This window comes from Leiobunum rupestre, chromosome 2 (assembly GCF_980474605.1).
Source record: "Leiobunum rupestre chromosome 2, qqLeiRupe1.1.hap1, whole genome shotgun sequence".
NCBI classification, from domain to species: Eukaryota; Metazoa; Arthropoda; class Arachnida; order Opiliones; family Sclerosomatidae; genus Leiobunum; species Leiobunum rupestre.
The window spans coordinates 92,347,302-92,419,390 of NC_143385.1; the positions used below are offsets into that span (position 1 = coordinate 92,347,302).

Genomic DNA, 72,089 nt, shown 5'->3' on the forward strand with positions numbered 1-72,089 from the left:
TTCACGTCGATACGCTTCTATATTCTTAACTGTATTAGACAAACATTTTCTACCCCAACATGCTAAGCCTAATTTTCTCAATATGATTTTAACTGATTAGGCCTAAATTTATACGCTAAAATTTCTCAATATCCACTTTTTCAATGTGCAAATTGTTTTTAAAATGTCTAAATATACATAGTCTAATACCAAAAATGCAAGAAAAAAAAGTACCTTACATTTATGGTAAGAAATCCTTAAGCCTTTGTCTCAGTCGAGCTGTAAAAGTCGGAACTAACCGACAACAGGTCTTAATTCGTCAATGTTCAAAATAGAAATGTCGCGTGGTAGAGAGAATCAGCTAGTTTCTAGACACTCGAGATTTAAAAATATTGAGATTAAGAATAAAACTGCAATTAATTCGTTGACGTCACTTCTTAAGTGCGGAAAATTTCCTTGACGCCATATCATGGCTTCCCCAACGATATTATTAGGAACTAACAATTATCAAGTAACGAATATATTTCATTAGTTTATATCTGCTACAGTAGGTTGTTTCCTATTGGTCGACGGTGACGTCATTTGTCAAGTGGGAAAAACATTGACGTCATATGATAGTTACCCTAGAGAGATTTTTGGGAACTAAGAAATAGCCTCAAATTCTATTGGTTGTCACTCTGAGATACCAGTTCTACACACTTAAGATTAATCCGTCTCGTGATCAAAACTGCAAGTAAAGGTTGACCCTACACTGACGTAATTTCACAAGTTAAAAAGTGAAGATAAACTAACTGTTGGACGTCATTTTTGTAGAAAACAAAGCAAATAATATAAATTTACATTTTATAAGTACACCAATTAACAAAATTTGTTTTATCGAAATAATAACGTTAGGAAGCAAAAAATTAACAAATATATAAGAGCAACTTTACGATAAAGTTTGTTGATTGCTTAAGGATAGCGGCTATGGTCGATGTCTTACAGTCTTTTACAAAAGTCTTTGACAAACGGAGTTTTTTAATTTTTCTTTTATTAAAAATTTGTCAAAAACGACATCTGGCGTTACCGCCGAAACTTTTTTCGCTTTGAAAAAAGCGACAACTCCACGTGAAAGGAACTAAAAAATATATTAAAAATTGCTTTTGGTATCATTTTTCTATCGTTTACACGTTTCGAGAAAATTTAAGAAAAATTAAAAAACTCCGTTTGTCGAAGACTTTTGTAACAGACTGTACCACAGTTTCCATATCGGAAAAAAAGTGAAATGTTCTATTTCCGTAAATAAGCATATATGTTAGAATGCCTTATCAGCAATAGATCTACCTGCACTAGCACATTCTCGATAAATAACCATGTGCTAGGGTATAAGATACTTTTGTTATCAAAGATTAACCCAGTTATTGTAATTGGAACCGTAACAAAAACCACGTTGTAACGTTTTTATAGTTACCCCAATCGATAATTTTGGGTATTATGAAATTTTGGGTGTTATATATATTATACTGGTCTTAGCATAAGGAAAATTATAATTCCGTGAATCGTAAACTTATCAAGAAAATAAAGGGTAGTTAAAGAGATTATATTACTAGTAGATGAAGTGCCTTGATAATAAAATCCTAATCAATCGTAAAAAGCCAAACCAGAAAATCTTACATAAATATTTTTCCTTTAATTAAAAACATTTAAGAAACACTTTTTTACATTTATCAGACTATTTTCTGTTAAACACTAACTCTTCCGGTTTATTTTAGTTTATTTTTCGTTACAAAATAGTGTATTAGATAATGTTAAAATATAATTAAAGTTAAAGGGTACACTCTGTTTAAAAAGTCTTCGACAGGTGAAATCTTTGCCCTCTTTTTAATTCTGCTAGAAAACTATAATAGATAGATCGATGAAACCAATTGCAACTATTATTTATTTTCCAATATCTTTCGTTATTTATCGGTTTCGTCCGCCAAAAATTAATAGTTTAGGCGGGAACCATCAAAACTCATTTTTGACAACTTTTTAAATATTGGTTCTACGGAACTGACTCGCGCGTTTTTGAATTCACAATGGTCGATTCATATTTATAAAGTGGAAAAAATTTCCCTTTACAACCAACGGTTGAGAAGTTATCGCGTTTACAAACTTTCGTCGAAATTGGGAAACATCTAAAATGCATCAAGTGATAATTAATAACGCAACTTCGACAGCGATTCAATAACATTGAAAATATATTTAATTAATGGTCGGTTGAAAAAAAAAACCCCCAAGTACAACTTGGCAAGTGGTTTTAGGAATATCCTTTTTTATACGCTAAAGCTTTTAAAAAGCTATTTGCGTTAGAAATTGTTTAAAATAATGGTTACCACAATTTTAAACCAGCCTTTAATTAATATGTTGTTGGATCGCTGTCGAAGTTGCGTTATTAATAATCGCTTGATGCATTTTAGGTGTTTCCCAATTTCGACGAAAGCTTGTAAACGCGATAACTTCTCAACCGTTGGTTGTAGAGGGAAATTTTTTCCACTTTCTAAATATGAATCGACCATTGTGAATTCATCGATCTATCTATTATAGTTTTCTAGCAGAATTAAAAAGAGGGCAAAAATTTCACCCGTCGAAGACTTTTTAAACAGAGTGTACATGTGGTTAAACTTATCACGCATTGCCTTAACACATAAGGTGGAGCAAAATGATTTACAGTTTCACTTATTTTATCTATATTTTGAATAATGAGATATTTAAATTAAATATAGTTTATGTTAAACTATTTATTTCACATAGAAAAAATTGAAGTCAGGTTGTGGAAGATCATATAAAATTTACTTCTTAAAAAGCACGCCAGACCCTTCTGCGACGTGAACAATGTGACAAAGTGAGCTTGTTTATTGTGATTGTTCTTCCTAAAAAGCAAGTCTTTGATCCTTATTTAACTTTTCGTAGAAGAGAGTTGTTTTAGCATAGGATATTTTTGTTCAGAAGTCCGTCGGAGAATCGTTATCCTATCATTTGAGATTAAGCTCTCGAGATAAAAAGTGATAACCATATAATTCTATATTGTTATTCTAGCACGGAGATTAAATTATGGGTAACGTTATTAGATTACATTATGGCTAACGACGGGGGAGTAGTCTGGTGAATGAAGGGGAGGGGGAGCAGACTAGCGATTGGTGTCTGGGTAACGAGGTATCAGACTGATTATCTCGTTATCCAGACGGCAACACTTTCTCTTATTTGGATATGAGCTAAGCGTGATAGTGGAAGCGAGTGTATTAGAATATCAAAGGGCGGGGGTCCCGGCAAATTTTTTCAAAATTTCTCACACAAAGTCGTCGAAATTTCGGATTCGCCTACTCAAAAAGGTTTTCCATTTCAGGGAAAAAATGGGGGGTCCACTAATTTTCTCAGCTACACCCGAAAGTTATGTTACCAATGACCACAGGCAGTTTTAGTCATGCATCGTAAATAAAGGGCGCTTAATAAAGTGATGGTGCTGGAGAAATATAAGATTTGAGTTAGGGAGTATAAAGTAGTTCGTACGACGGTAGATCCACGTTGTTTACCATTAGGGGTGTTCTTGATTCTATTTTAGAGTGAAAAGGTGCATCTTGTCCGATATTTCTACTTGCCAAAATCGGGGAAAAATGGCTTTTCCCGAAAAAGGATTTTATTAAATAACTCACCGTGTAAATTTCAGGAAAAATGTAAATTTAGCTGTGTGAATGGGGATTTGAAATTAAATCACTGTGGCCACAATTACTGCAATCATTAAAAAAGACTTTTTATTCTCTTTAAATCAATTGTGTTTCACTGAGCTACAAACGTTAATGGACCTATAAAATAATATTTATATACATCATATTTTAGTCGTATAAGGCTCAGAAATTGTATAGTGATTTAGTTTATAAACCCCAATAGGCTGTCTACCGGTGCCAAGGGGTCACATATTTTGTATACCTAATAAAATAATAATTATATACATCATATTTTAGTCGTATAAGGCTCAGAAATTGTATAGTGATTTAGTTTATAAACCCCAATAGGCTGTCTACCTGTGCCAAGGGGTCACATATTTTGTATACGTAATGTTTCCTGCATGAAATACTTCTACGACTTATCTTTCAAATGTTTACTGTCAAAATCTACAAATACATATTTTAATTTATAAAGATTTTTGTCGTTTAAAGATTGTTTGATTTTTCTACTATATAAATAACTATGCCGAGTATTTGTATTTCACATTTCGAAAATTATTTGTTCTTGTCGCCAGCATATCACTATGATAGAGTAAAAACAAAGAGCTATCAAGAATGTGTTTAGGTCTACTAAGAATATACGAGTCTAGGTCAGAGTGAAACAGTAAGTCACTTTGTTTAAAAAACTTTTTTCTTGATTATCTATCATCTATTTGTGTACAATTCAACATTTAAATCGTTAAATTAGTTATTAATTGGTAAATTTTATGTTACTTTTCGTGAATAATTAAACTTGCTGATATAACGGGTCTTCGTGTCATTAAATACAAATTTGGACGTTTGAATAACTTTTCAATAGACCGATATGAAAATTTCACACAGTCAAACAAACGAAAAGGGGTACGCCATGCTAGTAGGGAAATTTCGGTAGGTAACTTTCGATGGCAGATGGCGAACTAAGCTTTTTTCATTTTCGTCTGCTTAACTTGTTCGTCTGGATGAATTCTGTGCGGTCGGCGGTTTTAGCCTTGTTTACTTTTTCGAGTTAATGTAGTTTTGATCTAAGGTTAACTTTAAGTATAAAAATGAATAAAAACGCAGCGATCGAAGGCGGGTTAATTTTCCCACTTGTGATGTAACACTTCAAAGCATTACAAAAAAGGCTACAAATACCTAATTGAAGGCTACATTTATTCTGGAGATTCAATGAGTAAACCAGTTTGGTAAGTAAAGTCTTTTTAATAATTAAAACATGAACTAATGGTTAAAGAATAAAAACACTAAGTCCATGTTACCCCTGTAGCGCCATATGGCGAGAAGTTTTTTTGTTTTGTCTTTTTATTTCTTCATTTAAATGCCCTCAATCGAGGAAGAAAATTTGTTAGTGTTCATTGTTTTTTTTTTGTTTGCCAATTAATCTTTTTTTTTTCTCATATCCTCAATAAAAACCGAAACCCCGCATAACGGGAAAACGAAACGAAATCGATTTCTCCTAACAATAAAAGTAAATAATAATAAGTAAGCCAACAAGAAAATTCAAAAATAAAGTAAGTTAAAATTAAGCCCCTATAAATATATTTACTACTTATCAAGTTTAAATAAAATAAATAAATTAAAACCCCTAGTTAAAATAAAACCTATAAAATCATCATCATAAATATTAATTGTTTCATTTATTTAGTATTAAGTCTATGTTTTTCGTCATGTATCCCCTTGACAAATATTAATAGAAATAAGCCTGTTTTCATTATGTATATCCCCTAATCCTATATTTGAATAATTCCCCATAATATAACGTTAGTTTGATTAAAAATCCTTTAATACATTTAATTAGCCTCTACTATTCTTGGTATGTCATGCGTGGTATGGTTAGAAAGCCCCAGAAAAATCCCAGAAAATGGTTATAATTTTAAACTTCTAAATATTAAAATTAAATTAAAAAAAACCCATAAAACGAAAAAGTCTATTTAAAAACCATAGTTTAGCGAATCTATTCTATTCATTGTCCCACCTTCGTGTTACTTTCCCCAAGATAGACAATCCGGCGCCCAGAAAATAGATAAGAAACCCCCCTTTTCCACGCAAACTATGTAGCGGCCGACTTAACCCCTGCCTTACAGTGTGAAAGATCATATTTGGCTCTGGAAAAATCCCTCAATCTTAGTTGCCAAGGACGAAAAATATAAAGTCATTCAAAGGGGTAGAAACAGAGACCCCTCCGATAGCAAATAACGCCGCCCTCCAAACTCCAGAGAAAGTATAACTACAAGTAAAATCCACTACCAAGCCTACACTTCCGACACCCGACTTTTCCACCCCCCTAGACGGAAGAACAACAAAACCTGAGAACGCAAAGGAAACAGCAAGATTCTAACAGGAAGAGTCCAAAACAGAATCGGAACTAGAAGAGATCCCCAACCCGGTTCGGGCTTAGGCCGCGATATCCCAAGAACGTAGTCCCCGACGTCCCAATAAAAGATGCATAATGCACAACCCAAAAGAGGCGAAATTCCCATCGCGTTTAATTTGAAATGAATCCCAAAATCCAAGAACCTTTTTTCCCGTGATGGAAAAACTATCAGCAGATCAAGTCAAGTAAAGGCACCCCTCCCAATCCCCTTGTCGTCGAAGTATCATACGCGTGTGCGTGTGTCTTGCGTAACCCGTAAAAGATTGAGTCTAGAGCCCCTAAAACCCTGTTAAATCAATTCTCCCCAATGATTCCTCCAATCCCAAGTTAGAGTGTTTTGTCAATATCCTGTCCCAAGAACGAGAAAAGCCCCGTGTCGAGAGCCCCTAACAATACCCATTTATTCCAACCCGTATAAAAACCAAGCCCCCAACCCAAAACGGTATTTTAACCGATATTTACCTTAGCCACGCCAGTATAGATTTGAGCTCTCCCCAATAATTTTATTAAATCTCTTAAATAAATTTAAGCGCTTAACGTAGAGGATAGCGCCGCCGATCAAACGCCGACGCCGCCGATTATTTAGATAACGCCGAAACGCCGCCGCCGATAAATTTAATTTCGGCGGCGCCGCCGCCGCCGCCGAAACATTTTCTTTCCGCCGCCGAATTAATTTCCATTATTAAAGTATAATAATTACGTTTAGAGATCTAAACTACATAGATTTTTCTTTTGGTAGTGCTACGATTCCTAGGCTGTTGGGTGCACCGTACTAGCGTTATAAAATTAAAAATAATTAATAATTTCCATAAGATCTGGCACCACTGCACCGCACGCACCAAGATTTTCTGCAGCAGATAGCTGGGATCGGAGAGAGAGAAACGAAAACGGCTTTGTAGTTGCCTCGCCTCGTATGTTGTAATAAGTACAGAAACGTATCAGCTGCATTCAGCAATAACTATTCTATTACACTTTAAAAATTCCTTTGATACAAAGATAAAATAATTTGTGATAACAGACTTAAATGCGCGGGGAAAACCGGATTTGAAGGGGATGAAATTTATGCGGTAGAGGGCTGGCTCGTTGGTTGTCTGTACGATAATGGCGGCGCCCAGCAAAAGTTTCTAAAAAGAGTGTATAGATAATAATACTAGTGAAATGGTAGTAAATTAGTACAGTATTATAGAGATAATTTAATTTTATTGTTCGTGGCCTCGGTAATCCAATGGTAGTGGCGTTGGGACGGTAACCCAAAGGTCGTAGGTTCGATTCCTACCCGAGGTGATATGATTTTTCTCAGTCACTGTGGTATGGAACAATACGCAGAAGTAGTCCTTGATTTAAATGAAACTTCAAATTAGTACAGTATTGTTATTACTAGCGTTAATGTTTTAGTTTAATAGTATCATATGTGACATAGTTACTGATAAGTGTGCCTCTGTTCAACATATCTGTATTAAAAATTTAAATGAGACCTTGTTTCACAGCCACCAAAGACTATATAAAGCTACGTGTAACTTTATATAGTCTTTGACAGCCACCAAAGAAAATACAGCACTAACGTCACGTAAAACTGGTTTTAACTTCCTTCCCCCCTACGCGAGAACCATTTTTAATGACGATAAAACCGTCATCGACTGGGAAGTGACGTCAATAACGTCATATCCTTGCAACAAGGTATCATTATGAAAAAATTCTTTCAGGCACACTTATGATTAAATAAGTTACATCTGATAGTATGTAACCAAAGTTACCTCTTCTTTGTTTTGGAAACAAGTGGTTCCTTTTTTAATAAAATACATTCTATTAAACATGTACTTTTTTAAATGTATTTAACAATTTAAGTTCTAGCGGTCTATTAAAAGGCTGGCGCTATTTCTGAGGAGGGGGGGCAGTTTTTCCCCTTAGGCGCCGCCGCCGCCGATTTTTTTCAACGCCGCCGATTATTTTCTGAAAATCGGCGCGCCACGCCGCCGCCGAAATAATTATCGTTCCCGCCGCCACCGTTGAAAATTAATTCGGCGCTATGCTCTAGCTTAACGCAAGTTTTACTCTCTATTTTATTTAACTGCCCCCCTTTTTAAGTGTTATTACCATAATCATGGCTGCCAGATATCCCGAGGATACACCAGATTTGAGTAAGAAATCCCATTTTTAATTTATCATTTTTTGTGTTATATTTATCTATCAATAAAAGCATTTCAATCGAGAATTTCGTTGAGTATCCTAATTACTGTCGGTTATCATCATCTTTCTTTTACTTATTGCCATTGACGCACTGCTAAGTATCGTATTAAACGATACGCGCGGGGCGAAGGGGTAATATCCACCGATATAGTCCACTATTCTTCGAGTATTCTAAAGTAAACTGTTCTCAATAGTCTTCTTAGTTTCTAATCGTTAATCTTTATTCTTCAATTCAAAGTAAATATTTATAGACTAATTATTTATCTATTATTTTCGGAAGGAAGATATAGTCTATGTTAAAAGCAAATGCTACCATAGCTATCGAAAAAATGAAAATCCACATGCAGTTTGCGCGGCGTATACAATTTCCTGTCCATTAATTCTGGATGCAAATTGTGGATGTGCCGCAGGTATTAAAGGTAATTTCAATCACTCGATAGCCCTACTAAGGTTGCTTAGCATTTTAAAAGCAAAAGATGTGACAACGCCGCACAGTGGAGTATTCTGTCACAATATCTGTTCAAAATTGAAAATGTTTTTAATTGTCCAAATTGTATAATTGTTTTCCCTTTAGTAGTCTATATACGTGACTACAACTTTACACAATTATTTTTTTAAACACACATTTTAGTCAGCTAGTAGCAGACGAAAGTTCACGAAGGTTATTGAAACATTTTACTTCTGGGATTTCAAAACAACGCACACAACGTCGGTTTTCGGGTTTTTTCGCGCTAACAAATATTTTTCAACAGTTTCATTATGGAAGCTGTCGAACAAGGTAAGAACTTCATATTAAAATATTTTTGGGGCTTTTCAATGTATACTTATGCGACCTTGAAGTTGGGTTTCGTTTTTTGTGTTTTTTTGCGATATTTCACGAATATTCACTTGAAAATGTTAGACTTCCAAAGGCTTCCAATCTCATTTTGTTTTACCAATATGTTAAATAGGGCTTCTAGTTTGCAGCTAAATTATAATTAGCTGCGCTTTGTTGCGCCTTTGATTTATTATTTTTCTCTAGCACTGTAAAACAATATTTAAATATTAATTAAAAATATTAAATATTAAATATTTAAATTTTGTTCTAAGACCATACCAATTTGATTACCTAAGTAGTTCGTTAAATACATATTCAAAGCATTTTATAAAGAAAAAATAACTGAAATAATTTTGGCTATTTTTTAGACCTAAATACCCCACTGTGCGCCACCAAGTGAACTGTCCTGCACGGACAAGCCACAACAGTGGAACCGACCTAGGGGAAAGAAAATATCTCCACTTTCTGTCATTTACATTCAAACGCAAGCTCCCAAAGTAGGTGGAAAAAACCAACCATTGTTTTGCCAGATCTACAAAGCAAGCTCATCTAGTCTTGATCAAGTTGAGGCAGTTTCGGCTAGCAAAAAATTAATTAAGAATCTCCATGTCGATGGAGAAGATGGTTGGGCCAATATTCTTCGAGATCCTGACGAATTCACGTGGGTGCAAACTAGAATGGGTCTTGCTCCAGAAGGTTCACCATTAAGCATTCAACTCGCTATAAGCGAACATGGATTTGAAGTTATCCACAACCTCAGTGTTTTGTCAAGCTCTACATTCCCTTCATCTGAACAAAGAGACTGGTTTCCCATACCAACACATTGTACTTTCAGCGGCTCTACTCCTTGGAGTTAAACTACATTGCCTTATCGGTTAACTTCGTAAAAATAAGCCACATTGAATGTTTATATATATTATTATATTATGAGGTGTTTTGAACTTTTTACCGGCTGCTAAAAGTTCTAATAACTCCTTTGTATGGTGGAATACTGTGGTTTCGATTCAAGGAGAAAATACCAGAGATCAAGCAGAATCGCAACTGTTGATTGAGCAACTTACATTAAGGTTGATTTCGTCAATTTTTGGTCTCGTATGCAAACGCAGAAACCAAAATTGGATGCAGGTTGCCATACGGAGCATTGTGAAACCCAAAGATATAGGACACTTAAATGCAATTAAGTACGGGAAACGTTGTGAGCCGATTGCTAGGATGAAATACATTGAGGTTATGAAAAGCATAGAGCATAATGTAACTGTTAACAGTTCTGGCTATATATTAGACCCCATTAAAGCCCACCCGCTGGATTGGTCCATGACCCGTAAGCTGCAGACCCATACCGACTCTTAGATATTAAGTTTGTGGTCAATGCGAGACAAGACACCAAGCGAAGCTTTGAATGGATATTTTCGAGTAAAATTGGTAATTACCAATTACATTCCGAGGATTCAATCAGTGAAATTCTACAATTGGCGATTCTAGATTATCTAACGCTGGTTCACTTTTAATGGGGATTTAAAATAAAATTTAATTAGAAGTCAATTTTACATAAAACAATTAGGTGTTAAGTTGAGTATAATATATTTAAAACTATTTTAAATACTGTTAATAACATTAAATATTAAAGTAAAATATCCTACAGGAAAGAACCGGTCTGTTATATTAAAATTATTTTTTAAAATGAAATCTTTTTATTTTCCAACTTATGGCTTTCCTTTACAAATATAAATTTTATGCAAAATATGCCCTGTGAGGCAGAGAAAAGGGACAGCTATAATATAAAAAATGCTTTTATCAAAGCAGTTGAAAAATTGATTTAAGGGGAGTAGTTGAGATCTATGAATTTCAGATATTGAAAATGATTTAGGTTTAAAGAGTTTTGTTTTTGGAATTTTCAAAAGCGAAATATATTTCCAAAATAATTTACATCGATTTTCCTCACCTTTTATATATTTTAAAACCCTTCTCTTAAATTTGAGCCTTGAAACTGTAACAGTTAACTGAGAAAATTTTAAATTTTTAAGGATTACGTGTAAAATGACAGCATTTAACTTCTATATATACATATAGAGTAGTTTCACTCTGTAGCTTTCCCAATGGCCGGCATTTTGCGAGGGATTTTTTCTTTATGGGAAAAACCATGGGTGACCTCGGAGTATGTGACACTGAAATCACTGTATTTATACATACCCAGCAAACACAAAATCGTCCTTTGGACAACCCATTGACGTCACACTCGGATCTTGCTTTAGTCCGTAGGACGCCCCAAAATCCGCGGTTTAAGTTGGTCGGACGTAACAGACGCGCAAATGTCCGGTTTGTCTAGAGCCTATGAACATCCCTAGGACGATCCCAGGGATGTTAGCTGGATGTTTAATAGTTCATCTATAGGATATCAGTGTGTGGGGCAAAAGACTATTACCCCCGCGCTCCGCGTATCGTTTGTTACGACGTAATAGTGCGTTGATAATAAGTAAAAGAAAGATGATGATGTCGGACAATGATTAGGCTACTCAATGAGCTTTGACTAAAATGTTTTTATTATTATTATTATAAACACAAAAAATGCAAAATAACAGATTTATCAAAAAGGGGATTTCTTACATAAATCAGGCGCATCTTCTGGATATCTAACAGCCATGGTGCGTAATAGCACTTTTTAAATGAGGCCTTAAAATAGAATAAAGAAAGAACTTGCGTTAGGCGCTTAAATTTACATTTAATACGATTTATTGGGGAAGTAACTCTAAACTAGGACTGGCGTGGCAAGGTAAAAATCGGTTAAGATACCGTTATGGGTTGGGGGCTCGGTTTTCATACTGGTGGGAATAAAGGGGTATTGTTCGGGACTCGCGACACGGGGTTTTTCTCGTTCTCAGGACAGGAAATTAAGTAAGATATGAAACGGCCTTGACGCTTTGTCGACTCCCAGCTGATTCTAAAATGACTTCCGGTATAGTGGTGGGTTAGGAAACAGCTTTGGCGCTTTGTCGACCCCCAGCCGATACAAAAAAAGACTTCCGGTATAGTGGTGGTTATGAAACGGCTTTGACACTTTGTCGACTCTCAGCTGATTCTAAAATGACTTCCGGTATAGTGGTGGGTTATGAAACGGCTTTGGCGCTTTGTTGACTCATAGTCGACAAAAAAATGAATTCAGTGAGTATCGCTTATTCTTTACATTCAAATATTCTTCTCTCTATCATTCCTTTTCAATGTTTGAATTAATTGTTATCTGGTACGAGATAATGGTTTAGGTACTCTATTTTGGTGTAGTCTTACTTTTCTAACAAAAATGCACAATTTTTACAAGAAAACTTGTCATCTTTAAAATATTCTTTTTTGGGAAGTAAAATTATACTGCATTCATTAGAATACCAAGTTTCTTCAGCTACCGTTCCGGTCTTCATAATAGTTACAAAGGGAAATTTGTCTGTTCGCGTTGCTCCCAAACAAATCTGAACTTTCGAAATTGCTCTATTGTATCTTGAAGTTGTTGTAACGATTGTATGCGTTCTTCATACATTGGAATATGATCTATTATATTTGATGGAACAACTTCACACACATAAATCTTTATGTACAAGCTTTCATAAACAATGATTTGTTTCAACGGGAACCACATACCACCTTGTCGTTCATAGTGGGTTGATATACAGATACATTTCTCCTTCACTTCCAAATTTAAAATGGACCATCCTCCAGGCAGTTTATCATTCCAATGCTATTTATCAGAGCCTGGAAGTTTAGAGCTGATTCAATCGAATGTAAATTTTCATCAACTTTATTCTGACTATTTAGCTCTGAGGTTTCATTGGATGGCTCAGGCACATTTTGCTTCACATTTTCAAAAGATAGTTCAGGTAATTTGAGTTCTAACCCGTTTGCAGATAAATTAAGCTTCATTTCATTAGATTGTTCAAGTACAATTGGCTCAATTACATTAGAAATATTGGGTACGTCTAGTGTGTTAGATGACTCGGGTACTTTTTACTCCGTTTCGAGAGAAAAATGAGGTAATTTATGTTCAATAACAATAGAAATAGCAGGTTCATTTGGCACAGTTTCGTAAAAAATATCACATACATTTTGTTCTGTTTCATTACGTGGTTTATGTAGTTTTAACTCCGATCCATTTAATGTTTAAGTTGTTTCAATTCAGGTTCATTAAATGGTTGAGGTTTTTCAGGTACTTTAAGTTGAAATTCATTAGGAACATCAGGTACTTCGAGTTCAAATTCAGTAGGAATATCATATACATTTAGCTCAGTTTTATCATATAGTTCCAATACTAGTTGCTCCTTTTTATCACAAACTTCGTGTACTTTTACCTTCTCAACTTCTACATTAGTACCGGCAATGGTATATAATGGTTAATTGCCGAATATCAGACGAATTCAATACGTTGAATGGATTAGTTTGGTTTTCTTTATTGTAAATATTGTTTAATTTAAGTAACAGTTTAGGAATAGCTCCTTCACGCAAGGCCTATTTCAGCCTAGGTTCATAGACCATATTTTCATTTATTACTAGTGTGTAGCCTTTTAAAACATCATCTTCTACAAAATGCTTTTGACAAACACGAAATGATTTTTTCAGCTTTTTTCCAATTGCATCTTCCCAAGCTGAAATTAAATTTAGTTCTTTAGGGGCTCCAAAGGTAAGAATTTCTTCTTTATCATCATTAACTTTATTGCTTAAGCACTTAGGCACACAACATCGATAAGGAGACATTAGTTAACGGTTTAAAACTATTACGACTGAAATCCATTCAATGATCTACATCCTAAATTGAATATAATTCATTATTAATACGTAATTCTAGTTTCTTAAAATTGCGACAGAGAATTTACTAACAATGCGTCTGACGTAACCCTTTTCCCCACGTGAGTCTTGAGACGAACTGATTAACTTAAGGAAAATAACAGCTAAGCAGAGTTAGCAGACTATTTAGCTCTAAATTACTAGATTTTTCAATACACTAAGATGTAGTGCCCTCTATTGAATATTATTTTTTTAAATAAATTTTAAGATAAATTAAAATATAAGATTATTTCTAAAATATATCTTATGCAATATTATTTTTTGGCTAGAGAAATAATGTTTTTATTTTAGTTATTTTTTTATCGTTAGGGTATAAGTATAGATGTCGTCATGTGCCAGGCTTAGGTTTTTCAAATGGCGGGAAAACTACAAACGGGTTACACGAAAAAACCCAAGGTAAGAAGACCTTTCCTTAAGAGACCCTGGTTACGGTTTCGCAGTCAGGGGATGTTGTCTTCTTTCTGCTGGCTCTTCTTCTTGGTGTCTCGAATATCGGGTTACTGCAAAGCGACGTGGACGACTTTATTTCTCGATAAAGAAGGGGACGTTACCCAGGAATTTCCTTTGCTAGTGGGATGATACTTCGACGAATGGTGGGTTTGGAGGGGTGCCTTAAGTTGACTCGATCTGCTGATAGTTTTTCCATAACGGGGAGTTAGGGATTCATTTGAAAATTAAACTCGATGGGCATTTCGCCTATTTTGGATTGACCGTTAATTATGTGCATTATGCATCTTTTATTTTATTACTTTCTTGGGACATCGCGGACTGAGCACGGACAGGGTTGGGGGTTTTCTCATATTTCCGATTCTGTTCGAACTGTTAGCTCTCTTGTTTCCTTTGCGTTCCCTGGTTTTGTTATTCTTCCGTCTAGGGGGGGGGTGTAAGTCGGGTGTCGGAAGTGTAGGCTTGGTAGTGGGTTTTAACTTGCAGTTATACTTTCCCGGGGGTTTGGAAGGCGCCATATTTCCTGTTGTATGGGTCTCTGTTTCTTCCCTTTTTGGACGACTTTCTAGTTTTCATCCTTGGCAACGAAGTTGGAGGGATTTTTCCATAGCTGAATATGACCTTTCATACTGTTAGACAGGGATTAGGTCAGCCGTCACATAGTTTGCGTGGAAAAAGAGGGAAATTTCGGACGCTCTTTCTTATTTAGAACTCTCGCCACAGGATGCAATTTGACCTTCTGGGTGGATTTTTTTCTTGGCACCGGATTGTCTATCGTGGGAAGGTAACACTAAGGTGGGGCAATGAATTGATTCGCTAAATTTTGCATTTAAATAAACTTTTCAGATTTTTAGGGGTTTTTTCACATAATTTCAATATTTAGATTTTTAAATTATATCTTTTTTTCTGGGAATTTTCTGGGGCTTTCTAATCATACCACACAGGACATACCAAGTATAGTAGGGGTTAATTAAGTGTATTAAAGGATTTTAATTGATTGGGGATTTTTCATTATATCAAAACAGAATCCGCACAGTTCGTCCCGAACGTTTAAATTATTTACCTCAATCTGAGGTACTGGTGGAGTGCACAATTGTATTAAATTAATATGCAAGAGAGGTTCGCAATCGGTGCAGTAATATTTCGGGGTAGCTTCTACAAAATCAGTGGGGAGTCATAAGCAAATAATGTGAAACCACTCTTCACAATTACCACACGGGATCGCCATTATAGTTAGGAGGCTAAACGCGGGTTTTTAAAGAAATTGTGCATTTTGGGTTAAAAGCATGAAAATTTCTGGAGTTGTAGTTCAATGTAATTAGAAACAGATAGGATGCGGAGGCATTCGATATCTGACCTGTAGAGCAAGTAATTAGACGAATAATTTGCTAAAAAAGTGAAAAGTTATTTTTACGGACGTCCCCCGTGGAAATGACGGCGCGCGCATGCGAACCACCGTGGAGAAAAGCCTCGGTTGTTTTGGGGGTCGTACATTGTGAAGCGTTTCGTCTCGCTATCTTGACCGCGCTCTTCGGAATAGGAAAACGTAGGCTTTATATGCTTTCTACGGGGATATTTAACATTATTTCTATTCAAAATATTTCATTTAAACCGTGATCTTTAAAATAATATTATTTGTATCAGTAAGAGAAAGCGATTTAGCCTTTTATAAGTTTTAATTAAAAGTCTAAAATAGTTGAGAAGAAAAACAGATTTCGCTTTTTTAGAAGTTTTAATTAAATTTCTAAAAAAATTGAAAAGAAAAACAGATTTTGCCATTTTACAATTTTTATTTTTATTATGACTAATTATTTTAATAATTAATGACCAACAAATAATTTATGGAAACTGTTATAAATAGTTCAATGCAAACATTTTTGTGTGCGCCAATAATATTTAATATTATGACGGCACTTGACGCGCGCTAGTTGAAATTAAGCTCGACATTGACAAGAAGTAAACACATGTACAGATGTATTGATTTATCTTAGAAACTTTAAATAACCTTATTTGTGGTCCTCTGAAAGAAACCTTACCACATGGGTTTTTCCGAAAACCTGGGATTCTCGAAAGGCTGATAAGCAGTAACAATTGTAAACAATGAATGAAGAAATTTCTCCCAGCTGCAAGTGGGAAATTCCAAAAATTCCATTGGATGTGAATCACAGGGACTTTTCTTTGAGGGACAGTTATTGACCAGCGAAGACGCTTAAAAACGGAACCCGCGACTCAACTATAATCACGTTTTCATTCAAGTTATTTTTACGTTTTTTATTTTATGACGTTTTCATTATTCGGCTTCAAAATGAAAAAAATTAAATTAGTAGATGCCAGTTGTTTTAAAACTAAAGGACTGTCGGAGAAAACCGATTGGAATAAATGTTTTATATGCCAAAGTATTACATCTGAAAAATTAATCTGTCCAGCAAATAACACCGGACCAGTTAAAGGATCTGGTTACTCTACTATTGCGGAGAACTTGAAAGGATTTGGCGATTTAGGGTCGTTGCCAAGTAACTTGAATTTTTCTCGTTTGGACAATGGCAGTGGTTTGGAAGAAACCTTTAAATCTAATCAAGCAAAATTTCATAAGAAATGTAGTCTTCGCTTTAACACAACAGAGTTGACTAGAGCCCAAAAACGCGTATTACCTAGTGAAGACAACGAAAGTGTCCCAACTAAAAAGTATACCAGAAAATCAAGTACATTACCTAAGGACAAAATAGATAAGTGTTTTTTTTGTTAAGGCCTAGGCACTAATTTGAAGCCACTGCATGAAGCTTGTACATTTGAACTGGATCGTCGTGTAAGATTGTGCGCCCTGAATCTTGAAGACCAAAACTTAATCGCAAAACTTAGTGAAGGCGATATGATGGCCACAGACGCCAAATATCACGCCTCTTGTTTAGCTGCTTTGTACAAAAGAGAGACGTTAAGAGAGAAATCTAAAAATCAAGGAGAATCTGACAAAGTTCATCAAACGGTATTTGCAGAGTTGTTAGCATATGTTGAAATCAGTTTAGACGAAGAGATCACGCCTGTATTTAAATTACGCGATTTAAAAAAACTGTATTGTGATCGACTTTCTCAACTAGCAGTTGTTGGAAAAGAAATTCACTCAACTCGTTTTAAAAATAAAATTTTAAGGTACTTCCCTAAACTTGAAGCACACAAAGATGGAAGATAAATTCTTCTAGTGGAAAACAAGAATATAGGAAAATCAACTAAATCATCCTGTTCTTTAAACGAAGAAGCCGACACTGTAGCTCTTTCAAGAATAGCAAAAATGTTGCGTAAAGATATTTTAAACTTTCATCGACCTTCTTTTGAGGGACAATTTACAGTACCTCAATCTTTAATAACATTATTTTCTATGATAATGTTCGGATCAAGTATTACAAGTCAAGCGGACTACGAGTCCCAAGAATGCCTCAGTCTTTGTCAGTTGCTAGTTTTCAATACGTATTCTCGACGTAATACTTCCAATTCGGCTGGGCACAAACATTTGAAATCGAATGAAACGCCTCTTCCGCTGTTCTTAGGAACTATGATCCACTTTAAAACCAGAAGAAAAGATATCGTCGATACGATGTATAGACTAGGACTCTCAGTTACATATGATCGGGTCCTTGGATGCTCGGCTGATATGGGGAATTCAGCAATAAGACACTTTGAATAGATAGGCGCAGTTTGCCCACAAAACCTCAACATCGGAATTTTTACTACATCCGCAGTGGACAACATAGACCATAATCCAACAGCGACTAGCGCGCAAACCTCTTTTCATGGAACAGGAATCTCTTTGTTTCAACATCCAGAAATAAATCATATGGGCTTGAAGCAAAATCGTGTCGAATTTTAGAAGACCGGAAAAAAGATGTCTACCCTGCCATCAAGCTATGCAGACGTTCCACCGGTGGCTACTTCGAAGAAATCGATTGTTGTTCCAATAATCGAAGAGCTAGATACACTAAATTGTAATAAATTATTAATTCAACGTGAATTCCAAGAAGAACTAAATTGGTGTGATCATGTTGGAAAAACAATTGACAAAGCTGAAACCAGCGACATTCACTTATCTTGGGCAGCGTACCATAGTACAAATTATAAAATTGAATATCAGATCCCTAACACGCCAGTGGCACTGACGGCCATTTTACCTTTGTTCCCGGGTGACTCAAAGTCAGTTGCTATGATTCGGCATACTATGGATATAGTACGAAATGCCACTAACATTCTCAATCCTGGTCAAACACCGGTTTTAACATGTGATCAACCACCGTTCAAAATCGCTAAAGAAATCCAATGGACTTATTCCGATAAGTATGGAGAAAATTCTATGGTAGTCATGTTAGGTGGATTACATATTAAAATGACATTGTTGAAAACTCTTGGCGATCTTTTGGAAGGAAGCGGGTGGACATCTGCTATCGAACAAGCGCATGTAGCTTCATCTGGCACAGCCAATTCCTTTCTAAACGCTTCTCACGTAAAAAGAACAGCACGAGCCCACCAACTGACTGCTTGCTCCTTGCACAAATTGCGACAACAAGCCTACTTGGAATACCAGGAGTCAGAAACTATTACGCCAATATACACATTTGATGAATGGTGCCGAAAACGTGCAGAATCTAGTCCACAATTTCAATTTTGGCAATTAATTCTTCAAATAGAACTTGCAATTCTATTACGGGATAGAGCAATTCACGAAGGAAAAATCAAGTTTTACGTTGAATCCTTGAAAAATATACAGTGGCTATTCAATGCTCTCGATCACCAGAACTTCGCTCGTGCAATTGCATTCATTTACGCGATATGATATCACTTCCGAATAAACACCCTGGTGTTTACAATGAATTCATTAAAGGAAAATTTACGGTAAATAAATCAGGGAGGCCGTTTTCTAGAATGCCCATCGACGAAGCGCATGAGCAAAACAACGCAATCATCAAGGGAGAGGGAGGGGCTGTTGGTCTCACCGAAAAACCGTCAGCTCTAGTACGCTGGATGGTTGCGGGACCAGAAACATCTCGACTAGTCAACGAGTTTTTAACCATGTTAGAACAAGGAAACTCCGATTGCAGAAAAGGCTGTCACCACGAGGATATTCCAAGTAAGCAAATGAAATTTCTAACAGACGTGAAATCTATGGTGTCAGTTATAAATGAAATGGGAAATCCGTTCTCTGACAATAGCATCGATTTAATGGTCTTGGATACCAGAGAAATGGTAGATTTGCATGTTTCAGACATCCTCCTACGCGGATGAGCCCGTTCGAATCGATGTATGGATTTAGTGGAAGAAGTTTGCTTTTGCTGTATAACGCCTTGGTCTTCTTGAGTAGTTCGATCTCATTACCAAAGTATTCATATTGAGTTATTCTAATCCAGTGGTTCAATGCCAAGTCAATTTCTTCTTTTGATAGTGGTCCGCTCCGTCTGGATTCTTTATTGGTACGAGTGTTGAAGCTGAAACGTATCATGTACGCAGTGACGTGCTTGAGCGTTCTTAGTGAAGAGACCATCATTAAAAATGAATTATCGAGTTTTGAATGATTTACCGCTAATGTCTTGCTTTTTTCTTCTGCCTTGCATTCTTCAGGATCGATGGTTGTTGGTTTGATAATTAGATCAGACTCCTTCAACCATTGAGGTCCTTGCCACCAGAGTGTGTAATTCTTGAGCTCTTGTATAGAAATGCCTCGAGAAGCGCAGTCTGCAGGGTTCGATTCGCCAGGGACATGATGCCATTTTGCGTTTGGTATTAGCTGTTGGACTTCGGAGACTCTGTTAGCAACGAATGTTGTCCACCGTTGCGGAGACGAAGAGAGCCATGCCAAGACGACAGTTGAGTCGGACCAAGCGTGGACGTCCTTGATATCGATTTTCAGCGCTTCTTGGACCAGAACGATCAACTTTGCCAAAAGTACAGCTCCGCATAGTTCCAATCTTGGTATGGTGACTTGTTTCATCGGAGCTACTTTCGTCTTTGCTGCGATAAGTTGGACCTTCGTAATTCCGTCGTCACTGCGAGTTCGTAGATATACCGCTGCGGCGAAGGCCTTCTCGGACGCATCAGAGAACCCATGCAGGCTGATATCTTGGTAATTTGGTTGAGATACGTGGCGGGGAACATGAATGACTTCAATTTCTGGAAGCTCTGACTTGAACTTCTGCCATTTGTGGACAAGCTCTGGTCGTAACGCTCCATCCCAGTCAATCTTCTCTCTCCACATATCTTGAATTAGTAGCTTACTATTGATTGTAACAGGCGCCAAAAGTCCAAGTGGGTCGAAGACTCTCGCGATGTCTGCTAGGATGGTACGCTTCGTTTCAGTTGTCCGGTTCAGCAAAAATGAGACGGCGTATGAGAAATAATCGCCTGCTGGGTGCCAGTGAAGTCCAAGAGTCTTTATTGATTCGTCTTCTTCGATTTTCAGTGGGCCTTGAATTTCTCTCAGTTCGGCTGGCAATGAATCGAGTAACGCTTGATCGTTGGATGCCCATTTGCGAAGCGAAAAAGCACCTTTGCTTGTGAGCTGTAATAATTGAGATTGTAATTTTAGTGCATCTGATGTCGTATCTGCCCCGGACATGAGATCGTCCACATAGAAATCTTCCAAGAGACTCTTCTAAGCTAACGGAAATTCGGTAGCATCGTCATGAGCAAGTTGATTCAGGACTCTCGTGGCTTGAAATGGTGCCGAAGCGGTACCGTACGTGACGGTTAGCAGACGGTATTCGTTAAGCGGCTCGTCCTTGCTTCGTCGCCAGAAAATTCTTTGGTAGTCAGTATCGTCAGAATGAATCCAGATTTGGCGGTACATATTAGCGAGATCAGCGGTAATAGCGATGGCTGGTAGTCGAAAGCGAATAAGTATCTTGACAAGATCGTTTTGTAGTTTCGGCCCAATTAGAAGAGTGTCATTCAGTGACAGTCCATTCGTTGTTTTCGCCGAGGCGTCGAAAACGACACGTAGTTTCTTAGTTGTGCGGGCTTCCTTCAATACGGCATGATGAGGTAGGTAGTAATGCGCTGCTTCTTTTGTAGATTGAGCCAGCTTCATGTGACCCATGGCCAAATATTCGTCCATGAATTGACGATATTGTTCATAGATGTGTGGGTTTGATTGTAGTCGACGTTCGGTCTGCATGAATCGACGTTTTGCTATATATCTCGATGCTCCAAGATCTTCAGTTGTGTCCCGAATAGGTAGACGTACGATGTATCTTCCCGTATCTTCTCGAGAGTGCGTTGATTTGAAATGTTCTTCGCATTGAATTTCGGTGTTTGTCATGATTTTCTTGCTAGGAAATTCTTCTAATTCCCAGAGCTTCTGAATCTGGTCGTCTAGTTGACAATGATTAACCAATATTGACCGTTCGCTGTCCGTTGTGGATACTGTTCCGGATACTGCCCAACCAAATATGGTATTGAAGGCACCTGGTGAACCTCGTGGACCCTTGCATTGACCATTTCGTATGACGTCGACGAATGTATCGCTGCCAAGTAGAATGTCGATTGCTCCTGTCTTGTAGAAATCTGGATCTGCTAGGTTGAGTCTCTTTAGGTGTGGCCAGTTTCGAGGGTTGACGGTATGGCTTGGTAGGTCGCCGGTTACTCGTTTGAGAACGTAGACTTCAACGGTTAATACGATGTTGCTGTCGATACGTGATATGATTCTCAGTGAGGTCGCACTATGACAGGACCCAGCTCCAGTTGATCCGATTCCAGAGATGGCGACATTGACCTTGGTTCTCTTTAAGTTAAGGCCTTGGGCGCTTCGTTCCGTGATGAAACTTGCTTCCGAACCGGAATCTAGCAAGGCTCTGACGGCGTGGAATTGACCGTTGTAGTCCATTACTTGGACTAAAGCTGTTGATGGCAATCCTCCCGTAGAGGATCTTGATGTCATTACCTTCTTGATTTGACTAGTTGGGATGGACCCGTTTCCACTCTTTGTTTGCAGCTGACTCTTTTGGTGTAGTAAAGTATTATGTCTTGAACTACAATTTTTGCATTTACCTGCCTTGCAATCGGACGATCGATGATCTGACTTCAAACAGTTGAAACATAGTGTATTTTTCTTGACTATGTTCCACCGTTCTAGAATGGGTGCCGCCAGGAACGTACCACATTTATAGATTGAATGTGGTTCGTCACAGACAAGACAGGATTCTTTAACTGCGCCAGTGTGATGAATCGCTCTTTTTGTCAGTATGGATGACGATGACCTCTGCTTGTCTTGTGGCGTCTCCGATACGCTAAGGGCTCGGGCTCTTTGGTCAAGAAAGTTAGCAAACTCTTCGTATGTGGGTCAACTTGTACCTGTAAATGAAAGCTCCCACTGGCGACGACTTTCAGGATTCAACTTCTCCTTCACGACGTGTAACAAGATAGCGTCCCAGTGTTGTACTGGCTCTTTTAGTACCTTCAACGTTCTTAGACATTCTGCAGTGGTGTCTACGAGATGACGAAGCTCTGATCCAGATTCGTGAGTGATGTTTGGCTGTTTGAACATCCGATTGATATGTGCCTCGATGATATCTCGATTATTGTTGTACCGCTTCATGAGAATATCCCACGCTTCGGCGTAGTTGTTGTCCGTCACGGGAAAGGAATGAATCAAGAGAGCTGCTTCATTTCGGAGCGACGTCTTGAGATATTGGAATTTTTGGCACCCCGATAAGGACTTGTTATCGTGTACCGTCGCTGTGAACAGGTCATGGAATGAAAACCATTCAGTGTAGTTGCCTCCAAATATTGGTAGCTCCATCTTGGGTAACTTGATATCGGCTGTTTGACGAACGGCCGCCGGCTGTTGTGGTGGGGTCTTGATATTGAGAATTGTTTGAAATTTAATGGTCAACGCTTCTAGACGTTCAATGAGAGTATCATGACCGTCTACGTCCGCTGGTAAACAGGTGCTAGTAATAACTTAATGACATTGTTCTATTTCATTTGTATGCTTTTCAATCTTGCCGAGATACAACCTGATTGCAGTGACTTCGAGTTGGTCTCGTGGAGTGTTTTGGAGTACATTTTCATATCTTGTCGCTTGTCCTTTAATCCATCTGCGCTTATTGATACTCAGGGTCAGGTCCATTTCGTCTCAGGATGGTGATGAGACAGCTTTCACAGTAGTTGACTAATTGTTACGAGGTGCGAATGCAACTTCAAGTATCCCACGAGAAATGTTGAGGATAGGCTGCTTTCTGGTTAAGTCGTAAATTAAATCACGGCGAAAGGCGAATCCGGTTCGACGGACCAAAAATGTTCGTGAACTTGAGGTTGAATTAAAATGGCAATCGTACGCAACAATAGTAACTTTTATTTACAAATGGTTAAAAAGGATTATTTACATAATTAAAACGAATGACTGAAACAGGTCGATTGAAGAAACTGAATGATAAATTTACGGGTTACGTAATTACGTTAACTATTTTTATATTTCATATGGTGCGTAAAAAATATATCACGACAACTAATATTAGTTTATAAAATATGGTTTTTTTGGCAGATATTGTTTTTGTTTAGTTTTGTCTCCAACAAGTAGTCTACCATTACCAATAATTGGGTGTTACCAGTAGGGGAGGGGGAATGGTCCAATTAGATCTAGCCGAACTAATTCCCAAGGCCGATGCAGGATACAACTCATCATTCAACCTGCCTTTTTTCTTTTCTCGGTTTTGGTTCTCTGACATATTACGCAAGTGTGAACATACTCCTCTATTTCCTTTCTCATCCCTTCCCAGTATTATTTCGCTTTAATTCGGTGGTTTAGTTTTATCCATCCCCTTATGTCCCGCGTATCGAGCGTCGTGATAGCTACTACTAGTATAAATCGTTCTCGGAGGTTTTCGTATAAATTAAACCGTTTTATTTTACGTTTTTGGAATGTTGCGCAACTAATTCGGGATCTTTTTTCTGCTTAATTTCCCATTGTTCGTGATCTAAAACTGTAATTATTGTCTCTTGAGGGAGGGGTCTGTTTGTATCGCTAAGAGGTTTTCCGGAAATAAGTCGGAATCTGAACGACGGGGAATTTCATCTATTAAAAATCGGTCTTCTGTGATTTCTTCAGAGTCGTGGGTTGGATTTTCGTTTAAATCTTCAATTTTAAATCGGGAAACGGGTCTGCTAAGGTATGTTTTCTACCGGGCCGATAGACTATTTGGTTTGCTTGCTCTTCTATTATGGCTTGCTTTGCCGGGGAAACTCTACAGGGGGTTTTAACTATAGGGAGGTTGTTTCCGGTGTCTATGCTATTTTTCAACAAATGAGTTTTCCCTAGTTTATTACAACTTCGCGATGTCGATCGATTAATTCCTGCAACTCTTATTGTTGATAATTATTTAAAGTGGGGTTGGGTGGCAAGGTCGCGTTAGTGGGGGAGGGATGAGTGTTCTTCCTCGAGCTGTAGTCTCTACTAGGGGTAAGATCCATTTCATCCCATGCAAATTTATGGCTAACATTCCGTCGGGAATTGAGAGGATGGCCTGCACAGCATTACCAAAATCTACTCCTAGAACCATGGCAAATTTAGATTGGTCCATATCGTAAATGGGAAATCGAGACTTTGGCCTACTCTATCCTGCAATTACAGATGTAATATTATGGGACCTCTTGCTTTTACAGGGTTGCCATACGATGCGGAGGCGAAAGTCGTGCGGGGGAGGTTACCGAAATTGTGATGGGGATAAAACTTCCAGGCTACTTATATCATTGCGAATGAGCACGCCGCTCCTAGCTGTATCTATCATGGCTGAAATACGGCCCTGGGGGTAGTAAATGGCCAGGCTACTCGTACCAGGGATATGATACTGGATTGTGTGGATACTCTTTTCACTAGGTTGTAGTTCTACTGCCGTCGTAGGTCTTAAGCTCTGATCTGAAGCTGAATTAATAAGGGGGACGCTTAGATTTTGGTTTCCAGCTGGGGTCTGGAATCTATTAAAATAAGTGGGGCATTCTCGGGAATAATGATCAGGAGAGTTGCATAAAAAAACAATTACGTTATTACATTTGGTGGTGGGTCTCTATTAGCTGGGTCAAGGGGTGTATATCTCGGTGAAAAGGTGATTCGTCGGTTGATCGCTGGGTTTCCTATTCCGCGTCTTATCATACCTTATTTTTAACTTTCCATATATTTGGATATATTTGGGTTTATCGAAATTCCTAAAGCGTGTGAAATATTCTAAACGCATCTTCAGTGAGGGTAAGCTATTTTAATGAATCCACAAAAGAAGGGAGTAGAAGGAAAGTGAGGGTGTGGCTCCGATCCTAGGATCGAGGATCGAGGATCCAGGATTTAAGGGGTGAAATGGGGGTAAAGTCGTCGAAAAGTCAATGTATTTAGGGTATTTCTCGCGACGATTTGTTTTCTCGGTTAATTTGAATTTAAGAGTGTTTTGACGTCATGGAATATTCGTTGTTTAAGTAGAATGGAAATATTTTTAAACTTCATTTTAATATCATTGTAGTACTTAAATATGCTTGGCACTTGAACCTATCTCACGAGTATTTCAAACGAATATTTTAAGTATGAGAAACGTATCGTTCTCAAGTATTGTAATTGTACACGTGATTCCGTATGATGACCGGGTAAATTCCTATATACGTAACGCGATACACTTCAAAATGCGTATACGTAGAATGGAATTAATTTTAAGCTCCATTTTAATAAATAAGATATCGAAGATAAATAATTTTAGAGTATAAAAAGGGAAAACCGTATAATAGTAAGTCCATATTTAGAAAGTTCACCATCTGAATTGTATTGGAAGTGACTTCGAGGAACCTTAAAATGTAAGTAGAAATACTCAGTGATAATTCTTAACTTGTCTTAATGTATTTATTTTATAGGAATTGTTCATTTCCTGTGTCTGGTGATAAAGGGTTAATCGTTTATGCAGATGAAACAATCTACTGCGGTCTATTAGATTTAACAAAGGGCATGAAACTAACAGAAGCGGAACTGCAAGAGCTATGGACAAAGAAAGATGCTATTGAAGCTTATTTCAATAACGAAGCTGAAACTTCATGGGTTTTCACAGGTTCTGAAACCAAACGGTTTTCGGTTCATAGATTTGCCGAACAAAAGGTTTTAGATGTTAGACAAATGTACCATGGTTATGGGGTAAACTATGGAAAACTGCTACCGACTAAAGAGGGGGTAGCTTTCGCTCAATCTTCTTGGTTGAATTTCCTCGACCAGTACGAGTCTATTCAGAAGTGTTTAAACCAAATCAAGGAAATAAAGGAGGCGATGACTAACGTTGTAATTAAACAATTACACGAAGCTCTTAAGAAAGCGTGCAATGGCTGTCAAATTGACATCCATCTCAACTCCAGCATGATTGTATCATGACGGATTATTCTAAGCGTGTAGATTTGCATTTTTATGAAATAAGTATGTCGGTAGATTGTGAAAATATTATTGAAATGTTTACTATTCGCTGTGAATTGTCAAAAGAAATTTTGAATAATATAATGTCACTAATAATATGCAATGCTAAAATCTTGTTAAAAAACTAATAAAATTGATTGTACTAATGTTCCGATTCTCATTAACAATTATGGATTTAAGCTTACAACATCCAATGAATGGGCTTGTAGCCGGGTCCACCCAATGCGGAAAGTCATTCCTGGTGGGGCGGTTGATTCAATATAAGAAGACCTGCATATCCCCTCCTCCGGAGAGGATAATATGGTGTTATACCGAGTATCAGCCAAAACTATTTCAATCAATATTAGAACACACACCTTCAGTCTAGTTTCACGAAGGGTTACTCGATGTTAATATATTAAACCCGCAAATTAGGAATTTAGTTATATTAGACGATTTATTATGCGAGATATCTAATAATAAAGATGTTACTAATTTATTTATTCGTGGATCTCATCACAGAAACACCTCCGTACTAATTTTAATGCAAAACCTTTATTACCACGGAAAAGAAATAAGAACTTTAAATTTAAATGCTCATTATCTATTTATTTTTAAATCACCACGAGATAAATCAACAATTTATCATCTCGCGAGGCAGATATCTCCAACCAATAGCAAATACGTTATTGATGCGTTTCAACAAGCTACGTCACGGAAATTTGGGTATTTATTAGTTGACTTGAAACCTCACACCCCAGATCAGTATTTACTACGAACAGTTTTAATACCGGGTGAAGAATCGGCTGTCTTTATTCCAAAATGAAGTGTATTATAGAAGGGAATTTTTTTAGGGTTAATCGAGAGTGGATTATTAAAGAATTAGCTTACGTAGTATTAGAAACTGAAGAATCGGAAGTGTTTACTTTCAAATCTCCATGCCCTTTCAAAGAGCTTTCAAACGAAGATAAAAGACAATGCAGATGGATATCTCATAACATTTGTCATCTTCGATGGGATGACGGCGAACGTCGTTACAGAACGACACGTGACATTTGTAATCAGATAGCGGAGAGAGCGACTTCGTTTTTCACCAAAGGTTTAGAAAAAGCTGCAGTATTATCGACACTCCTCGGTGTTCCAGTAACTAACATCGAAGATACTGGTTGTCCTAAATTATCAGAACTAGAAGACGTTGAATTAAACTGTCCTTTTCATTCCGAAACTATTCATTGCGCTTTAAGAAAGGCTAAGAAAATCTGTAAATGGATGTCTCAAAACGAGTAAAGGAAAACCTAGACTTTCTACGTTTCCTGACATCCTGTAATCTAAATCAAAGAAAGACAACTATTAAATACGCTAGCAAGGAAGCTATATTGGCTCTCGTTGAATGTTGTATAAATGTATTGCACGGAACAATTGAACTGTCAGAACGCCATCGTAAGCGGTTAAAGAAATATAGCGCGGTTATACGAAACGTGTCGAAGAAGAACTCTATATCAAAACGACGAAAGATACTGGTACAAAAAGGTGGTTTTCTTCCATTTTTATTGGCGCCACTGCTATCTATCGTTAGCTCAGTCGCCGGAAGTGCAATAAGCCGAGCTATAAACCGATGATGGCTCGAAAAATGCTTCTAGTACCTGAAGATGTAATGGAGAGATTAAAAAACACTCCACCTTCCAAAACAGAAGAAACACCTGAACTTCAAAAAGATAAGACACTCGATGATGAAATGAAATCTATTCTAGATAATCCAGATTTAAACGAATCAGAGAAATTAGCATTATACAATCAAACTCTCCAACGACGGTTAACTTACGTACGCAAAGAGCAAATCTCTCCCGTTATTGAAAACTCTGAACGGCCTAAAACCTGGTTCGCGTAAATATCTTATTCCCTACCTGCAACTTATGTTAGTGATGCGATTTCATTATACCGAGCGACTACGGAAGATCCGAGATATATTAGATGGACTAACTCAGGAGAGCTTTCTATTCGAGGACAAGTGATTGGAGGATCTAATATAATCGATCTTTTGTATGACGCTGTGAGAAAAACGCCTGGAACAGCGATTGATCCTATAGGAGTTACAGAGTTTTACGAGGGCATTCATAAGTCAAATATTTTAAAACGTTTAATTAAAAATCCTGTAAAATTGACACTGTTAAAAACATTCGCTGTATTTCATACACCACCAAATAGTTCAATGTTATCATCATCTTCACCTTGTCCTCTAAGACCTTGGATACATACTAAAATAAAATATATTAACCTGATAATGTTGTTCTCATTTCATAGTATAAGCCTACAATGGAAAGTTGTACAGAAACGGTCTCTTTAGGACTTTTAGCCTATTTATCACAATCATTTTCAAAATCACCGAAAATTATCACAGCTGTATTAATTATCATATTTATTATAATATTAGAATTATTTAATTTCCTTTTTTGGCGTTACATGCCTTTACATCAAAATATTACCCGATATGGAGAAAGAACTTGAGAAAATCTATACTAATCCCGCAGACCCAGGGTCATTCGCTGGAGTTCGAACGCTCTATTATTCAGCTCGACATAAAGGTTTAAAGGTTTCATTGGAAAAAGTAAAACAATTTCTAATAAAGCAGGATACATATACGCTGCATAAACCTGCTAGAAGACGATTCAAACGAAATCGAACTATTGTTTATGGAATTGACGAACAGTGGCAAGCGGACTTGGCAGATTTTCAGAAGCTGTCTAAATATAATTCAGGATCTCGCTACGTATTATGTATTATTGACATATTTAGCAAATACGCTATGGCTGTAGCGGTTAAAAATAAGAAAGGTGTAACAATTTTAGAAGCGTTACATAACGTTTTTGAAAAAGGTCGTCAACCGAAAACAATTCAAAGTTATCATGGAAATGAATTTGTCTGTCAAGAAGTACAGAGTGAATTACAGTGAAGGGGTATTAACTTTTTCGCTACTCGATCAGAAATGAAAGCGTCCATTATTGAAAGATTCATTAGAAGTTTAAAATCTCGTTTATATCGCTATTTCACGCAGAATAACACCCTTAAATATATCGACGTTTTAGATGATATTATAAACGCTTATAACAATAGTTATCACAGATCAATTAAATGTAAACCCGCGGAAGTTACTCTAGGTAACTCTGCTAAAATATGGAAAAATCTTTACGGTTCGGTAAATTTTTCTCCTCCGTTAACATACGCGTTTGAAATTGGAGATATTTGTAGAATAAGTAGAAATTTATCAATTTTCGATAAGAAATATAACCCGAATTTCACTACATAATTGTTTAAAATAGCTGAGAGACTACCACGTGACCCACCTGTATATAAGCCGATGGATTTAAATTCTAACCCCATTTTAGGAGTATTCTATCGAGAGGAGGTTCAGATTGTTGGTCGAGATATAAAAGACTGTTACTTCATAATCTAAAAAGTAATAAAAAAGAGGAAAAAATCGGACGGCCGCGTAGAACTGTATGTCAAGTGGCAAGATTACGACCATACTATTAATTCTTGGATACAAGAAGTGGATTTAAAATGAGTTTTTACGTAACGCTACCTTCAGATTCCTCGTCATTATTTTACCAAGATAATAGCGTTGGTAAATTTCGAACGTATTTAGCTGAACTGTTAAGATTTGAGGAACAGTACGAAGTTGGGTTAGCGGAAATAAGCTATCCTAGGACATGGCATAACGTTCGAAAACCTAATCTATTGGTTATTAAAGACCCTCTCGAATATGATAAAATAATTGAAGTTCCCGCGGGTTTTTATAAAACTCCGGAAGAACTATTACATGTTATGAACGTCCACAACCAAGAAGAACAAGTTACATTCGCTTATTTAAATTATTCTAATCGATTTAAAGTTAAATTGCAACCGAAAATCAGAGCTGCAATTGGTCCCGATCTATCGATTTTACTAGGTTTTAGGGATAGAAGAGATAATGATTTCACCATTTTAAATTCAATGATAACCCCCTACCCAGTTGATATGAACGCTGGGCTACATTCCTTATTCGTTTATTCAGATCTGGTTGAAAATAGCGTTGTTGGGGATAGTTTAGCACCTCTATTAAGAATCATAAGCGTCGAAGAGAAAGCCGAGTCTAATGGGAAAACAGCTACAAAAATATGTTCACAACCTCATTACCTACCAGTCGTGTGTAATAATATTAAGACTATAGAGATTAATATAACAGATGATTTTGGTGAGCCAATACAGTTTCATAGTGGAAAAGCTCACGTTGTATTACATTTTAAACCCCGTAAAATGTGGACTTCACTATAAACCTTTAATCATTCAGGACACACCCTCATTCTAGCTTAAGAGAGCGAACAGTTAACATCATGAGGTCTGAATATTCACCTTCAAGAACTGATTATGAAAGTTACTATTTAAACCAGGTTGGTTTCGGTGGAATACCCGTATATAGAGGTTTAGCTGCGCAAAGAGGATATGGACTAGGAAATATATTATCTTCAGCATTTAGATTCGCGGTACCTTTACTGAAGAAAGGCACTTCTTACTTGGGAAAAAAACTTTTAAGTACCGGAGCGAAAGTAGCGACCGATGTTGTTAGCGGAGTCCCAATTAAAACAGCGCTTAAATCGCATTCTATTATCGCTGGAAGGGAAACTTTAGCTTCAGCAGCTGATGAAGCCATGAGACTAACATCTTCAGCTACGGATCATATTAAAAGAATGACGGGTTCCGGAAATAAAAGGAAACGAACTCAGTCGAAAAGCGCCATTTCAACAACAGGCAGGATAGCGAAAGGACGGTTCCCTAAACGTTCCGAAATATTCTCATAATGTCCCTTTTACACCCGCACTCAGTTGAGTGTATAAATTCCGAGCTAGATTTGTTTCAAGTACCTATGACACAATCTTCGATTATTGGTGCAGAATGGGTTGAGTATAATCCAATATCAAATATAGTTGATAACGCATCAATTACATTTTCTATCAACGGTAACTCTGAAACGTATATAGACCTTTCACAAACTTTGTTGCACGTTCGAGTTAAGGTAACTAAAGATAATGGTCAACTACCGCAACCAGCGGTTCCAGGTGTTGCGGGCGGGGCCGCCGGAACTCCAGCCGACAATATCGCCCCCGAGAATTTGTTTCTTTATTCGCTTTTTAGCGACGTCCACGTATTTCTTAATGAAAGATCAGTAACACCTTCCAGTCAAAATAACGCTTATAAAAGTATGATACAGAATAAACAGTTCATTGGATTTTTTATGATGAATTGAAATTTTGGCTCTAAAAATTTCATGAATTAAAAAACCCTTTTATTTTTAGTGAATAAAATGTGTATAAATGAGGGCTTAGAATCAGATGGTTACCTTCCTAGGCCCATGTCAGTTAGGCAATTTTAGTGCCTCTTCAAATCAAGTGACTGGGCTACAATGCTTAGGAGGGTGGTGGCAAGCCCATCATGTCACACGAGCCAACAGCTCCCTACAATAACTATTTTAGTTAACCTCAACCACCTTTCTAGCACAATTCGGTGGTGGTTTGCACCTCACAGAAAAAGGAGCCGGGTAAAATCGCTGCTTGTGTCACTGGGTGAAAACTAGGAACCACGAGTTCCTAATGCCAAAAGTGACATAATTACCAAAAGTGTGTCAATCGGACCTATTTCTTAATGAATGTTACGAGCGAAATACAAGTTGGGAGGGGAGAAGGGAAAGTATGCCTTGGGGCGGGAAGGAAGTTATAACCAACCAATAACGCCTCGTAGTGAGGAACGGAGGAACTAAGTAGCACTGGTCAAAGTTAGTGTATTTTTTATTTATAGTGTTTCTGTGGAGATGCTATCGCCATCTACCTACCATATAATACTATAGACTGAAAAAGATCCAGAAAGGCGACAATAAATAGTTTTTTTATGTGGTCGATCTCGAGTCGAGCATTCATTAAGCCTTTAGCATACGGAAGTACAGGGATTGTCACACTTTTGGTAATTATGTCACTTATCCTAATGCGTTGATATTGCAAGTTATCTCCCTACTTGTTAAAGGGGTTTCCTCCGAATTCTTCGGTTTTCCCCTTTCCGTAAATTCTTATTGAGGTTAACGGTAATAGTGAGTTTCAGGAAGTGGTTAAAACAATACTGTGAAAACAAGTGTGAGGTTTCAGCGAATGTGACAATTGGTTGGGTGACTATTTCGAGAATTAAAGGGGAACGGCCAAGCTTTTCCAAATATGGCCTTATTTCCGTATCAAAAGATAAACAAGATGCTCAATATACTAACACGTACCTTTTTTTGTCTTAAAAAAATAGCTTTTGTCCCAAAAAGTTGAAACGAAAAATAACGCCAGGTGTTTGGGTTTGAATTTTCGCCGCCATCTTAGGGGCTGCCGCCAGCGCCCCAAACCCCGTATGAGTGATTTGCGAACTATCCTAATTTTTAAAATCACGCAATTTAGGCTTAAGTCTCTTATAACTGGAACGCGCCGCGCCTGCGAAACATTTTTATGCGTCTTCAGCAGCGCGCGTTTTACGTTGTTTTTCTGTATCACCGACTTCTCACCAGGTGTCGCGGCGGACGCGTGCTTTTCGATTTCCCGAAATTACTTTATTTTATTAAAAATTAACCACTCAATATTTTTGATGCAGTTTTCGCCATACATTTTAGTTTTTAATGGGCTATAGGGCTATCTAAATGGTTAAATCTTGTCCGTTCCCCTTAAAGTTTTTAAGTAGGAATTTACATTTTAACTAGAAATATTACACAATTTTAGTTTTCATCGCTTTGTTCATTAAATTCCTGAGGAACGTCTAACAATGAATATAAATTTTTGTGTTTTACATACATAAAATAAATCCAACGGAATATATACTGTATTCATCGCTAATTGAATGATATTTTATTTAAGGATTTGAGTTTTGTACCACGAAAGTACGCGTAGAAAAACCTTCGTAGCGAATAATATGCATACATTATTTTTAAAAGCGGGAATAAAATAACATTAATAATTTAAACCATTCTTTTTCATTTTCGTGCATTCGACGTCCTTTATTATTTTAAAATGCTCTTTTCAAAAAACGAAGTTTTCCAGTTTCTAAATATATTACTTTCTAATGGTAAGCTATGTAATGAATATTTTCTAAACATTTAGTTATTTGGATTTAAAGATATTTAATGTACATAAAATACAAAAAGTAGAAAAAATTATCGAAGTACCTTAAATTAATTAAAATAATTTTAAAATACATTTGAAAAATCTAAAAATCTGTAGCTGAGAATCAATTCTAAAATAAAAAATTCAACATCAAGGATTTAAGAAAATCCCTTAGATCCAAAATTCCGCAAGTTCTGCTTCTATATCAGATATAAATTTTTATGTAGATGATCCGGTACTTCAAAGGGGCTTAGTTTTAAAAGTATCCCTTTAATCATGAATCGTAAATTTGACAAATGACGTTTCACCTATTAAAATTGGAATATATCTAAAACTATTGAAAATATTTACTTCCTAACTGACTTCAATATTGGGCAATTATATTACGTTTAGCATTTAATATACAAATGTAATGGCGACCTTTGACCTTAATGAAATTATAAAATAAAAGCAATAAGATAATTTAAAACTAAAAAAACAAAGATTTTTAACGAGTTCACTTTTCTACCGGGATACGCCAGGGAAGTTCGATTCATTTTTCGATAACGATGGTTTCTCTAAACGAGCGAGTTTAGCGCAAAAAGGGGCGATTGACTTGTTAGGCGTAGTCAATACTGATTTATGTCAACAACCACGCTTTTTATTAAATATGGTTGATTTGAAATTTAAATTCGATAAAAATAGAGCAGCTTTTTGCGTTCATTCCGACGTAAAATGTAAAGTAGAGATTTTATCAGCTTCCCTTTATCTGAGGAAAGTTAAAGTGATACCGGAACTATCGCTCGCTCAAACCAAGGCGCTACAATATGGAACCGCTAAATATCCTGTAACTCGTTCGGAGTGCACCTCATTTTCTATACCCGCTGGTCTTATGATTAGTGTGCAAGATCATTTATTTACCGGACAAGCACCCAAGAAAGTTGTTATCGGGTTTGTGGAACAAAAAGCGTTTCTAGGAGATTTGAAAAAATCACCGTACAACTTTCAACATTTCGATTTATCAAGCATTGGATTGTACATTGACGGTAGCAGCGTCCCTCATAAGGCGTTATCTCTAAACTTTGAGGAAAATCAATATATTCAAGCGTATTGCAATCTTTTCATTCAAACTAATCAGTGGAACGTAGATGAAGGGAATCAGATAAGTCGGGAAGATTACCCTAACTGAAATTGTTTATTCGCGTACAATTTAACCTCGGATCTTAATAACAACGCTAATCACTTGCATCTTGTAAAAAACAGTAACCTGAGATTATAATTAAAATTTGCAAAACCGTTACCGGAGACGATTCCCATTCTAATTTACGCTGAGAATCAAAATTTGATTGAAATTGATAAAAATCGAACCGTGATTTTCGATTACAGTAATTAATGGATTCGCTACAGTTAACTAAAATTCTTGAAAAATATTTAAGTACTAAAAGTATATTTCGACGCATGTTCGCGGCTGACAAGCTACCTAAATATGTAAAAATATTGCCTTCGCTATTTACTGTAAATACCGATACGAGTGCTGGGCCTGGAGAACACTGGGTTCTAATATATTTTTCTAAACATAAAAATAGTGAATTCATGGATTCGTTTGGAAACCCGCCAGATTATTTTAAATTTAATGACTTTATTGAACGAAACAGTAAATCTGTTACTTTTAATTCTAATCAATTACAGAGTAATTCTAGTAATACGTGTGGATCATTCTGTATTTATTTTGTATAAACAGGTGTTAAGGAATAGAAATGTATAACATTGTATCTAGGTTTTAGAAAGATAAAAATGTAAACGATACAATGATTAAAGAGTTTATGTGCAAAATGTATTCAATAAAATAATTTTTTACAATTTATAGCAATAGCAGTTTTTTATATATACATAAGTACAAGCATTCATTATCAATTTTCAATATCTTTATGACCGTGCGCTAATGTACGAACCCCGCAGGGTAGAATATATCTCTTTTCATCATTTGGTGATAAACAAAGTTTTCTAGTATTTAAAGTAAATAGCTCATGCTTGAAACTAGCTATACGCATCATCTCGGCTGACATGGTTTCTTGATTAAAAAGACAACGTTCATAGTCTTCGTGGCGGATGACGTTTCTAATAACGTTCATGGCAACGCCCTTACAAACCTTTTTATGGTTTAAAATTGACTCTAAAGATTTCCCCAATCGCAACTCCTTTTCTATCTCTTCAGCGGTCTTAGACTCCCCGTACAATTTAATAGAATAAAGCTTTGGACGAAGTCCTACAAAACTTTGAATTAACTGTGAATTTGTCTCGTTTTTAAAATAGACGAGAGCTTTTTTATTCTGATTAGAATGAAGGAAATGCGAAGGTGGATAATCAGAGAAGTCAAAGCGGTTTTTATGAACTTCAGAGTCTTTATAAACATCATCCGTCTTAATGCTGTACGTTAAACTGTCTGTAAATATTTTATATATTAGTACTATTTAAATAAAAAATTGATATTAAATTAAATTACCAGTGTCTGTAAATAATACTGATGCTTTGTTCCCGTACGTATTTTTTATGAATCCATAATGGAACCGATACATGAGCTCCTTGTGTTCAAACTGCGGGGAACTTGTAACTTTTAACATTCTTTCTGGCTTATGAATCAACTCGAAATTTATATGCTTCCGTAAATTTTCCATTGTTTTTCTAAAGAATTAAATGAAGTAAGGGAAAAAACAGCAATAAATTATTTAAATTGATTTACCCGAAAACAGAGTTAACCATAAGTTTCCATAAATTCTTTTCAAATGAGCTCTTGGATAATTTCCTCTGTTCAGTGTTGAATCTAACATATTTTTCTAACCATTTTCCTTGAGTGAAAGTTAGAGCTCGATGAACCTTGGTAATTTTCAAACCTAATTCTACATAATATTTTAAATTGCGGTAATGTACTATGTATTTCTCTTTATTATTTAAATTAGGAAGAAGTTTTGGTAGACTTTGATTCTCCTTAATATTTAATTTTCCTAAGAGATCTTTGGAGTATGGAGATAGCATATCATGTGTAATAACTTTAGATTCCGCCGCTACTGGGAGATCGTTATGTAAGTCATGCAACTCTGGAGGATATTCAAGATCCACCTGGAAAGGAAACAATTCTTTAAAAATATAATTCAATAATTATAACACTTGTTATTTACCTCTAAAATGTACCCGTTTTCAACGTTATTGGGAATACTCAGAATATTTTCACAGAGTGTTTGCAAATCATCCTCCTGAACCCACTGGAAGTCGCCTAGCGGTAGTGGTTCACACATAACAGCACCGTACAAATTATTCGCATCTTCAATTAAGTTAAATTAAGTTAATTAAAATAATTAAAATTAAAATAATTAAAATTAAAAAAAAAAATGTAAATTACCTAAATAGCATATATAACTGCTCTCTTCAGACGAATCATATGTGTCGGGCATATACTTGTTATTCGCTTCAGAATAACGAGTTGCGATCATTGAAACACCGCCTCGAATACCTAAAAATTCAATGTAAATACAATAATATTTAAAATATCAAAAAGCGTTACCCTTTTCAATAAATAAGTGTTGATCTATATCAAGTATGAGATCGAGGCGAACATCGGTCATCTTCAAAGCTGCTTGCCAGGCTAAACCTGGTGCGGTGTAAGCGTGAGTGGGATCTAATTTATAATGAGTTATAGATAATGTTCTAAGATTTTCAAAAACGTCGGCTAAGAGCAAAGCATCGCTTATCACATAGAGGTCGGTGTATTCCCATACGAAAACCGAGGTTAAGAGATTTGAAATATTTATACTATAGTAATTTTACCTAATGTTTGAATATTAAACGCTGTCCAAACATTTTGGGCGTGTAAATAATCAGATTCTAAAATATTTTGATTTTTCAATGAACTGAAAAACGCTTCTCTAGATGGCAGCATCGTCTCGTCAAATTTCTTTTCATCGTCCATATACTCGTACGGGTAGACTCCCTTCCGCAAAAGCAGTTGAACTTTATCACTTTCAAAATATTTCTTAACAATCTGAAATTTACTGGCTCCTTCCAAAACGAGATTAGATACTAGAGCATCGAGGCTATCGGTTAGAAATCGATAAGAGTCTAAAAACCGAAATCTCCCTAAAATAATAATAAAATTACTGTTAAGGTTAAATTCATAATTAAATATATTTTACCTAGTTTGAGTGAAATATAATTTTCGCTAGTGGAAGGAATACAGTCAAGTGTCTGTTCCTTAAAATGACCAATCTCCTGACATATAAGATGTAAATCGTATCTATGAAGATTTATTATTATTAGGATTATTTCCTGGTTAATTAACTTAATAAATTCACCTGCTAAGGTTATGAAGGAAAATAGGGATAAATTCTGGAACTTTCTTTTGAAGATTACAGAGGTTATGCGCTGGCCCCCTATATTTACCGCTGAAATGACAATGATCTCGAACAGCGGGCATATTTCCCTGATTTAGCTGCTTCTGACAAATATAGCAAAGCGTAGCAGCTTGAAACTGTTCCTCCTCATCCAGGGTAATAATCATTGGTACATTGGTCTCAATGAGTTCCATCAACTCCTTCTCTAATTCCAGAATAGACTCCAGAAATCTTCGAGTTGCATCTTGTCCTCGATAGCAATCGGTTCGAACAGGTACACCTGTAAGTATTCTCTTATAATATATCTAAAAGGAAATTTTGCCGAATAACTTACCGTTAGGTCCAACAAGCACCCACGAATACAAGCAGCTGATGTGCATGTTTACTTTGCTGGTATTTATATCGGGATCTAGATCACATCCTTGAACTCTCGGTAGGATTGCTTCAAAATCGGCGTAAAATACATACTGCACCTAATAATTTCATTTCATTAAGAGTTAAATTAAATAATTTTTATTTTTACTTTTCCGTCCACTCATATTTATCAAAATAAAGCGTCTTCTTCTTGGTAGGGAAAACTGTTTTTTCAACGCCGTCGGTGGCGCATTCTTCGATATGTGCATCACGTCGCTGTTCCGCGTTATTACCGCTGAATCGGTGAAGACACATTCTAATACAGAAAATAATTAGTAGATTGCAAACTAATATATTGGAAACTAAATTACCTGCAATAATAACTTGTACTTCGGTTTTTTGTTAGACGCTGTAACAGTTTTCCTAGGTCTCGTATAAGACAGTAATGTCTATTCCCATCGTCAATATCTTTAGTTTCATCGGTGATGTATAGTAAATCTACCTCCCTTTCCTTACCACACTTGTTAGCGCTTACGTAAAGGGGCAATATATCTCCGGAGCAGCCAAACATAGATATTGATAAATTATTCATTAATTCAAATTTTTTAAGTTCCGTAGCGTTTAATTTGAAAGGGAAAGATATATCACTGGTATCAAGTTCATTTTCATAAGGTGTATATTTGGAAACCCTGTTAGAGTGATGAAGCCAAGAAACTGGGTGAAGTTTCGCTAGAATTGACCAGAGAAAACATTTCTCATCATTTTCGTTTCTAATATTAAGAATCGCACGATGTTGAGAGAGTTTTTTAGGTAGTTCCATATACGATGACCCCCGTAACGGCTGGTAAGATGCTACATTTAATTCTACATACAGAATACGATCAATTACCCAACCCGATCCTGTCAAAAATATAATTTTTTAGTTCAAAATAAAACTTATAAATTTTAGTACATACCTGTCGCTTCAAAGTTTTCCGCTGATGACTGTATTGTTTCAATGCATTCATTCAGCTGGTCTTCAATTACATCGGCCGTTAATGTTGTCTGCATAATGCTCCGGAAATAGGGTCTCACTTCCGCACTTTGCTCTTCACCTCCCAAAGGTCTCATATAAACCGATCTTACGAGTAAGAACCACTTAATTCCACGTTTACTAGGAAGTCTTTCCATTCGAAATTTACGAAAAGCAGCTCGATAACGTCCAATAAACATAGCCGCATCAATATCATAGTCCTCGGCATTGTAGGGCCTGGACCATACTTGGGGATGCTGGCAGCGTTTCATCAAGTATTGGTGAGGCAGGAACAGGTGATGGTGGTGGGCTGTTGGGTAAAGCTGATGCAGATGGTTGGATAGATTCCAGTTGAATGTCTTGAAGCAGACTAGGTGACAGTGAACGGGCTGGTGATGGTGTTCGGGAAGATGCTGGCGAACGTTGCATTGGTGACGGTGTGCGAGACAGGTCCATGGGTTTGGAAGGGCCGGGTGCGTTCAAGTCATGAGTTCGTTGATGGCTCTTGAAATTTTCCAATCTAGCAACAGTCTTACCACATACTTCACAGACAAACTTATGTCTATCACCGTGTACTTCTCTAATATGCCGATTTAAGGTGGACTTGGTAGCGAAACTTTTCGAGCACGTAGGACAAGTATACTGAGTTTTAGGCATATTGAATATAGCTACCGCAGTTAACCGTGGAATGACCTCCCACAACCCTATTCAACCCTTTTATAGTATATTCAAGTATCATTTGAGAACGATACGTTTCTCAAACTTAAACTTGAGATATTCGTTTGAAATACTCGTGATATAGATTCAAGTGCCAAGCATATTTAAGTACTACAATGATATTAAAAATTAATTCCATTCTACGTATACGCATTTTGAAGTGTATCGCGTTACGTATATATGAATTTACCCGGTCCTCATACGGAATCACGTGTACAATTACAATACTTGAGAACGATACGTTTCTCATACTTAAACTTTAGATATTCGTTTGAAATACTCGTGAGATAGGTTCAAGTGTCAAGCATATTTAAGTACTACAATGATATTAAAATGAAGTTTAAAAATATTTCCATTCTACCTCATTTTAACGAATATTCCATGACGTCAAAACACTCAAATCCATGTTTTAAATACAAATTAACCGCGTCCCATATTCCATGACGTCAAAACACTCTTAAATTCAAATTAACCGCGTCCCCCGGGGAATCCGCGCACGCGCACCGACCAGGTTATCACTTTTTACATCATTTTAACTTATGCCGTACGATAAAACACGATAATATACGTTCAAGTGTCTTTCAAGATAAGCGGAGCTAAATAAACAAGTTGGGCCTGAACATAATATGTTGTTATACGAAAAAACAAATCGTCGCGAGAAATATCATAAATACATTGACTTTTCGATGATTTTACCCCCATTTCACCCCTTAAATCCTGGATCTCGATCCCGAACCTAAACCTGAACCTGGGATCGGCGTGTCGACCTTACTTTCCTTCTACTGCCCTAATGGGTATATGACATTCGTTTCCCACCTTTTTTCTGGCAGTATTTCAGACCAAGAAATAACTCGACGAAGTGGTTTCTTGTCATTAAACTTTTCTGGAAATGATAGTGAGATAAAGGATGCCTTATCAAAGATATATTAGATAAAATAGGCGTCCAACTAAATATGCCAGCTTTTCTTGTTGAAAAGGGCAATTTTCCAAAGCCGAACTAGAGGAAACTAAAAAAATGGCCGCTCTTCGGATCCATGTCGAAAGAAGAATAGCCCGAATTAGGGGTTTTCAGTTTTTTACATCGATCCTTGACCGTGTAGTACCCTTAAGTCTTGCACCGGTTATTAATCAAATGTGGATAGTCATCGCCATTTTGTCAAATTTTCAAACTCCAATAATTAAAAACACCAATAGACTAAATGTCAGCACTGTTTCCGATCATTACGATGAAATTTTAGAACCTGGGAATGGTACTAATTACAACGATTTAGATGACTTTGAAGAAGAAATACGGGTACCTGAAAATTGGCAGTCTGAAGAAGAGCGAGAGTGGGAAGAGCAAGAGTCGATTAAAGGTGAAGATGAAATTGTCGCAGCAGTAGATTTATCTCAAGATGATTAAGTTGTTTAAAATAATCTTGCATTTTAATTAAATCTTTTTGTTTGAAATTTCCTTTTTTTTAAATTTTTTAGGAACAATTCATTCTCACTTTAACATCTTTTAGGAAGTATTTATCATCACTTTACATTTTAAATGTAAATGAAAATTTTTAGCAACAATAAATTCGTTCATGAAATTTTTAAATAGTTAACTTAGAAAGCGCGTGTGTAAAGTAAATTTTTTTTTAAGATCAATTGCATTTTTCCCATTTTTAAGATTAAAATTAACTCTTACAATGATTAAACCTCCTCGAAAGTATGCCACATGGTCACACCAACTGAGTCCGGACAATGCCATTTGCCCCATTATTTGAAAAAAATGACTGTGCGTTTCTTTTACAACTGGTTTGCCAGAAACCATCTTTACTGTAAAATCTTCATAGAGAGCTTCGCTTGGTGTTTTGTTTCGCATCGAGTAAATACATTTTATTTCCTAAAGTCCATTTGGCTCTGCCACTTGTTGGGGATCGTGAACCAATCCATCAGAAGACGTTCCTAGCCACGGCTGTATTGGATCTACTATATAGCCAGTTGGATGAACTGTTACGTGATGTCCGAGGCTACGCATTTTCTCAATATATTTTGTTCTTGCAATGGGCTCGAATTGTTTTCCACACTTAATTGCATTTATATGTCCAATGTCTTTTGGAATTATGATGTTCTTCACACCAACCTCTGTCCAATTTTCGTTTCTTCGTTTACATATTTGCCCGAAAATTGACGAACTCAGTCGGATTGCTTTTTCATCCTTCCATAGTTGTGAGTCAGATTGATCTCTGGAATATTTTTCCAAGTCTTCGGCTCCTTGATATGAAACTTAAATTTTCAATCATAGAAATTAACATATAAGATTTTTTTTATATTTCATTATACGGTGATAAAATAAATATACCTGTAATACTGATAATTCAGATTGTACATATTGCCTAGGAATTTTTGTAGTACTCCAAGGAATAGACCCTCTAACTTCCGATAAATGCGATGGTATCGTAAATCGTTCAGTTGGTGTTGTTTGATGGAACCGAGCACATGGAAAAGCACGTAGGTTGTGAACAATTTCAAAACCATGTTCATTTATTGGAAGTTGCAGACTGAGTGGCGAACTTTCCGGGGCTAAACCCATTCGAGTTTCCACCCACGTAAACTCTTCCGAGTCTGGGAGAATGCTTGCCCAGCCATCTTCTCCGTTACTATTTAGATCCGATATTAATTGCTTGCTAGCAGAAACAACCTCAGATTTATCAAGACTAGGCGAGGTCCCATTGTATATCCTGCAGAAAATTAGCTTTTTTCTCCACCTTCTTTAGGGGCTTGAGTATTAACATCAATGACTGAGAAGGGAATTATTTTTTGCCTCTAGGGCGGTTTCACTGTTGTGGTTTGTGCACGACAACTCATCAAAAGAGATATTGCATGGTTACACGTTCCTTTTATGCCCGCTGCACACGAACAGTTTGCATCCAAAATTGTGGGGCTTGAAATTTTGAGAGCGGCAAAAACTATGTGAGGATTATCATTTTTCCGGTAGCTTCGGTAGCATTGGTTTTTACATAGACTATGTTGTCTCTCCTAAAAAAAATAATAATTAGGCATGTATTTTGGTTTTGTAGCAATAGAAACATATCAACTTATTGAAACTAACCCTTATCTTAGATACCGATAAACTGTAGCCTCCGTTATTAATAAAGGAGGCTACAGATAGTCACTCTTTCTTCGTACCGAATATTTTAGTTTCAAATAGTTAATCCATGTCCTAATTATTCAAATTATACTCACAGAACTGCTTTACTCAATAAAGCTTCTGAATTTATGTATCCTTCAATTAAATACTTATAGCTCTTTTTGTATTGTTTTGCGGTGTTAGACCTTGACTTGTAAAACTCTTCTACGTTTTCCTTCGTTAATTTGGGAACCTCAGTTATGGTTTTTTATATCCCACAAGTGGGAATATAACCACCTTCAAGAACCGCGTTTAAATTCATTTTATTGTATAATTCTAACTTAATTTAAGACACTGAATATAACCCTAACGTGCTCTTAGGACGTCGCCATATTCTAATATAAGCAGACGATTTCACGGGGTGTTCGCTGCGCCATCTAGTGTGTCCTAGCGTCAAAACTAATTATACCAAGTATGATTTTTTTCCTCTTTGGCTGGTTTCACTGTATTTAATTTCCGAATCGGTCAATTATGTGGAATGACGGTGTAGAGGGATTTAAAAGAAAAATTCGAGAACCATCGAAGAGCGTCTCTGATGTCCTTCACGTAGTTGGACAATACAGGGGCAAAAGGCTGCATTATCTCGTCCAAAAAACTTGAAATTAGCTCAGTTAAGCACGAACATGCGGACATTATTGGACGACCATGGTTTCCAGGTTTATGAATTTTAGGAAGGAGGCAGAACTGTGATGTGCGGTAGTTTTCCACAACGAGAGACTTTGAGGTGGGAGGCAACTCGTCATCCATGATACACTGGTCAATTTAATCGATAACTTTTCTTTTATTATTTTACAGCCGGGCTCACACTCGCTAAAAAGACATAAAGGCAGGCATACATAATTATTCCAAAAAATACAACATTAAAAGTTATCTAGTTGAACAATAGTGTAAATACTATTTCTTATTATTATTATTATTATAATACAAAAAGTGATTTACATATTTTTTACTAAATAAATTATAACATACATTAATATCATAAAGCTGGTGCTTTCACAATCAAAACTTGAGTATCATTATTTTAATAAAATAATTGCATACTTTTAGTCTTTTACATAATCTGATTTTACTTCATTTAAGTTTACAAATTTAAAATCAAACATTTTTTCAGCTAAATTCTATGAATTTAGCATATTTAAAAGTTAACTAAAAAATAATAATTTTGAAAGATAATCTTAATTAGTACTTCTAATGCAGATGAAATTTGTCAAAGTGAAACTTTCTTGCCTTAAAATATAAGTTCAAATTTAGGTTCATAAGACTGCATGTATGATTTTATCCAATTTGATAAAAGGGCATTTTAAATTATGGAACCTTTAACTGGAAACAGTCATTTTTAAATACAAAACTAGAACTTGTCAAATTAGAAAATGTTTAGATTTGAATTACAATTAAACTGTTTGGTTACAAATTTCATTTAAATAAGCTCAGAAGGGCATTTTTAACCATGACATTTCTCATATTTAATGAATCAATTATCAGACTTAATCACTCTGAAGAGCATATATACTTTGTGAGTTGACAAATGGATTACCAGGGAAATGTATTTACTCACAATGTCAGTGAGTTGGGAATACATATTATCATACTATTTCCATGTTTTTACTTTAGAAATTGAAATGCTAACGATTTTATTTCACAAGAAATAATATTTTCTATCTTTTTATAGAACTACCAAATTTAAGAAATCACTACAATATAATTTTATTAACTTACTCTCTCAAATTGTTGTTATTAGCCCAAAATTGAGACAGATAAAAAACACAGCTGCAGACGAAACAGCAGACGACGATAATTTTGTCTCACTAGTTTTATTTGCCAGCCGTCATATGCCTTAAAACGCCAATATTATTGCACAGCCATCTTGGATAACGTTCGGCGATTTAGGTGCTCGTTTATAAACTATCGGTATTTGTCAGGATAGCAATCGTATATATTTTGATAAAGTAGGATACACGACCACGTACACACGCCCTATGGTCTTGTTACCATTGATGTAGTTTCATCCAATAAATAATTTCCTTTTCGTGTACCCTGTTTTATCGTAAAATAAAAATAAAATGCCTAAGTTAACCGTTTTTATTACGGAGTGGCTATTTTGGCCCGTTTTTCGGGCTAAATTAGCTTACTTTCAAATGCTTAGCTATTTGGAAGAAGAATTAAATATAAGACAGAGTGAAGTATATAGAAAAGGCCCATTTAACCAAAATATAATAAGATCGATTGTCTACAAAACCGAAAGCTACGATTTAAAATTAAGAGTACTTTCTAAATGTACGAAACTCAAAGGTAGCAACATATATCTGTGTCACGATTATACTCCCGAGCAAGAAACAGCCAGATACCACCTGAGAGTATTTTCCAGGTCTAAACAACCCTAGAAAACTAAAATGATAGGAGCTACAAAAATAAGTATAGGCAATGAGACCTTTAAATATGACTTTCAACAGGAGAAGGTAGTTTTAGACAAATAGTTTAGTTTTTTTTTATGTTGGTATTTTTTTCAATCATGATAAATACGGTAACGTTCAAAGCGCCTCAACTAATTTTCCGAAATTAATAGGTAATTGCCGGATTTACGTCCCTGAGATTAAAGATGTATACGCCTTAAGCGAAACTTGGTTTTAAAGATTATGGTGACTTTTACGAAAATTACGTTTTTTTCTGGTAGGGGGTGTATTACTGGACGGGGGGGGGAGGGAGGTGTGGGCTTTTATATTAAAAGAGATAAAAATTTCGATGTAATTAACAGTGTCAGTATAAACAATGAACATATAGAATCGCATGGTATTAAAATTGATAACATTAGCGTCTGGGTAATCAATAGACCAGGTACTAAATTTAAACCTTTTCTGGAAGAATACGGCAACATCCTTAACAACCTAGGTCATATAAACGACAAAAAAATTATAATAGGAGACTTTAACATTGATCTCCTAAAAAATAACTCTAATAATAACCTGTTATTAGACTTGCGTACTAGCTTAGGTTTAACTCAGTTAATCCAGGGTCCAACCCGGGAAACTGCCGAATCCCGCACCATAATTGATCATTGTTATACAAACATTAAACTAAACATAAATATACAAAATAACTGGGCAATCTCTGACCATTACCCCATAACAATAAACTACAAAGAAACACCCCTAAAAAACCGGAAAGAAAATGTAGAGACTTTAGTGAAAAAACATACAAAATTTTTGATTCGAACTAAATAATGTTAACTGGGATGAAATCTTTGATTCATGGGACGTGGATTTGGCATTTAACCTTTTATTAGCAACACTTTTATACAGCTATAATAAAACCTTCACATTTCGCGAATTCAAAAAATATAAATCAATCTGTAACTGGATAACTCCCGATATAATTAAAAATATAAAGAGTAAAAATAAATTGAAAAACATTTATAAAATATATCCTAACGAAACTAATCTAGATAACTATAAAACATCTAGAAATCAATGTAATAATAATATTAGAAATGCCAGAAATAACTATTTTCGTAAAAAACTGCACGAAGACAAGGGTAATATAAAAAATGTATGGAAAACGATAAACAATTTAATTGGAGAGACTAAGAATAACAAAAAAACGGATATACCAATAAACCCTGAAAATCTTAATAATTTTTTTAACTCTCGTATTCTGTAACACTCAAACTTTACATACATTCAAAACACTTTTAATATTAATAGTTGGGAAATATTTTAAATTCATTTTAATTCCTGTCCCCAAAGCCCTCAACATTTCGACAATAGCCAAAAGCAATTATTCACAGGCAGGATGTTTTCTCATTTTCCCTAGCAGATTTATTATAGCCCCCTTTATTTTTGTTCTTTCACTTTGAAACTTTTGTCCAAGCCCAGAATTTTACCATTAGCGCGAATAGCTATATAAGGTTTTTAAAAGTCTACTTTCGGTACCATGGTACTACTTCGCGATTTTACCATTGCAAGAATTGGCCTCCTTTGTTATTTTGACTCTCTCCTCGTTTGAAGTGTTTGTGCGCGCCGAAAGTGACGATATTATTGCGCGCGAAAAATATTACCCCAGCTCTCTCTCTCTCTATTCTTCAACATGGCCTCGCTAAAACACTTTGTCTAAAAAGCCATTAAAAGACGCTCCTCGGATCGTCGTTTCCCGGAAAGAAAGTTGGCCCCCACACGTGGACGTTTGACCTTGGCCTTCAGAACCGGTACCGATACCGACCTTCGGCCTTCAGAACCGGTACCGATACCGACCTTCGGCCTTCAGAACCGGTACCGATACCGACCTTCGGCCTTCAGAACCGGTACCGATACCGACCTTCGGCCGTCATCCCTTCGCTTCCTATAATACAAAAACACTTCCACCAATGACAATTATTGGTGACGCCTCTGTCAAGCTTCGTTTAATCTTTGACCTTCTCCAATGAAAAACCTGCAGTTCTCCATTTTCAAATTATAACGAATCCAACCGAAACTTTCACGTGACCAGGCAAAATGACAAAACGAAGGAGTTGGAGAAAAGATGCAGCAGACCCGACCTGGTAGGTCACTGTTTTGGACGAGATAATCCGGAGGAAAGAGTCCCCGGGAAAAAGCAGGAAGAAGAATCCGGACAAAAGCCCATCCGCCTAGAGACAGAGAGAATCCGAGGAACAGCGATCTGATCAACCCGTCAGCATCATAACCGGCCTTCGTTATTTTCCAATAACAAGTTGGCAAGCCAAAATATACCTCTCCTCGGAAGAGTTTTTAATTTTCAGTGAAGCGTAACTGTATCCGTGGTTCTGCGGTAGAACGCTCACCTGTCGTGCAAGAGGGCTCGGGTTCGAATCCCGGCCGATTAAAAAAATATACGACACCCAATGACAAAAAGAGGGCGCTTTTGGAAAAACCTTTTCCCTGATTCTAAGAAACTGCGTACGCAGTGATTACCCTTTGCCCCGAAAATGTGAACGCGTTCGCAGGCCTGACAGACAGACCCACAGACAGACACGGTGGTTGTATAACCCCTCCTAGGGTACAAAGTCCCCTCGGAGAGGTAAAAAGGAAACTACGAGAACTACCGTGGTGAGCTAAAGCAAATCGGCATGAACTTTATTCGAGAGAGAGAGAGAGAGAGACCGCGTATTCCCCCGTGTTATCCCCCGCGAACGTTATTTGCATGTTCATTTTAGTGTCGTGTATATTTTTAATTAAGTGTGTTTATTTTTATTTAAGTGTATTTGTTAACAATTCTTTATATATTATATTGCTTGGACACCCGATATCTTGCTTATTTATTTAGTGTATAGTCATACCCCTAGACATTTCTATACCCGGAATAGTATTTAACGAGAATCCTTCTGGCCTTTTGCTAACGCTAGGAAACCCGAAAACTATTTATTTTTAATTTGAGAGAAATTATTCGCTAGATTAAGATATTAGCGTTCCAATTCCAAATAACGAAAATATAAACAATAACGATAAATCTTTTGATAACGTTAAAAAATAAATAATACACTTTTTCTATCGGATGTAAGTGAAAAAGTACTCGAACAAATGATCTCTGATCTGAGGCCTGATGCATCGCCGGGCTTAGATGATATCTCCCCAAAAATAATAAAACGTGCAGTGCAGTGTCTCAAAAGGCCATTATCCTACATAATAAATATGTCGTTCCAAACTGGAACATACCCAAAGGCGATAAATAAATCTGTTATAGCACCAATATTTAAACGCGGAGATAAACACAACCTTAGCAATTACAGACCCATTGCCCTCCTCTCAATTCTAGCAAAACTATTTGACAACTGTTTCTGTGTTAGATTAAATAACTTCTGTAATAAATATAAAATATTAAACGAGAAGCATTATGGGTTCAGAGCTAACCGCAACGTCGAGCTTCCTTTAAATAACGTATACAAACACATAATTGATAATTTAGACAACGGTAACTACGTAGTGGGAGCTTTTTTGGACCTTAAAAAAGCATTTGATTTCGTTAATCACAAGAGACTGCATAAACTTCAACTAATGGGTGTGCGGGGCCCTAGCTATGATTGGATTTCTTCTTATTTAACTAAACGTACCTGCGTAACAAAAGTAAATAATATACTCTCAAATGAAACTGAAATTAAACATAGACAGAATATTTAATACTGGAGGTTAGGATGATTTAATTGTTCCAAGAATGTATTTATTTATACCTAAATATAGATAAATACATTCTTGGTTGTTCTTAAACCTTTATTATGGGAAAATATATTCGCGGAAAAATTCTACGGAAAAACACTTAAAAACACTCTTCTTTGAACGGAAAATAAACAGATGATTTTATATTTTGTACCACTTACGATTTATGAAGTAAACCTTTATAGGAAATTAATTTATAAGTTGGTTTTTGTTTGGATGATGTCACCGACAGGGATAAAATTTACTTCACGTCCCACAAATACCCTAGTAGTAGGCCCACCGCAGTACACGTTGGCCTACCACCAGGTTATTTTGTTTTGGTAAGTTAATTTGAAAGGCGACAGGCAGAATCAAAAGTAGACATTTGAAAGGAAGTTGGTCCAGCCCAACCTACTTTTATTAGGGATATTCCAAATTGTGAACGACCACGACATCACAACTGTACGACTTTCGAACCACAACAATAGTCTCACTTCATACCTTTTAGCTTCATTAGCAACCCTAGTGGTGTTCAATTAACACAATACCCCCCCCCCCAAGGTACGTTTCTGGCCACTCCCCTCCCCCTTATTCACCACTGAGCGCGAATGGCTTACTTACAAAAATGGGATAAATTAGGTAAGAAAAAAGATAAGCACTTCATCACATAAGGGTTGGTTTATAGTATGTTCGTGGAAAAATGTGCTCGGCGCAAGTAAAACTAAAATCAATGCTGTGTATGCTCGCCTCTGTAACGAATAAATTCCTCGAACCGTTTGGAGATTTAGCAGCTCGTATCAGGATTGAGTGTTTGACAAAATGTTTGACGTTATCATGAATGTATTCATTTTAACCATGAATATCACACTATATCATTACCCTATCTACCATCTGGGTCTAGGATGGGCGGTGCCTTTCTGCCTTTTACTAAATCACTTCAGCCAATCAGGACTCCTGATTCTGGAGGCTGAAGTTTTCAAACGCGATTTAAAAATATTCCAGGATTATACGTTTTAACCGGCGAAGAAAAATACTCACAATTCTTTCAAAAATACTTTATTAGTACAAATCAGTGGTTAATAATAAATAAAGGTATATTTACTATTTATATATTTACATATTTTCGTTCAAAAATTATTATTTATATTAAAATTGTCCGAAATAAAAATTTCGAATAAGCCAATCAAAACCTTTCTAATACGCGTGACGTGAACGACGTAGCCACGCCCATTTGATCGGCCGAAGCCAGACTACCCGCAGCGAAGAGCACTTTTGAATAAAAAAGTAGTGGGGGGGGGGGAATAGTCACGGCCACGCGATGAACACTATTTTAGCCTGTTTTTATTTTTCGTCGTTTTCCGGGGCCAAAATAGTGATTCCATCCTATAAGGACTGAATAAGCCTTCAAATTCATTGCTGCGAAAAACAGGTCCAAATAGTGTGCGCCGCGCGGCCGTGACTAATTTCGCCTGTAAAAAATCGAAGCCCGAAAAACAGGCCAAAATAGTGGTAAACCAGCCAAACTCTATTTTCGCACGATTTGAGAAACCGGCCAGAATAGTGTTGGCCGCGCGATGAAGACTATTTTGGCCCGTTTTTCGGGCTAAAATAGCTAAGCATTTGAAAGTAAGCTAATTTAGCCCCTAAAAAGGGCCAAAATAGTCATCGATTAAATTGGCCCGAATAACGGGCCAAAATAGACACGGCCTTTTTATTAACCTCCAAATCCTCTTCATTTGACCAATGTGATGATTAAAATCGGATAATAACTAGTGAGTTTTTGGGTTTTAGCTGTAGGGTAATCATGACTAAGTTAATTCCTTTTCTAAATAATAATGATCATATGAATATTAATGCTTAATATGAAAATGCATTAATTATAAAATCTTTTATACAGGTTCGAGGATTTTTCTGAAAATGGAATTGACGTTCTGCTGCAGCGAAAGTATACTCCTGTTGACGAGAGAATTTGCGTAGAAAGAGTGAATGAAAAACCCCCGCAGTTGTCATACTCTCAAAAGTCGTTCGAAGACTTGGCTTATTTTTTCCTTTTGTTTATTATTTTGGACGTGATCATTTTCATTCAGTGGTTAATCCGGATAGTGATTTCATTCGGGCTAAACGTGAAAGTAAGCACTTCGTTTAACACGAAAACGAAATTGTACAAAAGCGTGTTAGGCAATCGTAATTCAAAGTGGTTCGTTCTTAAACGATACGGCGTCTCTAGTAAAGTCATTCATACAACTATCTAAACGTTTCATTAGATTAATATCAAACTCAAGACCGTAACCGCGGTTTTTACTAAAACACAGATTTCAAGATTTATCTGGTCGTAATAGTATTCTAAATAGTGAAGACATTCATTAGTTCCTAAGTGAAAAGAATTATGCGAAATCATGTCGAAGCTGTAAAACGTATATTAGATAATGCACAATTTAATTTTAAATATATTAGGATTAAAAAACCCTTCAGACTATGCAATTTTATTACTGCCAACTTAGTTGTTCATATACAATATAGAAATTAATTGTTCCCACTGCGCTGTTCACACTCTTTCACCAATTAATGCGTTTATACTTTTGGGAAACGCAATAGCACGACATTTTTTCACACGAGGACTAACGATTGGTCTACCTATAGTGGGATTATTTGTCATTTAATTATCGTCTGCTAATATGCTTGCTATGTGAAATTTAGAAATAAGGTTTCGCCTGGCAAGTTTGTTTTTGTGCTCTTTCGATATAAGCAATATTATATAGTAGGCACTCAAATGTTTCAAAGTGCCACCATAAGTGACGGAATAGCTTATATTCATTGGTTGAATTTCAAAAATATGTTTATCTCAAACCAATTATAGACCCAAAAATGGGTCACCTAACCAAAAAATGTTGTTTGTTGGTCCGCCAAAATGTGTAACAACGTTCGCTGTCTTAACTTCTTAATTAGTAAGACTTGTTCAATGGCCAAATTAATTGGCTTTTAAAAGTCATTATTTTTCTCTTGAAAACATCAGCAGTGTAATGTTAAGTATATGTTAAGAGGTTATAGTTGTAGCACACTTTTGATAAATGGTATTTCGGAATACAATCCTCTGAAGTAAATACCGTTATCTTTTGAAAACAATTATTGACAAAATATTATATTAATAGTAAGTTAAAAGTAATGTAAAAATGGAAAATTTAAGCAAACGCTCGGAACGTTAACGGGGAACTCGAAGGAGTGAGCGGAACAACACTCAGCTACAAGTTTCCTGTACACGTTTTTGGGGGGTGTTGTTTGGTAAAATACTTCGATCTTAGTTTTTAAAATAAATACTAGATTCTTGCCATTTGAGCCGATAGAGTAGAACTGGAACAAAACATTCATTTGAAATTTTCGGAAAATTATCAATTTCTGACTCTGAATTGAATTGTAATATGATTATTGTTAAAATTATTTTTTGAAATATTGTTTCTATTTTTCAACCAAATACTACGAAATAGTATTTAAAATAAAATACTAAATACTCTTTCTAAAAATTATTAAAAATAAAATGTGAAATACTGAATATGTATTTAAAATAGTATCTAAAATACTACACAACACTGGAGGGGTCACAGGGGTGGCTTATTTTGTCTCACGTATACTTATACAAGGGTCATTCCATGTGAAATCAAGAGGTTTGGAGTCACTATCTCACCAATTTTTACATGCATTTTTTGTGTTAATGTAGGCCTAAAATAATGACAATTCCCAAAATTTAAGCCCTCTAGCTGTAAAATTGGGCGTTTTATGATTTATTGAAATTTACACACAACGGAGGCTTCGCGGCCCCAAAAATTCAAATATTTGACCATAACTCGCAGTGAAATTACCCAATACTAATAAAAATAAGTCACATTATCACATATTCGACAACAAATCCGAATCTGGCAATGAAATTTAAATCAGATTTTTATTGTAGAAGATATTAAGGTATTAGGGGGGGTTCATTTAACCCTCAAAAATCAAAAATGACGTCACCCTCAATTTTTTAATTTTTTTTATTGTTATTTCTCCTGACTCAAGTAACTTAGATTTGAAATATCAACAATGAGAAACGTTAATTTTAAGTATAACAATTAGTTTATTTTATTTAAAAAGAAATATTTTTTATTAGTAATATTGCATATAGAGGTCGCTTTTTCAATACAGTGCAATTTAAAGGTTTTGTATTTATCATGAATGAATTTATATATGTTTCTATTATAATTGAACATTAAAACCATTCTGTGTATCTTAATTTCGCACCGAAATTTGTTTTAGATAATTATTGCGGAAGACATTAGGGGGTTCATTTGACCCCCAAAAACGAAAATGACGTCACCTTCGATTTTTAATTTTTGTATATGTTATTTCTCCTGACCCAAGTGACTTAGATTTGAAATATCAACAATGATAATCTTTTATTTTAAGTATAACAATTAGTTTATTTTATTTTGAAATTTTTTTTTAATTTGTAATGTTGTATACAGAGGTTGCTTTTTCAATAAAGTGCAATTTAAATGCTTTGTATTTATCAAAAATTAATTTGAATATCGATCTCTTATTTATTTCAATTATAATTGTACCATTAAAAACCATTAAGTGTATCTTAATTTGGCCCCAAAATTTGTTTTAGGTCATTACTGTAGAAGACATTAGGGAGTTCTCTAAACCCCCAAAAACGGGAATGACGTCACCTTCGATTATTTCGATTTTTTAAAATGTTAGTTATCTTGACCCAAGTATATTATATATAAAATATCAACATTGGGATCAGCACAGATTGTCTCTCTTTGGCGATTTGTGTGAATGCCCAAATCAGTGAGGGTGCAGAACCTTAATGAAAGCGTGGTTCTGGTCTTCTCTAAGATCAAGAAGAACGTCAAAGTATAATTTTGCCCCATATACGCAAGCCACGTATTTCCAGGTTTAATACTTTAAAAATGAAGTTTCTCTGTTACCAAACAGAAACCGTAAAATAGTGCCCAAACCACAGAGCGCCAAGTTGAGTATTAAACTTCCCAGGAATTTCCAATTCATTTACTACATAAAGTAGTGGCCATATACTAAATCCGGAAGAATGGGAAACCGGTACACCATCCGTGTTGCAAAGAATTGTCAGATCTTGTTTTCTTAGGGGTAGTTGCTTATACATGTGTCCACGTTCCTTAGGGATGTGTCTGTTTTTCTTCCAAACTTTGTAGCTGATTCAATATCTTCTATGGAAAACATAATAAAATATGACCCTTTATCTATATTTATAATTTTTACAATGATCTTCAGGGGCACTTATTCCAATATAGGCCGAACAATGAGGGCAATACATGTGTAAAGTATATTGTGATTTGGCATCTTCAAAATGCTTATAAAAGAGATATAAAGAGCGAGGTAATTTAGAGTTATTAGCTGAGGTCACCTCCATGCTAATTTTGAAACGCAAAATTAAAACCATTACAAGTAAGAAACTCTGTTTTAGAGTCAGACCGGATACAGGATAGAGCTCTTCATCCTAAAGGGGTTTTCCACCGAGATCTTCGGTTTCCCCTTCCCATAAAAACTTACTGAGGTTAACGGTAATAGTTTGTGTAGGGAGCTGTGCTGTTGGCTCGCGTGGCATGAAGGGATTACCACCACCCTCCTACGCATTGTAACCCGGCCACCTGTTACTTGATCACGCACAAGCAACATTGCTTATGTGGTCGAAGGTGGTGCCTTGGGTATTAGCTCTATTTTAAAAAAAAAAGATAAAAAAGTTATTTTCAGTAAAGCTAAATCGATCAAATACAGCTAACAAGGCTCTCACGTAGATTTTCGTCTTCCATGCAATGTTCAGTAGCTTCACTGTCTTGGTCTGAAGAGCTCTGAGGATGAAAAAATTATTGAAACATTTCACGATTTTTTAAACAGTAATTTTTATAACTATCACTCAAGCCGAAACCAGCCGACATGAGCTTGTTCACAGGGTTCTGGCTATCAAAAATGGTTTACATCAGTGAGTTACGTGTTATTTGCTTCAAGCAATGAGTTACGTGGTATTTGCTTCAAGCAAAGAGTTACGTGGTATTTGTTTCAAGCAAAGAGTTACGTGGTATTTTCTGCAAGCAAAGAGTTACGTGCTAATTGCTACAAGCAATGATTTACGTTTTAATTGCTTCAAGCAATGTGTTACGTGGTCTTGCCTCTATTTGGTATACTATTTTCCTACACAGTACTGATGAGCCCCAAAAGGGCGAAACCGGTCTACTGTTGGAATCTCTGGCTGAAATTTTGACTTTTGATATACTATTTTAAAAACTTTTTCCTTAAAATATTAATTTCGTTTCCACCAGAAAAGTGATAATAAAGCACAGTAAAATCAAATATTGTGCAAACGTTGACGGATATACAGCATCATTAGCGGCGCTAAGGGTAGGCTGAGGTAGGTTATAGCCCACCACGAATTTCAAAAGGGGCAAAATCTTCTTGAATTTGAAAGAGGTACGTCAAAGTTAATGAAAATACCGAAATGTAAGTTTAATTTAACACCTTTGAGTAAACATTTAATTTAAAAAATAAGATTGTAAAAACCTATTGGGGTCACAAAATTTTTACATGTAGCCTACCTGTCAAACCTATCTAAATTTGAAATGTTTTTAGGGCGGAATAAACCTTTACATTGTTTTCATCCTCAGTTTCATATCATTACGTTCTCACTATAGGAGTATTCCGAAATCGTTGAATCATGTAGAGTTTGTTCATTTGATCTGTTGCTGTTACAATCTGTACTGTCGCAGTTTTCTGAATTGCAAGTTATGTTTATGTTGTCATTTTCCCAATGTTTTTGGAAGAGGAGCTATCTGAATCAAGGTCATCGCTTGAACTGGCAATTGTTTCTACACTGGTGTAGCGTGAAGAATTTCGATGAGCCATGTTCTTCTTAGCATCCTCTAGTTTCCTTCTTAGACGATATTCACTTTTTCGAGGTACATCTCTGGAACTATCAGAATTCCAGATACATTCTTTAAAACTTCTTTTTCTAGTGCCAGCCATCCTATCCCCTGAATCCCCTAAGCTGTATTAAGAATTAGCATGCTATTTTCTCGAATTGTAGATAATTAAAATTTAAAAATATCTACCTGCCATTTAAATCAGTTGTTTCGTATTTAGTGACACAAGTTACCATTTTCGTCTGAACCGTTTAGCCTCCGCCAAACAAAATAGGCTGATTTCCCTTTTTCTATACGTAGGAAATATTTGTACAAAAAAAAAACGAAATATTCGTCGAGATATGGAAGCTACTTGTTTACTGCAGTATTATAACTTTTTTGGAGAAATCGTAGCCGACTTCTTACCGTATGGATACCGCCAACCGTGTGTTTAAAGTTGGCCAGGTTTGGTAAACCACGTTCACTTTGTTTCGACAACTTAATAGTAGCCACGTGGTTTACATTTAGAGTGGTTACCAGGTGGAGTATAATAATATTAACACATCGAACTGCAATTATTAAAATACTTTGCAACTTTCTTTTGAAACTCCATAGTGATTTTTATTGAAATTTGTGTACCCTTTTGAATAGCCATAGCCAAATAAAAAAAAATAACCAGTATTGTAGTAAAATGGCCAAATAATGAAATTTGGGACATTATTGATGTCGATTTCGCATTTAAAGAAAATAAAACTTTAAAGCAAAGTTTTTGAAAAATCCTGATGATTATTTAAACAAGACTCTGAATGTAGTACTTTGGGAAGATGGAAAGACTTGGCTTGCTGAATTAGTACCTTATGGTAAGTTTGCTATCCTCTTACCAATATGATAGTTTCATAGGCTGCGCTTGTAGGTTCAAATGGCCTAAAGTGCCCTTTATCTTTAAAGTGATACCCAGGGGCGTATTTACCTATGAGGCAAAGCAGGCGCGCGCCTATAAGCGTAACAATTTAGGGGGCGCTTTAGATTTCAATATATTATCCAAGCAACAGTGTCCGAGAGGCAAAGCGGTGTTTTACGTCGCAAACAACGTAAAGTTTTGTGTCTCTCTCCGAGACTTAAAACAATGGTATACATAAACACCAGTAGAGGCGCTACTAGTTTGGTTTATTGCGCGAAATGTGCTATTTTTTTCTCTCTCTCTCTCTCTGCTGCGGAATATGAAGATGTCACGTTGTAGGCACCGCTTATCCAGGGTAAATGCAGAAGGTGAAACTCGAAAGTAGGGCTGTGGGAATAGTGTGTTTTTAGTGTATTTGGCTTATACCAAATACGTCGGTTTTTGGGAACCATCTGTCAGATCAAATTTCGAAAATGATCAAACAGCGCAACGTTTAGACATTTGGGCAAAATTATTTTTTTCTATAAAATTATTTTATCAAATACCAAATTATAGTTAAAAGTATAGTTTCCCAAAACAACCACACGCCAGTAGCAGCCAACCTTCTACTCTAGTATCTACCTACTACCCAGTATTAAAAGGTGCACAAATATTTTCGTTGTCCTTTAATTTTTTAAAACGACATATTTTTAATTATTATCTGAGTGGTCACGAGTCAGGGAATATGAATTTTTAAAAAGTCAGGGAATTTAACTTTATCTTGCAATTTATATAAAGATAAATATAATTATAAATTTTATAATTTTGGCCATATTAATGGTCAGGGGAAATATCTACAAATGATCAGGGGGATTATTAACTATTAACAAAATAACATATTTCTGATCTAAATATTTGTTATTTTGTAATATTTCAGGAAAACCCAATGAAATTGAGTCCAAAAGGTCCGAATTTGTGGTTAACAACTATAAGAGCATTGGTAAAGATGTACCAGTTGCAACTTCCTCGGGGCCAGTTGCATTACGAAAGTAATAACTTACTTAATTGTCATTTAGGTATTTCGATTATCTTTTATATTCAAGATGGCTCTTGCAGGAGCGACAGTTTGGGTGACAACTGAAACAGAAAGACTACTACCCCAAATGAAATAAAATGCTTTCAAAAGACGCAGTTCTAAATTATTTCGCCTCAAATTCTGATACCTACCGTTGAATTTGCAGAAGATTACTGGGGCTCGTAATTCAGAGGTGACAAAATGAACTGGCCGTGGCTAGAGGTTTTATTCAGATCGTTTCAGAGGAAACACGTTCTCTAGGTATAAAAAATACGTTTGAAACATGTGTTTTTATAACGTTGAAAATACTTGTGAACACGCATGCTTGTTAGTTTTTTGTTTCAGGTTTTTTAAATAGTTTTTACTGTTATTTAGTTTAATTGAACATTAGGGGTTGACATTTTCGATTTTGCTTAGAATATTAATTTTAATTACGTGTCATTTCATATTATTTTATTTCAACCGTGCGACAGCTTCAGTTTCTCGGTAATTCAGAAATAACGTTTCCCTTTTGCTCTTACATTGCGATTGTAATTAGGCGAAATACGTAAACGAATAGAATGTTGAGTAGATAATTAATTTTTTCGACAGTTTCATTTCCGTAGCAAACATTTCATCAAGAATAAATTAATTTCTAATTTGAGAGACTGAGACAATGTTGAGACAGTGAGTGGATTTCGAATTTCCCCTCCACAAGCAACGCGAAACCGGGCTGAATTGATTGTTTTAAGGGCGAAGGAACTAGCTCTGGAGAATGAGAGGGATTTCGAATAAGCGTCTCAATATGCGTGATCAAATATAATGTTTGGTAGTTAATTAATTCTGGGACAATTTGAGTTGGCCTGTACCCATTTAGGCTCTTATATGCACCCTTTTCTTTCCCATAATTTATTCATTGTGGCCGCTGCCGTGTTCGGGCGCCATACGAGGTGAGGGAAATATTTTGTGGAAATAACCAGAGAAGCGAGGTATCCGGTAGTACCAAAATGGCGGTTAGAAGATCATTTTAGTAATGGCTGCTCCCGGTATAATAAGCCATGATAGAGAGTATTGATTGAGAATAAATAAGTAATCTCACGCGTACAAAAGTACCATTTCTTTTTGAATATAATTACTTTTATAAATAGAGGTACACAGTCTAGAATAAAGTCATAACACGATAGGGCTAAATCAGTTGGTCGACGAAAATTCACCTAATTGAAATTTTCCGAAGAGAAAACACTCTTTGATTGGAAATACTTATTTATCTTATCTGTTACCTTTAAGATAAGGGAAAAGTTTATTTCGGATTAGTTATACTTTTGTGATAAATATGGTTTAGAGATGAAATTATTGGGATCTTCAGCTAGAATTTTAAGGATTTAAAACGATTTTAAACTTGTTAATCTTCTAATCAGCTTTTACAATTTTCTGGTTGTTATTTCTAATTTAATCATTTTGTATTGCAATTATCAGGTCTGTTATAATGATTGACAACAATATAACAATTAAAGTAGCTGGACACTCGGTAGGTTTATGTCAAGCTACTCAGTTTACGGATTTTATTCCTTTTGTAGAAAAAAATTTACAATAATTAGAATTCCAAAATTTTTTGTAGTACTTTCCGAGTTGCTCAAATAAAATATCACTGTACTGTGACATACTACGGTATCAATTGACGTTTCGAAAAATAAAGTAAGAGTATTTTTGCATCAAAAGTATAGACAATGATAGGCCATATCAATTCTGATATAATTCAAATCAAATAAATGTATTGAGTTAAATTTTAAATTTACATTTGATTTCGGGAAAGGGCTCTTTTTGTTGTGGTATAATATAAACAATATTTAAATTAAATTTTAGAATCTCAAGTGAAACAATATTTTAAACCCGTTTGATACTTTAGATAACTAGGTTTATTTAATCTAACATATTTAAAGTAAATATGTAAATTCATGAAAATACTGAAGTTAAGGCTCAGAATATTCAACAACTAATACAGAGTTTATTTTATTCAATTCGATTGTACCTAATGACTCCGAAATAAAGAATATTTTGATCTAAGCTAATACTCAAGTTATCTAGTGACTTTTAATACCATAAGTTCGGGTGTAAGAGTTATCTTGCGTAGAAGGGTGGTGGATAGCCCCTCATGCCACGAGAGCTAACCATAGAAATGTAGGTAAATACCCTGTTATCAGTGAAGAGATAGTTTGTAAACTCAACGAAGAAGACGTTGCTCTGTGTTTTCACCCAGTGATACAAGCAGCTGCTGGCATGGAACCTGTCTCCCATTCCTTCTAGGTGAAAGTGCTAAACTTTCCGCCACCACACTAGCATATGGTTGATTAACAGTAATAAATGTCATTTAAGATTAAGTCAATTTATACTTAAGATCATCTCATTATTTAAAAAAATTATCAAAAATGTATAGTTGACTTTTATATATTAAGTGCCAAATTAACGTAGTAATTTCAAGTAGCTTCGCCTGTACCTGAGAATCGATGTGATCAATCGTTTTCAGTGATTGTGAGTCTCACTGATTATTAGCCAACCGAAACACTAAACCTTTCTCGAAACTATTTATTACCCGCTTGGTCGTGAAGTGTTCAATGTAAAACCAGATGTTTAATTTTTCAGATTTAATTACGAAATAACAACCATTAGTAAGGTAAGTATATTATTTTCGCTATAATGGGTATATTATCAAGGACACTGTAGGCGTTGGAAAGGTTAGTTATTGAATAGAAATTTTACATCACTCTTTGCGCTTTATTAAAAACTAGCTGGGTAGCCCGTTCTTCGGCCGGACACCAGCTAGCAGCTAGAACTAAAATCCTGTGAAGACTGAAGCCCAGTTCACACTATCCATTTAATTGGACCACTTAATGTTATCCAACTAATTGTAAGCAAGAAAATTGTATAGTGTGAACAGGAAAAGTTATTGTTCCAATTTTTTAAGTCATAATCAAAACCCTATCCCCCCCCCCCAGCGCTGCCGCTAAATTGACTGAGGCAGAAAAATATTGGTTGTATAGGTGTATGTAGGTTGCAGGATTCAACGTTCCAGAGGCAAAAATACATGATTTAATTCATTAACTTAATTGGAAATCGATGAACATAGCACGACTCACTGCGTTTGCGCCATAAGAATAGCTGTAGGAAATTTGGCGGTCCTAGTTTGAACGGCTCGGACGTCTATAGAGAAGCAGACGCAAGACAGAAGACATTTAGGAATATTGTATAAAAGAAAAGTGAGGGAGCTAAGCGTATTGAGCCATTATTTTCAAAATCCCGATCGCCAGAGGAGAATCCGAAATAAACGGAAACAGATTTTCAATGACTTCTATCGAAAAAACAAATCGTCGCGTTCTCATTTCTTCCCCCTCTGGCAAATGCATATCAGCGGATGCGGAGAAATTCACGCGTTTACTGAAGAATGATATATCCAAGTAACACGATTAATAATCGAAGGTTACACTCTGCACAACTCCGAACACTAAAATCGAAGAGACAATAACCTTGGTTCTATTCAGGTGTAGCCACATTCCGAAATATAATCGGAATATTTGGAGAACCTTTAAGTATTTTTCGAACTTCGTTTGCCAGTTGACCCGTGGTGGTTAAATTTTTCAAAATTAAAGATTCCTAATATATAAGGCAATGAAACAGATATGATCAAATGCCGTTCTAAACTCACGTTATAAAGCAAGAGACAAAGTTAAAAACTCCTAGAATATTTGCCAACAAAAACGAATTCAAATTATTAAACTAAACGTCAACCGAACTTAAATATTCACTTAAATTTACTTCCGGTTAGTTAGTGATCTGCTCCACGTGTCGGGTTTGTTAACACCGTAAGGATGGAAGAGATCGCTATGATGTTGTGTCACAAGGTTTTTTATTTAAAAATATTATTAATTATTTTTAAGGTTTTTGGTGCTATGATAATTGAAGTGTGTTTTGCGTTACGAAATTTGCGAACAACCACTTAGCCGATAAAAGAATTTCCAAAGGCCAAAACTAACTTAATCTTGCACGTGTTTCGCTTTTCAAAAAACTTTTTTTTCGGAGCCTGGACCCCTATATACAACTTCCCAAACCAATCTTACGGCCTTAACTTCGTTTATGGTGATCCACCTGGTTTTTTCGTTGGAACCAAGAACGTTCTCTTTATCGAACCTTTCCCTTTATATAGATCAAGCAAACATATTATCTAATCTCCTTGCAATGTCGTATTAGCCCATAGCGGTACCCCTAGGTTTACACCTTCTTTGGCCCCACAACGTTTTACTCACCCATTATGAGGCTTAGGCCTCTAGGCTTATGGCTACTGCGGCGGTTTTAAGACATTTTATTAATATACCCCATGTCAATTTTCTTTTCCGAAGGGGGCAGATTTGAATCTCTACGGTGCTCTTTATGACTTTGTCTTTCTACGAAATAATGATTTAAGAAATATCAGTCTAACCCCCCCTAAAGGATACGAAGAATATCGGCCACTGTCCCGCTATTGCGTGGAGCTTCAGAGTTCCGTTGATGCACTCTTCAATGTATTTCAAATTAGGGTAAGTTCTTTAAAGTCCTAGTAGTTCTTGCATCAGTCTAATTTTCAAGTTGTAAGATTTAATACGACTCGTATAAAATCTTCCTACTCGTACAGGACGAGTGCAGTTTTTTAATGAAAGTGCTATCTGTACAAAACCTACAAGTTTCAACACGTTGTCATTATGCGAAGAAATATATAGTGCCTTAAATCTGTTAGTTTCGTGCACTTATCATCCATTTATCATCTGATATTGTTTTTTTTTTTTTCATTTTCTAGGTTTGGGTGTGTGTATTATTATCATTCCTTATTTTTAATTTTCCAAATATTTTAAAATATTTGGGTTTATGGAAATTCCTGAGGCGTTTGAAATATTCTAAACGCATCTTCAATGAGGGTAAGCTTTTTTCACGAATCCACAAAGGAAGGGGATAATAATTTTTAAAAAGGGGGAAACTCACACGCACAATGTTAAGGGATTTTATTTCCAATAACTTACATTTATCGTAAATTGCTCCACAGATTCAGTGCCGTTTTAAAACATTCTAAGGTATCATTTTGAATTTTTAAATTGTTTAAAATAAAATACTACTTCATTAACTTGCTCGACAGAGACAGTTATTTCAGACCACAGCCAACTTTTCTATGGCCAAATTTAATCAAGCCATAGTCGTGTAGCTACAAAATTAAGATTTTGTTTTCAACAAAGCACTTTTCATTTCGAAGATTCAATATTGTGGATGCGTAGCTGCATTATTTTACTGCCAACAATAATTGTCTGGCAGTACTACAATTAATATTAAATTGTCAGCGTTGGTTTACAGTACAGAGATAGCCATACGGCTTTGTTGCTACTGTCAACTTCAGGGAGAAACGTATTAGAATCCCGTCATTTAACGAAGGTTAGTCGACTGTAGATAAGAAGCTTCGTAATGTTATGACATGGAAGGCTGACTCGTAGCCTTTCCCAGAAAAATGGAAAGGCAAACTATGTCCGTCTTCGAGTTAACGTGGTTTTTCGCACTTTACAGAAAAATAATAAACCATTTCTTTATATAAATTTCATTATTTATACGTAATAAACTATTTTTTAAGTAAACATTATCATTATTTTAAACACACGTACTCCTTTACAATAAATTTTATCAGTTTACTGTTTCAATGCTCAAATTTAAGGAAAAGGGTTTTAAAATATATAAAAGGTGAAGAAAATCGATGGAAATAATTTCAGACACATATTTTGCTTTTTAGAATAATTCCAAAAAATAAATCTTTAATTCTAAAACATTTCCAATATCTGTGCCTTCAAAGTTCCCAACTTAAAGGGTCACGCAGCTGTTTGAAAAATCAGGGTGATAATCGAGCATCTCTCCTTATCCATACCTCATAAAGTTAGATTCGGATAATCATATTCTGAATTTCTTCAGCTACATTTCCAGGAAACTAGTGAAATTTAAATGCTGCGCTGGTGGGACCCATTAACGGAAACAACCTAGCTACTTTATTTATCCGGGAAAATAATGTATTTCAGCTTGGCTCTTAGTCACTCTCAGGTTCTAACCGTTAAGACAGCCACATAAACAAAATCAAATCAGCGCGGTATCTGATGAGTTACCAAACACTTTCATTTTTCATTGCGATTGAAGCGCTTTGCGGTGACATTTTTCCTTCCCTCTTTATAGCCCGTGAGCCAGTGGCCAAAAATGGGACCTTCGAGTACCGACTCGGCGGCAAATAACCACATATATTTTCATTAAAAGGGATATTAGATTTGATACAAAACGCATGGTGGCATTGTGTATCGCCCAGTTATTCAAGATGGGGGATCAACCTGTTATAAAACCATTAGTATCTCCGCTCCTAATTATTCGATTAGCGCCGGTTTCGTCATAGGGTTGGACGGATCATATTTTACTACTCATGTCCTTTACAAATTTTTCATTTGTAGCGCCATCTACCGGCCATTTGAGAAAACAGTTTTTTCATTTACTTGATAACGGAAATCTAAATACCTGCTTACCTATATTTTATTGGTATATAATGAATCATTCACTATTACATTTAATTTGAGTTCTATTAGAGCTTTGTATATTAAAATCGTGTCACGATAGAAATAAAAGAACGTTATGGATCGCTTAAACTTATTTTAAAAAATAATAATAGCGCACCATAAATATTCTGTAGAGAGATGGCGCTAGTGTTCTACAGCTAATGTGGTTCTTTGTCGCTTGCACGTAAGGTGTTAGGTTCATTGTAATACCCAAATATTAAATCCTGGAAGATATTACGCTTTCGTTAAGTTAATTCTCTCAGCCATAATTATCTCTCTCATGCTCCTATACTTTAAGTATCTTTTAAATACCTTTCGTTGCGTTTGAATGCTGGTCGTTCTCTCTGACCATTGTTATATTCGCAATTGGCGTCCGAGATGTTGCCCCCAGGCACGGTAGCAGAGTCGTCCCCAAATTGGTTTTGAAGGCTAGTGCCCATAGTCTCTATTCCCCGACCCCGTCTTTGTCCTTAGTCCGATAGGCTCAACCGCTTTTACTTTTGGCGCCTTGTTAAAAGCCGCCAATTCCCAAATGTAAGTCCTATAAAGTTTCTTATCTTTTTTATTCATTTTGAAGTCATATTCCAAGAATTGAGAATTGCCATAAAACCTGTATTGTGTAAAATATAGCATCGGTATCGATACTTTCATGTTAGAAAGTATTGTTGTTAAATTGCTTTTAAATATTAAATGTGTCCAAGTTAAAGATGTTATTTATGGTTTCTGACCTTAGATCTTGCGCTTGGTGTGCGGGACCTAACAACTTCCAGTGAAAGTGTCCTGACCTCTGACCCTTGGTCATTGAAACTTGGTACATTCCACCTCGGTCTATTGGACAAATTAAATGTAAACGCCAATAGGTTATTGGTTCCAAGTGACGCTATTATCCGACCCGGATGAAATAGGTCACCAAAAGACAGTGGTTTTTGAGCAATCTTTTCTCAGAGGTCTCAGCCCTAGGGAGACTGAGCTTACAGATCGGGTGTTCAAAGGAAAGAAGAAGTCTCCTGTTTTTTCGTTAACGGTTCCTCTTTACCGATACTCCGTATGTGCGGTTCGCGATGACGTTATCCCACGATTAACAACTTCGTTGGACTTTCCTCAAGCACTTAAGTATATGTTTAATATCTTAACATTTAAAGGCAATTCATCGCTACTTGATGAACTGTGCGTAAAGCATTTTATTCAACTGGCACTAAAGTACCAGAAGCTTTCAATGGCCTTCAGGCGTAGAACTTTGTTAATGTAAATAAAGTAATTGACCCCTTCTGGTCCACTTTTTAAGAAATGGATTAATAACCTTTTCAATCAGCCTCTGGAATTAAACCTTTGGTTTAAATTTGAAATAGACCTCCGGTCTCTTTTAATTTAGTAGTGTGATAAACTAATTAGGGCCTTGGGTTCATTTCTTGTGTTGTATAAAAGTACAGTTAAATTCTTGAAAGCAATTTTAAACTTATCCACATGTGGCACTTCTCAATGAGTAAATAGTTCATTAACTTACAATTTAAGCCGAAACACATCCCTAAACATTAATGAGCCAATTATCAGTATATATCTCGCTAACCCCAATAGTGACAGTTATGCGAGTGTCCGGGACAAAAATAACTTAATGGGATCTGTGCAAATTCATATTAATAATCCTCCTCCTATTTCAACGCATAGAAATCCTGCTACATGTACATCATTTTACCGAATGAAGCCAAACGTGTTATTTGTCAAATTTGTGAAGAAGGCGTAGCTAAAACTTAACAATAATTTATGGGAGTAACTCTGTGAAGCTGCAATTTGGACCGATACTGAAACTGGCACAATGTGGCTTAACATTTTTAAACTCAATTTTCTACCACAGAAATTGTAAAGCAATATTCACGAGTAAGAGAGTTCTAGACACGCTTAAAAATAAAAGTGCCTCACGCGTTGAATCAACTGAAATCGTAACCAGAAAATGTAATTGGCAAGGTCGTTCGGAATCTAGATTTTTTTAAAATATTTTTATATCAGAAACAATTAAGTATATTAAAGGAATCAACACTCGGGAGGCTTTAATGTAGGCAACGGAGTTGAGATTGGACGAAACGGTACGACAATTTGCAAAGGGGTGTAGTGACGAGAGGAAACTAGCTGTTACGTCTAGGGACATAGTTGCCACTGAAGCACACTATTTCAGAACTTGTTATAGAGACTACACTAGAAAAGCCAAATGCTCCGACTCAAATGAAACCAACGCCTATAAACAAGCGGAGACGGCATCACTAAAGCAGTTATATAACAGTTTTCTTAGTGAGATAATCGTGAATCAATCAGTCTGTTTATAGGTTGAACTTACTACCAAAATGGTTTCATTTATGGAAATTAATGGAAATTCTGGTCATGAGGTTAAGGATGCGACGAAAAACCCTTGAGAAGGAATATTGAAGCTGAATTCAAGAATACTTTGATATTTTCACATTGTAAATAGAAGAGTTTACGTACGACAGGAGTGCTTTCTCATGGGTTTTGTTTTCAAGAATTCGTTAAGTTGAAAATAAAGTTCAAAGAGTACGAAAATCCCGATTACATCCATTGTCAGTATATCGTGAGACTGCCCTTTCTTTGTGCAAAGACAGTAGGTGTACTTGTTACAAACAAACCTGGTCACCTATGCCCCAAGAATACAACCTTTCTGGTCAGAGTTTCTAACTTATTGGCTTAGTTTGAAAAAAATGTACAGATCGGTTTTAGCAAATGTCTTTTACCCTTAAACACATTTTATTTCCTTGGGTAATCAAAACCTTAACTGGAAACATGGAATTGAAAAAAAAATAATCTGGGGCATTCTTCTTCCTACTCTAGATTAGAGGAAGTCCACACTGTTTTATGCGTGGAAAATCTAGAATATATTGAAGATCACGGTGTTCCACTTCCTATCAATATACATCAAAAGGTTCAGACCGTGTTGCCATTTGACAACATTGATCGCCAGGTAAAGGCTTTGAGTGGGTCTGGTTCAACCCATCGCGTCAACGGAATTATTGTTTAACTTTCGATTGGTTTGTGTCTACCCTCTAGGACCAGTACTCAACTCAAACAAAGAGATAAACAACGCACTATCCATGAAATTGAAAAACTGCTTGACATTTTCAAACAGGAAAGGTGCACGTCCTGTATTTACGAATTACGATAGATGTAGCTGAGTATACGGAAACTGTCGCTATCCGCTCTGATACTCATAATTTGACATGGAAAATGGTTCGGGATTACGATTCGTTAAAATAAAAAATCAGCTCGTGATCATAATAATGCGAGATAACATCGAAGTCACAGCAGATTATGTGGGATACCTTTTGACGATTAACTCTCCAGCAATTGAAATGGCTTCTGTGCAAGAGATCTTTCACCAGAGCGTGGAAGATGGGGAAAAACATGCATTATTTGCAACTCACGTACTACAACTCCTTAAAAATCTTTCCGTAAACTTTGGAAACACCCTGTATATACCGATTTAAAGTTAAGAGTTACATTAAAACACGAAAATTGCTAAGATTTTATTAAATTTTTGAAATAGGTTGAAACTCCTCCGAATGTTATAATACTTCTAACGCTGCTCGTTATTAATTCAGAAAGCTCTAATAGTCCTTATATTCAAGATAATGTTATGGAGCTCGATTCATTGTGTACGAAATAAAATATAGGTAAACAGGTGTTTAGAAAATAAAGCAATATGTCCGTTATCAAGTAAGTGGATACACTATTGTCTCGATTTGGCGGAAGATGGCGCTACAAACCCGCGCGCTAATAGAATAATTAGGAACGGAGATACGAATGGTTTTCTATCAGCTTGATTCGCCATTTTTAAATGGCCGCCATCTTGAATAGCTAAGTGATAGACAATGCCACCATGCGGCTTCTAACATATCTTATTACCTTTTTACCGAAAATATATGAGGGAATTTGATACTCGAATTTTCACTTGGCTCACGGACTACAAGTGCCAGGGGAAATCTAGACCATGATGCCCGTGGGGCGTTCCAACCGTCTCATTCTCCCTAAGTTTAAATAAAAACATTCTTCGCACTGTTCTAGGAGAAATTATCTACAATTAATTCGTCTTCTGTGCTTGCAAGAAAACTTAAATTTTCTTCAATAATCGTTGCAGGTAGTTTATTTAAATCAATAAAGTTGGTCACAAATTCCAGAGGAAATTTCTTGAAATATCTTCCCACAATTGAATTCAAGTATCTGCTGCTCTTTTACTCCTTCGGCATGTTCCTCATCGCGGAAATATACAAAGCGAATATTTCCAGTTCGTTTGTCATTCAGAATTATTGCAATATTGACACCTTGGATGACGCCGAAAAATACGAAAAAGTACTTCCGTTAATAGGTACTAACACTGAAATGCATACGGTGTTAAAGGTACGTTTAATTTACAAAAGCATTTCCTCTTGTTTGCTATTTATAGCGCTTCCAGCCGCGATAGGTAATATGTTATTTGAAGTTTCATTCAAACCAAGGAATAAATGTTTTAAATTAGTTGGCGTGAAATGCTACGGCACCGTCAACAACGGGTTAAATGTATCCCGTCAATAATGTGAACCAGATCGAGACATTCATAAATTCGATGTCCGATGCCTGATTATTCGTAACCTCAGTAGTCCAATGGTCGTTTTTTTTCTCCAAAAACTCTTTATTGGGACTCATGATGGAATACATGGGAAAAAATAAAATACGAATTCGGATAACAAATAACAACTTTCTGAATTAGTTCGAACTCGTAGGATAACGTAAAAACGGACTCAAGTGATGAGGTTATGAAAATGAAAGGAGCGTATATAACTTTACGGAGATTCGAGATAAATAATGAATGTTTAATCACCTAACTTGTAAGGGATCGACGTCCTTATCGCATAGGCGTTACATTTCTCTATTTAGTTTTCTAAATGTGACAAAAGTGGCGTGGAAAGCAATTACATACACATTATTTACAATTTCTTACAAAAAAACGCAAAAACAACCTATGTGGTAATGAAACGAAGGGAGTGTAAAAACATTCCGATAATTCAAAATATTTAAAATTTCTAATCACCTATGCGTTACAATTAATTATCTAATTGTCTTAATATGGCGAGAGTAGAGAGAACCCTTCCTTTACAATGTAATCACAATTTAATTACAATTGTCGAAACCCCACGAGTCGGAGAACTGTGGCATTAAATCGTTCCTTTGGGCGAAGGCGCGTTTAACTGCGAAACGACTTTTGAGGCGCGCGCGACATGGTCTAAAAAGCCCAGTTTCAACTTGTACAAAGTTGTCATTCCTCAGGCCGCCCGTTGTCTCAAGATTCAGTTTCCGGTAGATGGAAATTATGGTTAAAAATACCATAACCGGTTTTTAGTGAAAATGGTCCCTAACGAGATTAGGGGTGAAGTATTTGTATACATACCATATTTCCCAAACATTCGTAATATTTTCAATGCATTAGAATCCGGTTCCAGCAACTACATAAGGGTATGTTTCTATTTCTAATTATATTTTAAATATGATTGTGTAAGATTGGTATGTATTACTTTATTATTTTTTTATCCGACTGATCATCACGATATTTCGATCACGGATGAGGAGGATGACCAGGCTGCTCAATTTAAAAAAAAATCAAGAACAGGAGGTACTAGCGCAGGGATAAATTAAAGCCCCACCGATAGTACAGACGCCATTTCCGAAGACACTACCAATAATAATCCCCCACGCAGAAGTATAACCACTATTTTAGCAACATTCTGCAGCTTCACACCACCGTATCTCGTCACCCACCACCCCACTTCGCAAGTTTGACCCCCTACTACCTATACTTCACCATCCGGGATTCAGTTCATAGCAGGGGCCTCTATGACTTCAACTTCATCATCAAACCACCAGATGGTGGATGGGTATCGGCAGGGGTCTGGTAGTGACCACCAACATCAAGGTGCTTCAAGCAGTCAATGGTCATCACCTCAGCAAATACACTCACCACCATCAACTTCGTCTTGAGCGTTAGGCGCGACTGTACCGTCAACCGCTACAGACCTGTCATTAAAACGCAAAAGGGGCGAGGACGACGGGGGTAAAAAGAAACGCACCCCAAAAAAGCCAACCGAGGACAAAGACCTCGAACAGATCCTGAGCATCGATAACCAAAGCTTAACCATAAGTTTATATTATTTTAAGTATGGCAATTCTTTATCTTCACACCACGGACTGTAAATTTTAGAGGACGAGTAAAGAGTAGCCTTCCCCTGTAGAATTTTGGTTTCCCCGCACATAAATCACTTCGAAATAGAGAGAGAGAGAGAGAGACCGTCAAGGTCATTTGTAACACGCATAGAGATAGAAAAGAAATAGGGAGAACATTACCGCTTTAAGGCCCCCCTGTTTTTGACCGGGAAAATTAACCCCCCCCCCCCACGCATGTTATCTGGTTGACCTCTGTAAGCCTGATAAGTGAACGGGGCACCCCGTAAAATACCTCGGGAATACCGGTCCTCTAAAATTTACAGTCCGTGTTCACACGCAAAACGTTTACTGAGAGTTAGTCAAAAGAGATACTGTAAAACAGGCTTCGGTGCTGTTTCAAGCCCCCTCACCCCCCTTCTCCGACGTTTTACAACCCACACTAAGGGGCGATTGTTTTCCCGTAATGACCCCCAGTAAAGTATTTTGATAGAGACATACTTTTTTGAAGATATATAGATTAGCCCCGATAGTGATTTTTTTTGTTTCCAATGCGGAAAGTAACAAACGGTTGAAGGCGCTCGTCTACGCCTGTCGCTCGGGTTTTTTTTCAAACATGTTTGAAAAGAGGGTGATGAAATGGTAAATTTTGTTGAGAAGGACATGCGTTCTATCAATGGATGTGAAGAAGAAACGGAAGTAATCCTACGCTTTCGTTCAATAACGCACGCAACTCTTTTATCCGAAGCTATCGCCAACCAAATCAATCTTTTCGTTACACACATAGCAAAGACAATGCAGGAATTTGAAGATACAGGAA

At 36.2% G+C, this 72,089-nt stretch overlaps 3 protein-coding genes across 3 annotated transcripts; all 3 read right to left on the minus strand.

The window, feature by feature from the left end:
* Nucleotides 1-19,505: 19,505 nt before the first annotated feature.
* Nucleotides 19,506-20,942, minus strand: LOC149960348 (uncharacterized). The gene has a single exon (XM_090167460.1). The coding sequence runs from the start codon at nucleotides 20,940-20,942 to the stop codon at nucleotides 19,506-19,508; it is 1,437 nt and encodes a 478-aa protein (XP_090023586.1).
* A 36-nt stretch (nucleotides 20,943-20,978) lies between these two features.
* On the minus strand, nucleotides 20,979-23,453 carry LOC149960349 (uncharacterized). The gene is made up of 3 exons (XM_090167461.1): nucleotides 23,341-23,453; nucleotides 22,676-23,274; nucleotides 20,979-22,624 (listed from the first exon to the last, which is right to left on the minus strand). Exons 1-3 carry the CDS (start codon nucleotides 23,451-23,453, stop codon nucleotides 20,979-20,981), a joined length of 2,358 nt encoding a protein of 785 aa, XP_090023587.1.
* A 13,445-nt stretch (nucleotides 23,454-36,898) lies between these two features.
* Nucleotides 36,899-37,536, minus strand: LOC149960350 (uncharacterized). The gene is made up of 4 exons (XM_090165238.1): nucleotides 37,431-37,536; nucleotides 37,269-37,379; nucleotides 37,061-37,190; nucleotides 36,899-36,988 (listed from the first exon to the last, which is right to left on the minus strand). The coding sequence occupies exons 1-4, from the start codon at nucleotides 37,489-37,491 to the stop codon at nucleotides 36,934-36,936; spliced, it is 357 nt and encodes a 118-aa protein (XP_090021364.1). The 5' UTR covers nucleotides 37,492-37,536; the 3' UTR covers nucleotides 36,899-36,933.
* Nucleotides 37,537-72,089: the final 34,553 nt, after the last annotated feature.

Bases quoted from the DNA above. Each gene is read 5' to 3' on its own strand.
- LOC149960348 (XM_090167460.1), bottom strand. From the start codon at position 20,942: ATGTCCGGGGCAGATACGACATCAGATGCACTAAAATTACAATCTCAA.
- LOC149960349 (XM_090167461.1), bottom strand. From the start codon at position 23,453: ATGGACCTGACCCTGAGTATCAATAAGCGCAGATGGATTAAAGGACAA. The intron at 23,275-23,340 runs GTTGTATCTCGG...AGTTATTACTAG, and splicing joins CTCGAAGTCACTGCAATCAG to CACCTGTTTACCAGCGGACG. The intron at 22,625-22,675 runs GTACAAGTTGAC...TTGACCAAAGAG, and splicing joins GTGGGAGCTTTCATTTACAG to CCCGAGCCCTTAGCGTATCG.
- LOC149960350 (XM_090165238.1), bottom strand. From the start codon at position 37,491: ATGACCGATGTTCGCCTCGATCTCATACTTGATATAGATCAACACTTA. The intron at 37,380-37,430 runs GTAACGCTTTTT...TTGAATTTTTAG, and splicing joins ACACTTATTTATTGAAAAGG to GTATTCGAGGCGGTGTTTCA. The intron at 36,989-37,060 runs GTACATTTTAGA...TTTCCTTTCCAG, and splicing joins CCCAATAACGTTGAAAACGG to GTGGATCTTGAATATCCTCC.